The 72089-nt window shown below is 39.5% G+C and overlaps 2 long non-coding RNA genes across 2 annotated transcripts in view; both read right to left on the bottom strand.

The window, feature by feature from the left end:
• Positions 1-14055: 14055 nt before the first annotated feature.
• Positions 14056-67388, bottom strand: LOC127545513 (uncharacterized). The gene is made up of 3 exons (XR_007949676.1): positions 67148-67388; positions 18941-19156; positions 14056-14699 (listed from the first exon to the last, which is right to left on the bottom strand). It is a non-coding gene; the product is annotated as an uncharacterized LOC127545513 (long non-coding RNA).
• A 3489-nt stretch (positions 67389-70877) lies between these two features.
• LOC127545512 (uncharacterized) overlaps positions 70878-72089 on the bottom strand; it is a 6004-nt gene continuing 4792 nt past the window's right edge. The window contains exon 3 of the long non-coding RNA XR_007949675.1: positions 70878-71318. This is a non-coding gene — a long non-coding RNA (uncharacterized LOC127545512). The remainder of the gene's footprint in view (positions 71319-72089) is intronic.

Here is a 72089-nt window from a genome sequence, read left to right as displayed (position 1 = left end):
TTGTCTAGCCCTTGTAATTTCTTCATCTTTGTGTCAGGAAGAAAAAAAAAAAAAGAAAGAAAGAATTCAATCTTTGGAGATTCTTAGAGGCCCAAATATATTCTTTGGGGAACAAGGAAAATGTCAGAATTCACTATGTCTAAGAATCCAAAACACAAAGCAAGCTAAGAGAGATGGAATCCTGTGAATAGACCAAGATAACTAACTCAGCCTGTATCCGAATTCTTTCCTGAAAATAAATGGGCCATGTCCACATATGAAAAGATCTGGTCTCCCCCAGAAGCATCAGCTCCCGGCCCCTCGATACCCCGAAGTGAACTTTTGAACTCTGTTTTAGTTCCAGAAGATCTGTTATTTCTGACACTCCTTAAAGTGAAGTTGCACATATGAAAACCAGAGAGGGCGTCTGGACTGAGCCACTAACCTGATGCTTCTAGCAGAGATTCCATCCCCTGGCCAGGCAGCAAGAGATGGGTCCATCCAGGAGGCTGCTGGCATCTGTTCAGGGTCAGCCCTGCTCCACTGACAGCCCCGGCTGGAAGGAAGCCTTGGGCGGACAGTCCAGCTCACCGGACGGCCCGCTTCTTCCCAGGGTTTCTTTCATGTACTTTTCTGAAACCTGGTTCTCTGTCAATTATCTCCTGACCCATGAGCTCCCAGAAAGTTGGCCAGAATTCACTCATTTATCAGTTTGTAGCTTTTCTCCTTTCCCATCTTTTGTCTTTGATTTCTCTTCAGGCAGTTCCACCCCCTCCCACATCCCCCTATCCGAAAGGATGTGTGTCCAAGAGATTGGCCGAGGATTTCACATGTTAACAAGACACAAACCAGGCTCTCACCTTTCTCCACATTTTAACACCCCAAAGGCTGGTGAGTTTTTGAGAGACAGAGGCTCTCTAATTGCTCCCAAATCTCTTTTGCCTCTTTAGAGAAGGTTGTTGGCTGTTTTTGTTGTTCATCCCTCATTTTCAGGGAGATCAATGACATCACAGTGTGCTGGATGATGTCCTGACCTGTGTGTGAATTGGATTTAAGGCGGGAGATTTTTCTCAATTTTCTAAGGCAGTGTTTTCTAACTTTTTGATAAGTATGACTTAGACCTGACAGGGGCAGGTTGGGGGAGCAGGCTAGTGAAACCTGTGGAAACTTTTCCAGAAAAAAAAAAAGTGTTTTTCAATATATACATGAAAATACAGAGAAACCAAATTATAGCGAAAAAATTATCAATTTTTTTCTTTTTTCTTCCTTTTTATTCAGACCTCAGATTAAGAACCTCTGACACAAGCTAATTAAAGAACAGTTATTTTCTGTGTTTTTGCTGTATCTATAAAATGTTTGCCATTTGCTTATTTCTTGTATTTACTTTTATTTGCATGTATAGTTTTCAACAATTGGGGACAGGGATTATTTTGTTTTTTCTATCAACCCTTAATCGCAACCTGGCATTTAGCTTAAAAATAATAGGTATCTAAAAAAAAAAAAAAAAAAAAAAAAAAAAGTCTGATGACTGATTTTGTCTAAGATTTAATGGTTTGTTATCCTGAATGCCTGCAGGGGACCTGAGACTCCTTTAAGAGGGAATAAAATGTCATTACAAGACATGAGAACATTGATGGTGATGATGGTAGTGATTGCTGTTACTGTTGTTTGTCCTTGATCTCAAAAAGGACCATGACATTTGGAAGATGATGTTGTAACTTGCAAATGAATTGGATTTAAGTGCGGAAGGGCTGTGCAAAGGATTCCTGAAGAGTCATCTGAGTCCAACGGCAAAATATATATCACAACAACTGGAGATGGCCTCAAATGCAGTGGGAGACATTGGCTTTTTTAAGTTAAAGGCTAAGGGCAAGTAGGTGGCTCAGTGGGTATAGCACCAGCCCTAAAGTCAGAAGGACCTGAGTTCAAATATACCTCAAACAGTTAACACTTCTGGGCTGTGTGACCCTGGGCAAGTCACTTAAGCCCAGTTGCCTCAGCAAAACTAAAATTTTAAAAGTTAAGGGCTTTCCTAGGTCTCAGTTTACCTGAGGCAATACCTATACATTCAGCATTATCCTATATATTCCACAATGGTGATAATTGTAATGAAATATATTGATATATCGATATATATATAGAGAGAGAGAGAGAGAGAGAAAGAGAGCGCAACTTACTGTCTTCCAAGCTCTGTGTTAAGAACTTTACAATTATAATCTCATTTGATACTCATAATAACTCTGAGAGGCAGGTGCTACTATTATCCCCATTTACAGAAGAACAAACAGAGGTTAAAAAAAAAAAAAGTTGAGTTGCTCAACATTATATAGCTAGCTTCATGTTTAAAATGGTAAAGTTGGGTTGAGTTGTGTCTCCAGTTGCTTCCAACCCTACATTTTATGAATCTCAGAGTTCCATTTTTCAACCCAAGTATATGGTTAATTCTGCTCTGTTGAGTTTGGAAATTAACCAGGGAGCTCCTTCTCCCTTCTCTGCCTTATTGGGAAGAATAATTGTGGCAAAAGAAATGTAATCCCTCCCAGAACTGACCTTCTGTCACTCTGGATATCTATGTAGTCTAGAATAGAAAGTCCTGCTTGAATACAGGAAGTGAATGGCTGATAGAAATCCCCATGAGACCTCATGAGAAGTTTGCTGTTCACCTTACCAATAACTGGGCAACTTGATGGAGAGATGGCACAATGGAGAGAGCAATGGGCCTTGACTTAGGAAGACCTGAGTTTGAATTCAGCCCCAGCACTAACTTTATGACTTTGGGCAAGTCATTCAACCCTGCATAGGTAAAATGAGTTGGAGAAGGAAATGGCAAAGTTTTCTATGATTTCTGCCAAGAAAACCCCAAATGGTTTATACCCCAAAGAGATACTAAAGAAGGGAAAGGGACCTGTATGTGCCAAAATGTTTGTGGCAGCCCTGTTTGTAGTGGCTAGAAGCTGGAAAATGAATGGATGCCCATCCATTGGAGAATGGTTGAGTAAATTGTGGTATATGAACGTTATGGAATATTATTGTTCTGTAAGGAATGACCAGCAGGATGAATACAGAGAGGATTGGCGAGACTTACATGAACTGATGCTAAGTGAAATGAGCAGAACCAGGAGATCATTATATACCTCAACAACGATACTGTTTGAGGATGTATTCTGATGGAAGTGGATCTCTTCGATAAAGAGAGCTAATTCAGTTTCAATGGATCAAGGATGGACAGAAGCAGCTACGCCCAAAGAAAGAACACTGGGAAATGAATATAAACTGCTTGCATTTTTGCTTTTCTTCCCGGACTATTTATACCTTCTGAATCCAATTCTCCCTGTGCAACAAGAGAACTGTTCGGTTCTGCACACATATATTGTATCTAGGATATACTGTAACCTATTCAACATGTAAAGGACTGCTTGCCATCTGGGGGAGGGGGTGAAGGGAGGGAGGGGAAAAACCAGAACAGAAGTGAGTGTAAGGGATAATGCTGTAAAAAATTACCCTGGCATGGGTTCTGTCAATAAAAAGTCATTTAAAAAATAAATACATAAATACATAAATAAAAAGAAAACCCCAAATGGGGTCATGAAAAATCAGACATGACTGAAGAACAAAGAGGATGACCATCGATTGAGAAATGTATATAAATTGTAGTATCTATGAAGTCAGACACAATTGAATTATAACTTCCAATATTTTTTTTCATATTCATTTAATTGAATTCACAGTGAGCTGAGTTCTCAAATACCTGGAAGCTTACTCCCTCTCAACAAGAAGTCAATTTCTCCCCTACAGGTAGTTCTGGACCTGGTTATCATTTGCCCTGTTGACATCAACTGCTACCTGGTCATACCTATTGTCCCTTCTCTGATCCCTAATTAGTAAGATTCTGGCGTCATAGATTGGGTTTCAACTCTGCCGTTGTCATTTACTTCTTGGGAAACTGACAGCCTCCCTGGATCTCTGTTTCTACATTTCTAAGATGAAGTAAGGACCCTTCCAGCACTGGATCTAGGATTCCATGGGGAACTTTGGGCAAATCACTTCTGCCTCTGTGACTCATTTCCTTCTTTGTAAAATTAGATCAAAGAGGAAAAACACTTATGTGTAAAAGGATATTTATAGGGGCAGCTAGTTAATGTAGTAGATAGAGCATCAGCCCTGAATTCAGGAGGACCTGAGTTCAAATCTGACCTCAGACACTTAACGCTTCTTAGCTGTGTGACCCTGAGCAAGTCACTTAACCCCAATTGCCTCAGCAAAAAAAGAAAAAAAAGAAAGAAAAAAGAAAAAAAGTATATTTATAAAAGCTGTTTGGTAGTGACAAAAAAAAAAAAACCCTGAAAACTAAAAGGATGTCTATCAATTGAAGAATGGCTGAATGTAATGGGCTGAGGCTTGAGTTGATGCACTGAGGTCCCAAGCACATGAGGCTAAATAGTAATTGGACCATAATCTATTAATATATAAGCTTGGAGAAAGAATGGCCCCTGCCCACTCTTTGTGCAAGTCCTGATGTGTTGTATAGGAAATGACGATTTTGGTGGGTGGAGGCAGGGGAGTGGAAAAGGAAGGGAAAGGAGAGACTTTTGGTATTGCTATTTGTGACGGTTGGCTCAGCTCAGATCTCTCTCTGTTAGCTGGCTTCCTGTCGCAGCTGTCCATATTGCTATCGCAATCTTTCTTGCCCATATTGCTATCGCAATCTTTATTCACCTCTTCACTTCAATAAATATTGAAGATTTTTCCCTTAACCTGAATTCCTGACTCCGGCTGATTTTAAATACGTGGTCATTACAGCTGAATAAGTTGTAGCTTAGGCATGTGTTGGAATATGATTGTGTTATAAGAAGTGAGTATGGATGATGGTATGGAAAGACTTTTATGAACTTATATAAAGTGACTATAAGAATAATGTATATCATAACATCAACAAAAGAAAGAATGAAAGAGAGAAAGGGAGGAAGGAAGGAAGGAAGGAAGGAAGGAAGGAAGGAAGGAAGGAAGGAAGGAAGGAAGGAAGGAAGGAAGGAAGGAAGGAAGGAAGGAAAAAAAGGGAAAAGTAACCCTTGCTTTCAGAGGGTTTACATTCTAATAGGAAAGATGAATACACAATAGGCATTTTCAAAACAAATTCAAAGTCGATGAAAGGTACACTTAGAAGAAAGAGCATTAGCAGCTACAAGAACTGGGAGCTCTTTCCTGTAAAAGGTAGTACATAATGCTAAATCTTGAAAAAAGCCAGGAATTCTAAGAAGCAGAGGTGAAAGAACTTGCTTCTATCAGATCTGTGCTCTATTGGTCACACAGTGATGTTGAAAAGATGGTTTAAAGCCAGATCTTTTCTGTTTCAAAGATCAAGGCTTTCTCCATGACATCAAAATTGTCCTTAAATGACAGACACAGAATATATTACCAGTCCCATATTCAATTTTTTTCTAGATCCATAGCATTTGCCAGGACTTTTCTTCTATCATCATAACCTTCAAATTCTGCAATCATAGATTCTTGGATTTAGAACTGGAGAAAGCTCAGAAATCATTTAACCCACTTCTATCTTTTTATAGATGAGAAATAATCCATTAGATAAAGATTCTATCAATAAGAAAACAATCAACAAGCATTTATTAAACATTTAATCTGTTCCAGATACCTTCTAAATGCTAGAACTAGCAATAGTATAACAAAATAGTTCCTGCCCTCAAGGGGCTTCCATTTTATCAGGATAGGGAAGAAGCACCTTCTGAATCTGTAGAAACTTTGCAAAGGGATGCTCTGAACCTGATCCAAATAGAATATCCTGCCCAAGTGGGAAAACATTTAAAATTTATATCCCAAAGATTGGATCCAGTTTAATGTAACTTCTCCTGGCATAGCTCTAGCCCAGGGCTCTGTCTGTCTAAGGGTAGGCAGCCCTGATGACAGAGTGGTAATTTTTTACTGCTACTAATTCACCTGCTCTCAACCATTTAGATCCTTGTGTTTTTTTTTTTCTTTCTTTTTTCCTTCTTTCTTTCCCTCTTTCTTTTCTATCCTTCTTATTCTAACACTGATTTCACTAGAAGCTCCCAAGAGACTCCAAATACTATTAATGTATCTTTAGAATTCAAATGGAATGTTGCTGAGATGTCAATTTTAACTGTCAAATTAGAAAATGTTAAGCATCATGATTTGATTGAAGATGAATTTTCTGTTTCTTTGATATAGATGGAGAGAAGTTGAAAAAGACAGAAAGATGATGGAGGGGCCTTCTTTTTTGATAGAACTTTTTTTTAACCTTTACTTTGAGAAGACAAAAATAATTTCTGTGAACAAATCTCTGTGAAGAGATTTTCTTATTCTACATTAGCTAAATGATATGGGACTATAATCTCAGAAGTAAAAAGAAGTCATCTTCTATAGTGAAGATTTGAGGTAACTTCTCACAATTAAAACATTACATTTATCTATCTCTGTTTTTTTTTTTTACTGAGTTAACTTATTAATAAATGTTATATTCATTCATTTAATATTTACCTAATCCTAGGAGATAAAGGCATATTATAAATATATATTTATGGATATGAGTTATTACTATTAGGAAAGGAAGTATATCCAATTTGTTAAGTAAATAGTATTTGATGAACTATTACAAGCTCTGAGGTTGATTGATTGAGAAATCTATTGAGATTACATTAATTATTGAATATACAAATATACCCATAGGCTGCTCTAGAGCTTAGTATGAAATAATTAAATATGGGAACCATTAGAGAAGCAGGGGTGATCTATAAATGAGATTAAAAAAAACATAAAACTTTCTTTTTATCTTTTCTTATTTTTTCTTTCTCTCTTTTTTCCTCCTTTCATTCCTTTTTATCTCAAATTCAATTCCATATGTTTTTGGTATTTGATTTATACCTTTTATGTTTATTTGTTTTTAGACATTAGGGATAGCTAAGCAGCACAACGGTTCAAGCAGTGGCCCTGAAGTCCAGAGCACCTGAGTTCAAAGCCAGCCCCAGATATTTATTGACTGTGTGACCCTGGGCAAATCACTTAACCCTTATTGCCTTCCAAAAAAAAAAAAAAAAAGACATTTTTATGTTTCCTTTTTCTATGACAAAGAAAAGTAGCAACACAAAAATTAAAAAAAAAAAACTGACAGTAGATACAATATTCCATACCCATAGTCCCCTACCTCTCCTTAGGGAGGAGGCATATATGTCCCAACTAAATCAAAATGGTTTGTTGCAATTATTCTGAGTGCACCTGACTTTTCAAATTGTTCTCATTTTTTTTTAACTATAGCAATTCTGTATCTCTACTTTCCTTCTATCAATTCCTACAAATCTAATTATGTTTCTGAATTCCTCATCTGAATCATTTGTTAGAGCACAATAATATGACATTGCTATTAGATACCAAAATTTATTCATTCATTCCTCAATCATAAGACCATATATCTAGAGTTGGGAGGAGGAACCTGAGAGGCTGAAGGGTGAAAAACTGAAGAATAGGTAGGTTGACTTGCCCAGAATCATACCAGCAGAAAATTTCTTCTATTTGGATGGGGAAAGAATCTGTTTTTTCCTATAATTACTTTATTTTCCTCTTGCCCCCTCAACACAAAAACTGTTGCTATGAATATTTTGTTTTCTAGAGAGCACAAATGGCTGACCAGGCACTACCAGGTTGAGGCTACCAGGGTGACACAGCCTTGACCAACCCTTGCCATTTAACTACCATGGTGGTTTTATCCCACATTCTTTGCCCTGAGGTTGCCTGTCTCTTTAATAGTAGAACCAGGCTCCCAGGATTTCAATCCTACCCCCACCTCAGATTCCTGAGGAACAATTCTATTTTTGGCTCTTGTCTGAGGGGTTCCTCCCCAGCAGGGTGGAAGAAGTAAAAAGATACCCAGAGTACAAACATGAATCACGTATGAAGAGGCAGTTTTATTCTCACCCAGGAAAGGCAATGTCAAGGAAGAATCATAAAATGATTATAATCAGTTAAGAGGTTAGTAGTTAATCTTCATTGGAATATACGCAGCAGGGTTGCTCATTTTATATCTTTTTTTTCCCCCTGAGTCCATCCCCATGAATATCAAGTGTTCTTTTTCACCCAACGATATCTCTCTCTGTAGGCAACCTTTTCTCTCCCAAATGGTCTGGCTGTGCTGCTGTTTCTGGCACTTGTGCTCTGGTATCTGAGACCCTGCTACTCCGGTCACTTCTGAGATCTCACATGGCCCTATCCCAAAGGAGGGAAGACAAACAGGAGATGACCTAATTCCAAACACAGACTTGTCTAGAAGGCCATTCGCTCCAGACCTATGACCTGGTGCAGGGGAGGGCACTGGAGGTAGGGGGAAAGGCTAGCCCTTGAAGGCCAGCAGGAAGAAAGGCCTCTGGATCAGAGGTTGTTCCCTTAGTATAACCAGAGATTTCCAGCTCAAGCAGAGAATATTTATTTTGTGGCTGTGGTGACTATGATGTCTTTTTTTTTTTTTTAAGAACACACAGAAGACATAAGTAAATATCCTCTTTGAATTTACTTTGAAGTGTGGGGGTAGGGAGGAGTGCAAGGAAGCCTCTAAGCAATCAAGGGGATATATAGATATAGATATAAGTTGTGTGTGGATGTATACATAATATACACGCATATAACCTTTTTCTCTGTCATCAAATTCTTTGAGATCAAAGGAGCATTTATCCAGAACTGAAAGGGACTTTAGCAGCCATCTCTTCTAACTTCCCCCACCCCCTTTCCACTTTAGGAAACTGAGGTCCAAGGAGTGAGTAGCTCATTCAAAGTAATTAATCAATTAATTAAGGTGGGATTTGGAACAAGGTTCTCTGACTCCAGATTCTGTTCTTTTTCTCTTCCACCCCTGCACTGTATCACACTATAAACATCCAATAGTGGAACTGCTGGATCAAAATTTATAAATATCAATATTGTATCAATATAAATATTAAAACTACATATAGTGACATGTCTTAATATTTCTCAAACAGTGGGTTCTTCCTAACCTGGTTCCCAGCCCTGGTTTCCCTGTTCTTTATTATCCAGGATCTCAGCAGGAAACAAGAAGGACTCTTCCAAGATCTCAGTCCAATGTACTGACAGATTAAGGGGTTGGAAGCTCAGAACAGTTCAACTGTGCAAAAAAGTACAGATAAACAAATGCGTGCTTTGGCTGTTGGAGGATGGCCACAAATTTGTACCTCTCTTTTACATGAGAAAGCCCCAGGGAGTGCCATGTTCAATGAGCACCCAATATATTCTTGTAATTCAATCATCCTACTAAATAAGCAGATACCCCCACACCCTTTTCCTTCAACCCTCTGCCTTCCTCTAGGGCACTTCCAAACTGGGAAAGCCTGTATTTATGAGAAGACCTGTCATTGAAGAAGGATCTTTTATTGACTTCCACAGGAGTCTCTGAGGGTTGGGTTGGCTCCACAATTCTATATATTAATATTGCTATAACATCTTGGATCAGAGTATCTTGTCATATTCAATCTCCCTAAGTGTGGGCCACAGTGGGATGGCGTGATTGATAATGAGTGCTCAATTATTGAACACTTGAACACTTACAGAGCACTCTTCTCAAAGAAACTAGGGAACTAGGTGATATAAGTTCCCAATTTACAGATGAAGAAACTGAGATCCAGAGAAAGCAATGGCTATGAGCTGCCCAAGCTGGTAAATGTCAGAAGCAGGACTCAGGAGTCCAAAACAAGAGTTCTTTCCACTTCATCTTGCTCCCTCTCCATATATCCTGGTTTTAGCTTGTGCACCCAGAGCAGAGAATCCCCTTTCCAATATGAGTGGGCATCAATATTTGCTCAATTTCCTGCTATGAAAGAAAGTCCTCTCCCTCCCAAAGTAACCCATTATGATCACGTGCAGCTTTCATTGTTAGCAAGTTTTTTTTTTTTTTTTCCTTTCATGAAATCCAAATCCACATCGGTGGCTTTCGCCCACTGGTTCAGTCTAGCAATAAAAACCTAGCCCCGTGACAGTCCTTTGAATACTTGTGAACAGGTGTTGAGTCCTCCCTGTATCTTCTCTCCTCCAAAATAGATGCCCTCAATTCCTTCAACTAATCTTTATGTGACATGATCTTAAGACTTTTCCATACTCATGACCCTTCTCTAGAGAGTCTCTAAATTATTGATGTCCTTTCTACAATGTGACGTTCAGAATCTGGACAGGGGTGAGGATTGGAAGTTAACTATCAACTAAGTAATTAACTGGGTAGATCCTTAGGAAATCACTATGTAAAATGCTGACTTGGGAGGCAACAAAAGGAAAACAAGATATGTGAAACCTTAGCAGCTATTTCTATTGACGAGGTGGATGTAGGGAGTTGATCTGGAACAGAATTCTCTATGTGAAATCAGAGGAGCTAAGGAGAAGGAACCAGATAATACCAATCAGCAACTATTTATGGAGGGCCTGCCTAGCCATGCTGATAGAGGATACAGAAACCAACTAGTACTACTCATGACAATTTGGATAAGCTACAGTTTCATCTACTTGGACTTTACTTAGTTTCCTTATTTGTAAAATGAAGCAGTTGGATGAAAAGAACTTTAACGACCTTTCCAGCTTTAGATCTAAGATCTGTCTAGCAAGAAAGCTGAAATGTCCACACAGTCCCCGGCAGGATAATGAGTTCACATTAATAGTTAGCTAATTATAAAGTGTATCAAGATTTACAAAGTGCCTTATAAATGTAATTTTATTTGATGCTCACAACAACCCTAAGAGGTAGATACTGTTATTATCCTCATTTCACAAATGAGGAAACTGAGGTAGGCAAAGATTACACAAGTAGTAGGCATCTGAAGCCAGATTTTAACTGAATTATTCCTGTTCTCAAAAGCTTGTTGCAATAAGCTTCTGGTTAGCCTCCCTTCTTCAAATCCCTCTTCACTCTGATCTAACCTCTAGAGACTCAGCTGTCAAATTGATCTCCCAAAATGAAGCATTTTAAGTATGAGCATGAAACCCCCCCCCACTCCATCAACTCCAGTGACTCCCTATTGCTTCCAGGATTAGATATAAAAATCCTGTTTGTCTTTTAAAATTCCTCATAACCCCACTCTTTCCTACCTTCCCAGTCTTTTTACATCTTACTCCTTTTCACATAGACTGTGTCTCAAAGTAGGCACTCCATTACACAGTGGCAGACTTGGCTGGCTGTCCTCCATGCTTGGAGGCTTCCTTCAAGCCTCAGCTAAAATCTCATCTTCTGCAAAAAAAAAACCTTTTCCAATCCTTCTGAATACCAGTCTCTTCTCCTTATTAATTGTCTTCAATTTATCCTCTCTGAATCTCAATTGTACATAGTTATTGAATATCATCTCTCATCAGATTGTGAGCTTTTTGAGATCAGGGACTTGAGTTTTTTTGCTTTTCTTTGTATCCCCGGCACTTAGCACAGTGCCTGACACAGTAGAAACTTAATAAATGATAACTGTTTCTCTAAGTTCAAATACCACCCCTTGAATCTATTTCGGTGACCTCTGCACTATTTTAGATCTAAATTTATCTAATATCTAAATTTAATTTAGAACTTAATTTTCTCAACTTTCATTTTTTCAACTGTAGACTAAGAGCATTTAGTGGACTAGAATGCATGGAAGATCTTTGTTAATTCTAAATTTATGATCTAGGATCCTACAATTCATGTCTAGGGGCCTAAGTCTTCCATCCATATAACAAGAGAGTTGGAGTAGGTAAACTCAGAAGTCCCAAACAATTTTAAATTCCCATGAATCTCTGTTATTGATGTATATATTAAGTCTTTTGTCATTGTTGTTGTTTCCTTTACCAAATACAATTTTTTGCACCTCAAGCAAGGGGAGATTTTAAACCTTCTGATCCCAAAGAAATTATTCCAATCTCTCCTAAGGATCTCCCCAAAATGTTTAAGTTTTATTCCAAAAACTGTGGGGTGTTTTTGTCCTTAATCGATTCATTGCTTTCAAGAAAAGAAAGAGGAGAGGGATAAGGCACACAGTAACATGTAAAGAGCTCAGAGACGGAGCCCAAAGGTCTGCATTCAAATCTTGTTTCTGTTACTATCTATGTAACAAAAAGTCAGTCACTTCATTTTTCTGGACTCAGCTTCCTTGTCTGTAAAATGAGAATGTTAAAACAGACATCTTCTAACATCGCACTCATTTCTAAATCAGTGATCCTAAATGAAAAAAATAAAAGCAGGGTATGCAAAAAGAAACAAAATTTCCCTCTATGAATGTGTGTGTGTGTGTGTGTGTGTGTGTGTGTGTGTGTGTGTGTGTGTGTAGGGAAAGTGGGGGGAGGGATACACAGGTGCAGCTAAATAAAATTTTAATCTTTATCCTCTGATTTCCTATGGGCATGACATTATCTTACAAAGAAAATTTGATACAGTCCCTGCCTTCAAAAGGCATATAGTTTGGGATCCTTTTCAATCAACAAACATTTTATTCAAGGCCCTTCTATGTCCAAGAATATAATGAGGCAAAAATGAGAGTCCCCTTTCTCAAAGATTTTGCATTCTAGTGAAACTCTTATATCAAATTTTCTTTCTTTTTTTCTTTTTTTTTTTTTTTGTCTTTTTTTTTCCAAGGCAATTGGGGTTAAGTGATTTCCCAGGGTTACACAGCGAGGAAGTGCTAGGTGTCTAAGACCAAATTTGAACTCAGGTCCTCTTGATTTCAGGGCTGGTGCTCTACCCATTGCACCACCTAGCTGCCCCTCATATCAAATTTTCAAACGGTTTAATATATACTCCCCAAGTGTTCTCCAAGTCCCAAGGGAAAGTCAGAATAGAAAGGACCAGACTATTTATGCCTTGGACTATTCCTTGGGTATTCATGATAGGTGGGCATGAAATGGTTACAATATGCAACACTGGAAGAAACGTTCCCATCCATGAGATCTAGTTGGTGGTGGAGGGGGAGCCGCTATAATATTTGAGTAAAAGAAGTAGGTGGGGATAGAAGTGGCTAACAAAGCTTGCAGGTCTCCCCTGAGGAGTGGGGAAGAGTTCTGGATCCTACTGCTACTTTCCTGGTAGAGCCAAGAATCATGCATGACCTGGGGGTCACATCCCATTCAGATGATGATCAAAAGGAACGTCTCTGACCCTAAAAGAACAGACAAGTCCACCCTGCCCCAACCTCCCCATCCAACCCAAACAGAAAAATTCAAAGCTACCAGATTAGGAGCTGGTGTGGCTTCCATTAACCCAAAGGTTGGTGCCGTTGACTCCGAGAGGGCCGTAGATCAAACATAATGAATCAGGAGTGAAGTCCCATACATCAGTCCAACCCAATGACCTTTACAGCAAGATAATATTACTTAAAATGAGCATATTTGTGGAACCATTAAGATAAACAGTATTGGCTAAGGGCCCTTCATTTCAAGCTGCTGACAACGCACTCCGATGAGGGTTCTGATCCGAGCCCACCCCCCCATCTCCACCTTCCTTGAAATCCCTCCCCCCACGTGCATTTCTTTCATTCTGTCCTAGATGAATGGGAATGATAATACCCCACTGGTGGGGAGCGAAAAGGTCTGCAATTGCTTAAGAGAGCATTTTCTATAATGAGACCCTTGTACGCCCAAGGATTTACTGCAACATAACCTCGTGGGCGCCTGGTATTGGGGGGCTCAAATGCACTTCGTTTCCTGCTAGCCACTGGGGAAACAAATAAATATTGATACACGTAGGCCTCCAGTGGTCTTTGAAATGTATTAGGGAGCCGGGGACAGACCGAAAGGCCGCCCAGTGCCGTCTGTCTTGCTCCTGGCCTGACTGTTTGTGTGTGTGTGTGTGTGTGTAAATAGATCTAGGTGCATTGAGATCTCAAAGACGGGACCCCTCACTCCAAGGGGTAAGATCAGTTTTCATGCAGTGATTGAGTTCAGCTGGAGGCCAGCCTACATAGAAAGAACTGAAGATAAATAAAGCCCGAACCAATTCCAGTCCTGGTTAGGTGAGCGTTCACCAGACAGACGCACGGGACTTGGATGCACATATCTGAGCACACACACACACACACACACACACACACACACACACACACACACACACACACTTACTTTGTTTTTAGCCATCATAAAACTTACGACACTTATATGAGGGTGAAAGGTCGAGAGAAGGAGGGGGAAACATTATTTTCTGTTATTAATTACACCTGATCCATTCTTAAGGGGCTTGCGGTACCTTAGGCAAAATACAATCATATATTTGTGTATGTATGTGTTTTTTTTTTTTTTTTTTTAAATAAGGAAGCCTCCAGGATCACGAAGAGGGATTTGAAAGGAGACAAAGGAAGTCAGGCTCTGAGAGGGAGAGAATGAAAAGCAACTCTTCACACACACACACACACACACACACACGCGCGCGCCCCCCAGAAGCCAGGGCTGCCTTCTCAGCTATTTCCAAACTGATTCTGTACATTCTTGGGATAGTTAGCTCCCCGAATAAGAAAGGAATCGGAGGCACCAGCGCCCACCTCCCTAGCATCCGGTTACCTCCAATTTGTTGAAAGAAAAGGGGGAAAAGAGGCTGTGGATTAGGAGGGGGCACGCCTGGGATTCTGGGCCAGGATGGCCGGCCCTGTCAGACGCAGAGGGAGTAGTTACCCAGGAGAGACTTAGGCGTTCAAGTCCAGGACTAATTCAGCACATTCCTTCCCGCCTTCAGCTGCTTCGGGAGCCCGAGAGAGCTGGAAAGTCAGAGGTGGCAGAGTAAGCTCGGGGGATCAAATGCTCTTTAAGCAGATCATCCAGCCATGGGTGTCATTACCCGGAGGAATGTTGAGAGCACCGAGCCCACGGAGGCAGCCCGGCCCCCCGCTGCTTGGGACTGGGGCCGAATGTCTCCAAAGCCCCAAGTTCCTGCTGAGCTAAGGACTAAGGCTGGGGGAGGGAGGAGAATGGGTGGAGAGGAAGCCAGAGAAAAGGGGAACTCGAGGGGATAGAACCCACAGCAGCTCAGCTGTTCTCCAGCAGTCCATCTCCCACCTCCAAGCTTTTGCTTATGAAGTCCTCCAGGTTTCCGGACTGTACTCTTTCCTCATCTCTGCCTAGTGAAATCCCTAGATTTCATCAAAACCTAGCTTGGGAGCCACATCCTCTGGATGTTGACTCTCCCTCTTGATTTTTTTTTTTTTCTGAGGCAATTGGGGTTAAGTGACTTCCCTAGGGTCCTCCAGATATAGACTCCCCCTCTTGAAATTTCTTTCTTTCTTTCTTTTTTTTTTTTTTTTTTTTTTTTTTTTTTTGCTGAGACAATTGGGGTTAAATGACTTTCCCAGGACATGTTAAGTATCTGATTCCAGACTTGAACTCAGGTTCTCCTGACTTCAGGACTGGTGCTCTATCTACTGTGCCATCTAGCTGCCCCAGAATTTCTTTATATATAACCTTGTGTTTGCTTTAATTGGAACTGTGTAGAGAACAACCCTCCCATAGCAAAGAGTAAACTCTTTGAAGGCAGGAATCGTTTCATTCGTCTAAAAAAAAAAAAAAAAAAAAAAAAAGTTGTTGAATTTCTTTAACCTAATAGAGGGCCATCCAGTCATACTAATTTTACAGAGAGAAAAAAATCACGTAGGTAACGAACACCAAATCCTAAGCCAGAACTAAAGTCTCCTAAATCTCAACTCCCTGTGCTTTCCACTCCTAACAAATTCTCTTAGAACATAAACTCCCTGGAGGCAGACAGCTTTCATAGGATCTTATGTGAATAACTGGAAGGGACCTTAATGGTGGAGTAATCCAATTGCTTCATTTTATAAAAAAAGGAAATGGAGTTCCTGATAAACAGAAATGAAAAACAGCAGAATCAAGATTTGAATTCAGTTCCTTCCTCTGAGTCCACATACATCACCCACTCCACTGAACAGTACAAATTATTTTGGGCTCAGCAATATGATGGGTCTTAATAGCATAACTATATTAACATGAGATGATATAATATATGACATTATTTGTAATGATTATTATATAATGTGTATTGATTGATTGATAAATATGGACTGATGCTATTCTCTTAAAGGTGGTAGTGCAGATAGGAAGCCACACTTGATGCAAAAGAACCTTGGGCTTGAGTTTCACATCTACTACTCTTGCTGCCTCAAGAAAATAATTTGATCTCTCTGAGGTTTAGTTTTCTCAGTTTTAAAATGGGGATCATAATACTAGATAACATAATGAAGGGCTTTGTAAGCTCAGGGAAATCCACCACACATTTATTTAGCCCCTAACATGTGTGAGATACAATGTTAGGTTCTGCTGTCAAGTGGGAGAGATACGGATATAGATACAGGATACAGGATACAGATATAGAAATAATTCATTTTTGTTTTTTACTTGGTTTTTCTAGTATTTAACATGATGCCTTGAACATAGTACTGTAATTGATATTATATAATGCAATCATTATAAAAGAATGCCACACAATGTAATATATTATTTTTACATCTTGTAATGCAATTAAAACTCACGTGATCTAACTAATATAATGAAATATGATATGTTATATAAAAAGTAATATGCTATATAATAGTATATAATAATATATATGAGAAGCTAGGTGGCACAGGGGATAGAGTACCTCAGCAGAAATTAGGAAGGCCCATCTTATTGAGTTCAAATCTAATCTCAGACATTTACAGCTCTGTGACCCTGTGCAGGTCACTTAATCCTGTTTGCCTCAGTTTCCTCGTTTGTACAATGAGCTGGAGAAAGAAATGGTAAACTACTCTAATAGCTTTGCCAAGAAAGCCTTCCAAAATGGGGTCATAGTCAGATATGACTGAAAAAAAAATGACCCAATATGATAGCATATGATAATAATATATTAAATTCTAATTGATTGACTAATAAATACAGACTCCTGATATGCTTTGAAAGACAAGATGATGAGAATGGTTAAGGAGTCACATTTTTAATCAAGAGACCTGAGTTTGAAAACTGCCTCAAGCTCTCAGTTGACAGCAACTCATATTACTTCTCATTCTGTTTCCTCATCTGTAAAATGGAGATAATACTAGAGTAGATTTCTGAGGAGCTTGTGAGAAAGTGAAATTATTCTTTTGAGCCAAAAAGAACTAGGCTCAGATTCCCCTTAGATTGCTTCAGTATCTCTGTAATTTTGAGAGAGTTGCTCAGACTTTCAGTGATCTGAGTGATTCTGTGAGATGGTAAGTTAAAAAGAGGGTACTAACCTTCATTGGTAGAATTCCCTCACCTGGAAGTTTCCTATGCTAAAAGTCACCACCTGATAGCCTCTCCTTATGATGATTGTTTTTACTTGTACCTTCACTCCACCCTAATATTTTTAAATGATAAATGAATAAGTAATGGAAAGTAATTAATAAATTAATGATTTGGGGTAAATAAAAAGGAAAAGAGAGAATAGGGAAAGAGAGGAGAGGGAATAGGGAAGAGAGAGGAAAAAGAGGAGGAAGAGGAGGAAGAAGAGGAGGAGAAGGAGGAGAAGGAGGAGGAGGAGGAGGAGGAGGAGGAGGTGACTCGTAGTCCATATTTCTCTATCTGCCGATCGGAATGCTTTACTGTTTTTTTTCCGACTGCCAGGCATCCATGCCTGAGTGTGCTTCATTGGGAGTTCTGCCAATTAATCCTGGGCCTGGCTGCCTTTGATCCTCTTTCCCAGTCCATCATCTCCTCTCTGATTTAATCCTGCACAGCGGTCATGATGCCTAATTTGTGATAGCCCAGAAATGTCTTTGAGGCGCCCCGGCCTCTGCCCCCGGCTGGTGACTTGGAGGCTCGTGACAATGGAGGGGATCTGGGTGGGGAGGAGGAAAGGAATGCCAGGATCCTAAGAACTGGAAATTGTTTTTAAGGCCTTACATTTTCTCCTAAGTTTGGACTAACTTTTTCCCCAACCTGTCTGTCCCTAGGTGTTCATGTCCATGTGTGTGGAGGGGAGGGATGTGGGGGTGTACATTGCTGTGTGTCTCTTTGTCTAGCTGGCTGACTGGCTGGCTCCAAGTATTACTTTCTTGAAATTCTGAGACTGATCTTTTCTGTCAAATTCTTTAACAGCAGCCCCAGGGTATCTCAAAATCTTTGCATCCAAATCAGAGCTACCTCTATTACAATTTACAAGCACTTGCAAAGTGCCTACTATGTGCTAGGCATTGTGAATTACTTACCTTGCACCACCATTGGACTATTTCTCCAACCCACCTGACACTTAAAGACTTGGTCCCCAGAGAGTAACTGCTACTTTGAATTCTAGGAATTACTTTGTATCCTCCTAGCTTACCTTATACCCCCACTGGACCATTTCTCCAACCCACCTGATACTTAAGGATTTGGTCCCCAGAGGGTGACTGTTACTTTGGGTTCTAGGAATTACTTTGTATCCTCCTAGCTTACCTTATAACCTCTCTAGACTACTTCTCCAACCCACCTAACACTAAAGGATTTGGTGACTAGAGTAATTGCTACTTTGTGTTCTAGGAATTACTTTGTCTCCTCCTAATTTACCTTACATCCCCACTGGACTATTTCTCCAACCCATCTGACACTTAAAGATTGGTCCCTAGAGAGTAACTGCTACTTTGTGTTCTAGGAATTACTTTGTACCCTCCTAGCTCAGGTTACACCCCCACCTCCAACCCACCTGATGCTTAAGGATTTGTTCACCAGAGATTAACTGCTACCTTGGATTCTAGGGGTGACCCTGTGAGGCTGCACTTATAATACTATAGTTCATGAAGCTCCATATGTGCATTTTCATTAAAATAAATGAATAGATTCCATTTGGTCTCAGCAAAGTTATTTTGTTTTGTATTGTTTTTACACTAAGTGAAAATAGTTGCTACAAAAACAAACAAAAAAAATTATCCCAATAAACCTGAGAAAATGTCAAGGAAAATGATAGAGAGGCATTCATACAGGATATTTAATATGGAAAATAAAAGCAACTCACAATTCCAGGTATGGCAAGAAATGGAACTCCCTTTTCTCTTCAGTGTTCCCTCACAAGTCCCCTTGGGTCAGCAACACTGATGGGTAGTTTGCTCCAATTGGTTCCCAGGGTCTGACCAACTCTCTTATTTGCTGCTAGAAGTCTCATTCTTTGAAGCTGTGTTCTCCAATAATTATCATCTCTGGGTCTGTCTGGAGAGTATTTTTTTTTTCTTCTCTAAAAGAAGATGGATGAAATATCTCCTACAGTTAAATGAATCTAGGACAGAAGTTGATAATGAGTAGAGGACTCATGAAGTTGGAAAATGAGAAGCTTTAAAAAACTAGATAAAGTCAGGATATAAAAAGCTTAGTGAGGAGCAATTACACAAAGAGAATTTTGAACTCTGGGATTGTCTGTTTGGGTCAATGAAGTCAATCTGTGGTGGTATGGAAGCTGTCTGTTGAAATTCACATACATACACACACACACACACACACACACACTCTCTCTCTCTCTCTCTCTCTCTCTCTCTCTCTCTCTCTCTCTCTCTCCAAGAGCTTTTTTTCTCCACATGGGGGTAGAGAGAAAGTGTTTACCTTTCTTTGTTTTAAAAATTTACTTTGCCTAAACAATGACTTCCAAACCAATTTCAAACTCTACAAATCTGAGTAATTTAACTAATTACCATATCTACTTTCAATTACTAGGCAGAGCTGTACTTCTTAAAAATATTTTTGGGGAGAAGCAACTGAGGAACCAACATCCCTGGTGAAGAGGATAAATCTAACTCTGAGGTTTTGCCAAAAGACCTATATCTGATTAGGGACTTGAACTTAGCAAAAAGACAAAGGAACTTCCAAGTCCTTGGAAACTATTTACCAAAGGGAAAGACGAGTATTTATATTGGGAAAACTTTTCTGAGTAACAAATAGTAGAAGGGTGAAAGTCAAAATAGGAATGATTGAATGATCCTTATCATCACACTATCCCCTTAACACTGTTATCTAGAAAAAATAGAAAAATATTTTTTTTCTTTTTTTAAAACTTTACTTTTAACACACATTGCTTGTATCATGTTGGATGAGACAAATCAGAGCAAAAGGGGAAAACCATGGGAGATTAAAAAGTAAAAAAAAAAAAAAAAAAAAAAAGTAAACATAGCATGTGTTGATTTACATTCAGTCTCCTTCATTCTATTTCTGGATTCAGAAGACATTTTCTGTCCAAAGTCTTTTGGGATTGTCAATGCTGTAAAGTTACCCATACATATAACCTGTAAATAAAAGGCTATTAAAAAAAAAAAAAGTCTATTGGGATTGTTTGAATCACTGAACCACTGAGAAGAACCAAGCCTTTCATAGTGATCATCACACATTTTTATAGTTACTGTGTACATTGTATCCCTATTTCTGTTTGCTTCACTCAGTATCAGTTCCCATAAATCTTTCCAGGCTTTTCTAAAAATCAGTTTGTTTATCATTTTTTAATAGAATAATAATATTCCATTATCTTTATATTCCACAACTTATTCAGCCATTCCCCAATTGATGGGCATCTATTTATTTTCCAGTTCTTTCCTACTACAAGAAGAGCTGCTACAAACATTTTTGCATATATGGGTCCTTTTCCCTCCTCTATGATTTACTTGGGATACAAACCCAGTAATGGCACCTCTGGGCCAAAGGTTATGCACAGTTTGATAGCCCTTTGGGCATAGCTCCAAATTGCTCTCCAGAATGGTTACATTTCACAAGTCCACCAACAATGCATTAGTGTCCCAGTTTCTCACATCCCCCCCAATATTTTATCATTATTATTTCCTGTCATCTTAGCCAATCTGCATCTACTCTTTTACCAATTTTTTGCCACCACAAAAAGAGCTGCTACAAACATCTTTGCACATGTGGGTCCCTTTCCCCGCTTTATGATTTCCTTGGATACAGATCCAGTAATGGTACTGCTGGGTCAAAGGATATGAACAGTTTGGTAGCCTTTGGGGCATAGTACGGAAAAACATTCTAAGAAATCATCTTCTTTATTACCCATGAATCCAAAGAGAGGGAAACAGTTCTCTGTTCCTTTTTTCTCTTCTCAACCCCTCCCACACTTCCATGCCTTTGTCCCAAGCAGTAAGACCTGAGTGATATATCCATAGCAAGAATTGTGAATGCATATTTTTCCATTAAACCCAGCAATCGGTGGTAAAAAAAAATGAATCGGACTTCTTATTTCTTTAAGGGGTACAAAGGGGGAAGGAATTTGCAGGTTTATTCTAAGACACAAGACAGAGATATTTCTCCAACTGGAGGCAGAAGATGGCTCTTGATATTTCGCTTCTAGAAGGTAAGTTTGGCATCTGGGGTCGTTTTCTGGCTTAGATTTTTTTCTTCTTTTTAAAGAAAGTGTCTCTCTTTTAAGTAGCCCAGAGGGCCCCTTCTCCAATTCAAGACACCCTCTGTTAGGGCACACACTCCTTCCCATATGTCAGGGGTTGGAGCCAAAACACGTTTGGGGAAAAGCTGCCGGAGAAAGGGGAAGGAGCGGAGGGGGGATTGTCTAATCATTGCCGAACCTTTGAAAAGTATCTTGAGCAAATCGAGTTTGCCTAAAACTCATCCAGCATTTAACGTCTAATCGGAGTTGATGGCCTCTAATGTATCACATGCATGGGGGTAAATGGATACTTTCCCTTTAAAGGCCTGTTGATGTTAGGTGGAGGGGAACAACAGTTGTGATGATTCAGAAACTCAGAATGAACCCAATTAATCAATGCTGAGATGATTTGAATCATGTGGCGTATGCTTGGTCACCTCTCTGATATCCTATCCTCATCCCCCAACCACCCCACCCCCCCAGACGGAGACATGATTGATGTCAACTGTGACCACCACATTTCCAAGCCTGGGCCAAAGAAGCTAGTTGGACAGAGACACAGATTGCATCAAAACTCTGATCCCCAGATCACTTTCAGAGGGGACCAAGGCTGAGGGGCCAGCTGGGAGGGCGTGGTCCTACCTTTAGGTGATGGTGGGCCGCTGGCCCAGCAGCCTGCCCAGGGAGAGGGGCGGAGGGGGGAGGTGAGGAATGCTCCCCAGGAGGGGCCTGTGCATAGCTGGGCCAGGCCCCAAAGCACACTAGCTGGGTCCTGAGCACGTTCCCAGCCATGGCGCTTTTTTTTTTTTCTTTTAGTGTAAAAATAATCTCCCAGGCCATCCCAGAGTTGTTAGAGTTGCAGCCAGTCATGTCTGTCCTGGAACTTGGCAGGAGACAGCGGAAGAAAACTGAAGACTCATAGATACATGGAGAGAGAGAGAGAGAGAGAGAGAGAGAGAGGAGAGAGAGAGAGAAGAGAGAGAGAGAGAGAGAGAGAGAGAGGAGGAAGAAAGAGGAAGGGAGGCAGGGAGGGGGGAGGGAGGGAGGAAGGAAGGAAGGAAGGAAGGAAAGAAGGAAGGAAGGAAGGAAGGAAGAAAGAAGGAAGGAAGGAAGGAAGGAAGAAGGAAGGAAGGAAGGAAGGGAGGGAGGGAAAGAAGGGAAGGAAGGAAGGAAGGAAGGAAGGAAGAGAAAGAGAGAAAGAATCAGAAGGAAGGAAGAGAAAGAGAGAAAGAATCAGAAAGAAAGAAGGAAGAAAGAAAAAGAAAAAGCACTTTCTCCCCCCCCCCACTTTCCCTCTCTTGCCCAGTCTCCAACTCTCTACCCTGGGTTCCTCCTCTTGCTCTGTCTGTCTAATTGCTGCTGTTTGGGAATAGAGATTGGATGGGAGAGGGGGTAAGACACAGACATAAGGTCCATTTTAAATTTTCAGGGAGCTTGGATCCAATCTCAGTTTTTCATAGAAAAAAAAAAAAAGCTTAATACTAGAAATAGGGTCACCCAGGAATTCAGAGACCATCTCCCTCTGTTCTCCTACACACATTCCCTATCACTTTTTTTTTTAACTTCCCAACAAAAATGGAGGAGGGAAGGGAATTAATATTTATATAGCAACTACTATATGTTAATCACTGTGCTAAGTACTTTTTACAAACTATCTCATTTGGTCCTCACAATAACCTTTGGAGGTAGTGTTGTACCCATTTTATAGATAAGGAAAGAGAAATAATCCTGAAGAGAGAATGTGAAATATGGAGAGGCAGGATGGACTAATATAGTAGAAAGAATGATGAACTCAAAGACAGGAAAAAAGTGAGTTCAAAATGTGATCCTAATACTATCTGAGTGACCACCATAAGCAAATCATTTACTTCTTTGAGCTTTAGTTTCCTGATCCATAACATGAAAAAAATAAGGCTTGTTCTGCTTAGCTGTATATTGTATAAATGTGATTAGTTCTTAATTAAATGTATCACTTGCTTTAGCTATTTTATTTTCTAATGCTTTCATTTTATTCCACTTGCTATTTCCCTTTCCTCCCTCCTTCCCCTTCCCTTCCCTTCTTTTCTTTTTTGTTTGACAATGTTCTGACAAACATATTTGGGAAACTAAGGAAAATTAATTTGAACCAGATGATAGAGTGATATAATGGAATAGCAGGAAATCCAATAGAGAAAGATTAAGGATTTGTTGAGATAGGAGACTATGGGGAGCCATAGTTGAGTTCTGAGCAAAGCAGTCCTATTATTGGGATGTTTACAGAAGAGAGGAAGGAGACAGGGAGGGTGCCAACTAGGAGGATATCCTCTTGGGCAAATTGGGTTAAGTGACCTACACAGGGTCACTGAGCTAGTAAGTATCTGAGACTAGATTTAAACTCGATTTCATGTGAGATCCTCAAAGAGAATGCTGACCATAGAAATGAGACAAGGAAGATGCTAAATTGGAGGACATTTCGGGGGAGAGGGGTGTAAAAATAATCTCCCAGTTTCATTCTTTATTTCTATACCCTTGTCATGAAACACAGTTCCAGGCACATGGTAGGGATAGGGGATAAGGTCTGGAAGTATGATTTCAATCACAAAGTGAACTCCTGGAAGAAGAAACTTCCTCCACTAATGAGGTCAGCACCTTCTCTGCAACTTAGAATCTTAGAGTTGTCTACACTCTAGATTTGTCAGATATTAAGTGACTTCATGCAGATACTATTTGTCAGAGGAGAAACTGGGGTCAGGGTCTTTCTGCATCTGAGTCCAGTTTTCTGTTCCAATAATAGGCATTTAATAAATGCATTTTAATTGATTGAATAAAAAGGTAAAACTCGACAGAGACTTGGTAGTATATGGAACCTCTAAGAGAGCTGTGCTTGGAATCAGGAAGATCTTCAGATCTTATCTCAGATACATATAACCTTAAGCTAATGACTTCAACTCTCTCAATCTCAGTTTGCTTCTCTGTAAAAATGGGATAACCATAACCTTTACCTCACAGCTTTTGAAGCTCAAAGGAGATGATGATGTGTAAGATGCTACACATTTCAAGAAATTGTTTTTTTCCTTCCTTCTTTTTCCCCTTTCTCCAACTGACACTCTTCCCCCTTCCTCTCTTCCCTCTAATTTCCTTTTTCTCTCATTTTTTTTTCCATCACATACTCATAATTCTTCACCTCCCCGTTTCTCTTCCTGCCCCCTTCTCCCCAATCCCTCAGTAACAGAAGAGCCTATGCACTCTCTGTGCCTGTACTATTGTCCCAGCTGATGTCAGAAGTGCTTAGGAAAGGGGAAGTGACTTCCACCTGTTAATTTTTAAGTTTTTTTTTTCAGTTGTATCCAACTCTTCTTGATCCCCTTTGGGGATTTCTAGCAAAGATAGTAGAGAGGATTGCCATTTCCTTCTCCAACTCATTTAACAGATGAGAAACTGAGGTAAACAATGTTAAGCAATTTGCCAAGGTTCATCCAGTTAATAAGTGTCAGGCTGAATTTGAACTCAAGAAGATGAGTCTTTTTGACTCCAGGCCCATCATTGCTGACCAAAGAATAGTTTTTCCACATTGACCAGAATTGTTCCTGGAAAGAGCTAAGTCCCTGACTGAATTATGGTCTGCCCCAAGCCCAGAATCCCCCGCTGCTTACCAGCTCATGACTTGACTGGGAAAACCATCTGGTCTCCACCATCTCCCCTCTGCCTTCACCCTGCATCTGGTTCTAATGCAGTAGTTTTATTTCTACTCCTCAGTATAATATAAACTATACTGTTGTATAGTTGATTCCAGTTTGGCCTGTCAACCTTGCAAGACTTTGGGGAAAGGAAGGTACCTGAAGCCCTGAACACAAACACCTTAACTACAACCTCACTTTGCAGGGATTCTCCACATCTGCCTCTCATCTTCCACCTCCTCCAAATCTAACAAACTCTGCTCATTTTGGACCCCTGGGGAGACAATGGTCTCCAGGAGAAGGCTTAGTACCTTTTCCATTCTTTCAAGCTTCTGTCTCTGCCTTTGGCTCTTCCTGGCTTCCCCTTCCCACAAGTCTCTCTGTCTTTGACTGTCTCTCTCTTTGAAGCAATCACATGTCTCAGTGCATCCAGGACAGGAACCAGAGTGATTGGAGCTTATTTCACTTCAGACACTTAGTAGGATGATCTTGGGCAAGTCACCTTATCTGTTTGCCTCAGTTTCCTCTTTCTATAAAATCGAGATAAAGATCCCCAAAGATCTTTTGTGAGGATCAAAAAAGATGATATTTGGTTTTGTTGTATAAGACTGAGACAAAGGCATTTAACAAATGCTTATTCCTTTCCCTTTTAACACTATCTCTGTTTTTCGTTGGGTGTATGTGTCCCTTTTTTTCTATATATCACTTTATCTGTCTCTCATCCTCTCTCTCTTCTCTCTGTCTCCCTTCCCCCGTCTCTCTTCCTCTCTCTCTTTCTCTTTGTCTCTGTCTTTCTCTGTCTCTGTTTCTGTCTGTGTGTGTTTTCTTTCTCCTCCTCTACATTTTCCTTCTTTTTGTCATTTTTCTTCTTTCTCAGATAATTTTGTGTGAACCGGACTTTTGGACAATCTGGTAAAGCATAGGGTCCCCTTCTCAGAATAATGTTTTTAAATGAAAAAATAAAATACGTAGGATTACAAAGGAAATCAATAATATAAAATATAGCCATCAAAGTATTTTCAAAGAAACAAGTTCACTGTCTTTGTGATTACCTCTGGCTTTGTGAGTGTGTCTGCATGTCTGACTCTGTCTCTGTCTCTCCTTTCAAAGGTGATGGTGATGTTAGTGCTGATGGGGGGCCTGGTGGGGGTGTTGATAGTGAAGCTGATGTTCACTAAGCTAAACCATCTGCTTTGGGGAGAAGCCTCTGGGTCACCTGTCATTTCTCTCTAGTCTCCAAGAGAGCTGAGAAAACCAGCCCCCTCCTCCAAGAGACTTAGGGAGTTCCCCATTTCCCTCCCACACTAATGTTTCCTGTCCAGCAAGAACTAGAGCCTGGATTTTGATGGGCTAACTTCCACTGTGGAAGAGGGATGATGTCAAACGGGCTGGCACTGTCGTTGGACAGATGCTCCAGTAGTCCCATAGAGCCCTGGGCCATCTCTGGGGGTGTAAAAGGTGGTCACAAGCAGAAGCAGGAGAATGCTTTTTCTAGAGGAAGAGGATTAAGGAATCTGGAGCTGGGGGGGGGGGGAAGAGGGGCACGTGTCTTTGGTACTCAAAATATCATTTCAATCCCAATCACAGCCTGCAAGATGGTCCCTCCCCTGTGCTCAGATTGACAGTCAATCTGCCTGCAGGGTCATATCCGTACTGGGAGGGTCAGTTCGACTGGTGCCCCAAGGGGAGAGCCTGGGTATGTCACCAGTGGGTGTATATGTGTTTGTCCATGCCTCCAAGTTGTGCATTAACACTATGTGCATCCCAATATGTACACACCTTTCTGTAAATGTGTTTCTGTGCGCTAGGATTTGTGGGTGGTATTCAAATCAATTCAACAACTCAACATTTATTATTATTATGTGCAAAGGCCTACTATGGGAGAGAGAGATAAAGACAAGATTGAATTTGGCCCTGTCCTCAAGGAGTGTGCAGTCCCCTAACACTCCCAGTCTTAATCATTTTTTTGTTTGTTTTTTGTTTTTTTTTTTTCCTTATGGATCAAAGTTCTTAGGTATTGACATCAGTGGAGGAAACTCCATTGATAAAGATTTCTCGATATCTGCTCTGTGACTTGGAGGCTTAAAAGGGCCATCTGGTATACACAGAGCTTAAATGACTCATCCAGAGCCACAGTCTGGGACATTTCTGACAAAAGAGATCCTGGGTCTCAGCTTTCCCACAAAGAACCCAGCAACGGGAATGGCTTTCTGGGATGCTGTGCTGAGGGTCTGGATCCTCACTAAGGCTCCAGTGGGTACAATTCCCCTTGAAATAATGGAATTGCTTCTTTCAAAGCCCTCCACAGGGGAAGCCCCCTATGCTAAGGCCTTTCCTGCTCCTCCTATCCTCCCAGCTGTTGGTAGTGAGCTCTTCCTCTTCCAAATCCAGCGGCATATCTTGCAGACATACTTATCAGTGCATGAATCAGGTAGTCAGTCAATTAGCATTTTAGTCCCCGCTAAGTGCCAGGCTCTGTGCTAACTGCTGGAGGCAGGGAAACTTAGAAGATCTGAATATCAAGGTAGCTAGGAACTCAAAAAAACCTGCCTTGGTTACATACTGGCTGGGTGTCCCTGGGAAAGTTATTTATTCTCTAACTCTAAAAGTAGATTTAGTGCTGATCTACAATAGTGGAGGGAATTTACTCACTGGGAACTCCCCCATGTCAATAATGTCACAAATAAGCTCATATTTTTTATTTTTTTTCATTTAATGTATTTAAATTCCCTCCACTATTGTAGATCAGCACTAACTCTAAAAGTAGATTTAGTGCTGATCTACAATAGTGGAGGGAATTTACTCACTGGGAACTCCCCCATGTCAATAATGTCACAAATAAGCTCATATTTTTTATTTTTTTTTAATTTAATGTATTTAATCTTTATGAAACATACCCTTCTTGAGGGCAGGTACTCTTGTTTGTACTGTTGTAATCCAAGGGTCCAGCACCATGCTTTGAACCAGGCAGGACTCAATTCCCCTCTGCTGAATTGAATCAAAATGAAGGTGGAGAAATAAAGAAGGTAGACTTTTTTTTTCCTTAAGAACTGTGGGCAGAGAACATGAATTCCAAGCCTGAATGCCACTTCACCTACAAAGACTCAGTTTCCTTTTTTTTGTAAAATGTCAGTAATGACTGGATGACTCCTACAGTCCTTGTGGTACTATCTACTGGAGGGGGGTGGGGAGAGAAGATGCATCTGTCCCCATCAAATGTAGGGAAGGAAAAACCAAGACCCATCACTTACATGTTAGAAAAGGAAATCAATTCATCAAAGGGAATCCATGTGGAAATACAATTAGGAGAGGGTCTGAGGACCTCAGTTTCCTTCTCTGTGAAAAGAAGGCAGTAAGCCAAAAGACCTGTAAAGACCCAATTCTGACTGCCTACTCTCCTAGGATGTACACAGACACACACAAATACATATCCATGGACACACACCTTCTCAGGCATGGGAACAGAGATATTTGCTCCTAAGACTCACGGGTTTAATGACAAAAGCTCCTTTGCTGAAAAATAAAATGAAAAGCCTTCCAAATTCCCAGAAGCCAGAATGAATGTACATCAATTTGGTTTCCTGTCCAGAATCTCTTACAAATCCCATTTGCTGTTTTTTTTTTTTCCCCTGTCCTTGCTCAACTTTTTTTTTTTTTTAAATCTCCCCCTTCCTTCCCCATCCCTCCTCCCTCTTCCCCCCTCCTTCCCTGGCTTCCATCCCTTCCTAGCCTGCACATTGTCACTCAGCGGCAAAGCCCGGTCCAATGTGGGCTCCTTTTGTTCGTTCAGCCCCTCTCCTAATTGTATTCCCAAATGAATTCACTTTGATGGATTTACTTCCTTTTATAATTTCCAAGTTATGGATCCTGGTTTTGCCTTCCCAACACTTCATAGGGACAGACGCGCCTCCTCCCCCCCTTCCAGGCCTCTTCCCCCATCTCCCCCTTTCCCTTCCCCTTTCTCTAGGCCTCTCCCCCAGCCCCAGTTCCCTCCTACACACCCCAGCCTACCCCACTGCCTCCTTCTCCTTTCTCTCTCCCTATCTCCCCAAATATCTCTGTCTGCCTCTGCCTCTCTCCCTGAGAATCTTTCTATCTCCCGGCCTACCCCTGCTGTTTCCCCTTCTTTCCTGTCGTTTCCTCCTGATCTCCCTTCTTTCTTTACTCCCTCCTCATCTCTTGCTTCCTCTGGCCTCTCTATATTCTCTTCCTCTGGATCTTCTCCCAATCTTTTTCTTCCCTCTTTCTGCTTCTCCCCCTCTCACACATGGTAGTCCACATTATTTCCCAGCTTTCATCTCCCCTCTATCCAGACAACTCCTCTTTCTCCCAGCCTTAAATTCCCCATAATCTCTATATCTATTTTTCTCTTCTTTTTCCGTCTCCCACCTCCTCCCTCTTTCTTCTTTCTCTTTTTCTCCACCCCCACCTCTTACTTTCCTTCCTTTCTCAGACTCCTACCCCCTTCCCAAATCTGCCTGCTCCAGGGCCTTTAGCCACCCACCAAATAGAGAGATATGGGTTTCCATGTGCATTTTCCTAGAGGGAAGGGCCCAAAGTGTCAGAGGAAAAAAACAAACTCATTTACGATTGTTTTCTGAAAATCTGAATGTAAAAGCTTCCCAGTGTGACTGTTTGCAGTAGAAACAAGGGTGCAAAGTCACTCCTTTTATAGCTCTGAAGAATGACTCGTGAGTGAGCTGGGGACAGCTCCACCCAATGACTGTCCTGCAATCTGCCACCTCTGGATTGGGGGGCTGAGCACAGAGCCCTCATTAGAGATGGGTTTTCAGGATTCAAAAGGAATATTTTAAATGCTTCTATCCTGCTGGGGAGCTTCTCTCTCATTTCTTCTCTAAAAAAGCCAGTCCTTATCCCTGGCTTGCAGAAGATAGATAGAAATTCCAAAGATTCAGTCTCTTTGTTAGACATGAGTTAGGTCCCTCAGCCTGAATGCTCCAGAGAATACTGGACTATTCTAGCTGTTCCTCATGGAAAAGAAAAAAAAAATAGCAGAGGATTTGAAATCATATCTGCCATCCATTCACTGGTTGTGTGAACCTGGATATAAGTCCCTTCCCTTCTGGCTGGGCTAGCTCATTAGGGAGTTTTATCTTGCCCTCCCAAAGAAATCCTCTAGTAAAAAGCATGATGAACTTCTAGACCCCCCAACCAGTGACCCCTGAGTCTGGACCCACTCATGTGTGTTCCCAAACCTTCTGAAAACTTTTCTTCAGAATGTTAAGAATGGCAAAGATCAAAGTGGGAAGGAATAGATTGGGAGAGAAAGGTGAAGGGGGGAGGGGAGGTAACAAAATTTTTATAAAGAGAGATTAGGCTAATCCTATCACATTACAGGTGAGGAAATTGAGGCACAGGAAAGGTGAAAGATTTGCACAAAGTCACACAGAAGTAAAAGTCAGAATTTGAACCCAGGCCTGGAAACTTTTAAAACTAGGGTTCTTGGGGGCAGGTAGGTGTCATAGTGGTTAGAGCACCAGCCCTGAAGTCAGGAGAACCTGAGTTCAAATCTGTCCTCAGACACGGAACACCTAGTTGTGTGACTCTGGGCAAGTCACTTAACCCCAATTGCCTCAGCAAAAAATAATAATGATGATAATAAAATAAAATAAAAAATAAAACTAGGGTTCTTATTCCCAAAAGATCATAAAGGAGGGAAAAGGAGGGAAAAGGACTCACATGTGCAAAAATGTTTGTGGCAGCCCTTTTTGCAATGGCAAGAAACTACAAACTGAGTGTCTGCCCATCAATTAGGGAATGGCTGAATATGGAATACCATTGTTCTATAAGAAGAGATGAGCAGGATGATTTCAGAGAGGCCTGGAGAGACTTCCATGAACTGATGCTGAGTGAAATGAGCAGAACCAGGTGATCATTATACATGGCAACAGCAAGATTATATGACAATCAATTCTGATGGAAGTGGTTCTTCTCAACAATGAGATGATTCAGGTCAGTTCCAATGATTCTTGTGAGGAAGAGAGTCATCTAAATTCAGAGAGAGGATTGTGGGAACTGAGTGTGTATCACAACATGGTATTTTCATTTTTTTGTTGTAGTTTGCTTACATTTTGTTTTCTTTCTCATTTTTTTTTTCCTTTTTGATCTGATTTTTCTTGTTCGCCAAGGATAATTGTGGAAATACGTATAGAAGAATTGCAAGTATTTAACATATATTGGATTACTTGGTGTCTAGGGAAGGGGGTGGGGAGAAGGGAAAAGGGGGAAAAATAGAATACAAGATTTTGGAAGGATGAATGTTGAAAATTATGCATGTATATATTTTGAAAATAAAAAAGCTTTAATTTAAAAAAAAAAACAGGGTTTTTTCCCACTTTCTTCACTCTATTTATTAACCCCTCACCCCAACCCTCAGGGCTAAAGGGTGAATTATGGTCACTCCAGCCAAGCTAGGACAAAACCCTTAGGTTTCCTGCCTTATGGGCTTTTGGAAGAATCATGCCCGAATTAGCCCAGATAACCTTCCTCCCTAGCTGCAGCCAGGCCAGGCCCAAGAACCGGGATTCGCCTGCTCTGATTTCCGGGGAGCTTCATCAGGGTTCCAACCCCTTCGGCCACGCGCCGCTGAGAACTCTCCACTTACACGGGACAGGAGTTGAGGTAATGATCTAAATTATTTATTTCTTCTCCTGCGATTTAAAATAAAAATGATCAAGTCTTCAGTTCTTGGATGTTCCGGGTGGGATTTTCACGTGACCCTGGATTAACTGTCTAAATGGATTTGAATTCTCCAGGTGTCCTTCCTCCCTCCCTGGAAAGGGGGAGGGAGAGCAAGCAGCAGAAAAGGCCGCTGGGGGAAATTCCACGGAGAGGGGAAGGCGGAGGGAGACTCCGGCGCTGAGTCTGAGGAAAGCGGAGGGAGCGAGGTGTGTAGTCCCCGGGAAAGGGCGTGTCTGGGCCGCGCCGGGGCGGCTGCGCTCCGGGCTGCTCCCGTCGCTCCCTCCCGGGAAGAAAATTCTTCAAACGTCTTTCAATGGGAGGCTTCGAGCCCGCGAAGGAATTTCGTTAATGCTTTTCTCCCACTGGGGAACTGCATTTCCACTTCTCCCCTAACAAGCCAGTCCTTGCCCCTGGTTTGGGGGAGGCGGGTAAAGGCGGCGGAGTTGAGGGCTCCCGGTTACATTTGGGCTAAACGCCAAGGATGGGGAAAGAGGCGGGGGCGTTCTGTGAGGAAAGGGGGGGGGGGGGGAAGCAATGACCCGTCTCCTTCGTACAGACCTCGAGCTATAGAACGTCACCCGGACTTTGTTCGGACCCTTACCAAGGGCCCGCCCCGGGAGCTCAGAAATAATGTTACGGATGAGGAAACTGAGGGTCCAGAAGACATGGATTTGCCTGACTTTTTCAAGTGTGACGTGTCTGGGCTTCGAATCCAAACCTCTGCTTTCAAATTCCCTTCTTTTTCCTCGATGAAAAGTCTCTCTGGCCTCATTGCCGCCCCCCTCCCCCCCCCCCCTCATTTTCAAAATGAGATTTCAAGAGATTCCCAGATGTGACATTTTGGTTACTAAAGCCCCTTTCAGTTCTATTTACATACTAAAGTCTGGTTTTCTATGTTCCCAAATCTGCCCCGGAATCCCCATGCACAAATTCTCTATTCTGAGACACTCTCCTACTTATGACATCCTCTGTTCTAAGGCGCCTCCCAGCTCTGACATCTCCTGTTCTAAGCCCCCTCTTCTGACATTTTATGTTCTAAGCTCCCTCCCAGCTCTGACATGCCCTGCTCTAAGGTCACTCCCAGCTCTAGCATCCCCTCAGCTCTGATATTTTATGTTCTAAACTCCCTCCCATCCTTGGCATCCCATTTTAAGGCCCCTCCAATTTTTGACATCCCCTGTTCTAATGTCACTCCCAGTTCTGACATTTTATGCACTAAGCTCCCTCCCAGCTCTGACATTCCCCTGTTCTAAGGCCACTCCCAGCTCTGACATCCCCTGTTCTAAAGCTTCTCCACCTTTTGACATTCCCCGTTTTAAGGCCCCTCCAACTTCTGACATCCCCTGTTCTTCCAATTCTGACACTTCTCCTAAGGAACCCGAAGCACTGTTACTCTGTTCTAAGGGCCATCTCATCTCCAGCACAGTAGACGTCTATCTTTCCAGCTATAACTTCCTATAGCTCTTTCCAGCGGGCGCCTGGCAATGCTTTGGCAAAGAGCACAGAAAGCTCCCCACAGCTGTCCGACAAATTTCAAAGGAGGAACTTTGGCCAAAGTTAAATTTGGTTTTGTTTTCCTGTGAGTTGTGCATAGCCCAGAGCGCTCCGAATCAATAGTGCTGGGGGTGGGGTGGGGTGGGGTGGAATAGGGGTAGGAAGCCTGGCTCCAGTCTCGCCAGGCCAGGATCCAGTTTTAAAAGCCGCTCATAGATTCGGAGAATTCGGTTACACTCGATCCCCGAATCTCACGTGAAAAACGAATGGGGACAGCAAAATTCTGCCAGAACCTAAGGCAAACAAGTGCCCCAGAACCATTAAAGGAAACGTGGTGTTAGTGAGATACCCATTAAATATCCTGGAGTTCTAATTTGAGCGAGATATCAAGTATTAAGTGCCAAGCACTGTGCTGGGCGCCGAGAAACCCGAGACAAACAATCCCTGCCTTCAAAGAGCTTATAATTTAACTGGGGAGACGAAAGAACTACATAAATATATAAGTAACCGCTTTGGGGCTCAGTTTCTTTTGCTGTAAAATGGCCAAATCAGTCTTAAACTGAGGTTCTTTGCCTTTTCTGTGTGTCACGGATCCCTTTCTATGATTGTCTGAGGAAGCCTTTATAAAACCGCTGAGAGGAAACATGTTTTTTAATTTTTTTTTCTCTCTCTCTGTTGTTGTGGCGTCTGACTCTTTGTGATCCCAATTGGAGTTTTCTTGGCAGAGACACTGGAGTGGTTTGCCATCCCTTCTCCAGCTCATTTTATAGATGAGAAAACTGAGGCAATCAGGCTGAAGTCCAGGGCCACATAATATTTACCATTTTACTAATCTATTTAGATGAGATCAGATTTGAACTCACAAAGATTTCCAACCTGAAGCCCATCGCATTAATGTTACAAAGAAAATCAATTATTTTGAAACAGGATTTTTTTTTTTTTTTTAAGTTCAAGAACCTAGGTCTGGATAGATGTGAAGGCTTGAGAAGTCCTTTCACTTCAAACTTTAAAGAGTGTTAGAAACGTGTCGAGAACTGGCGATTTCTGAGATTTGAGAACCCGTAGTTAACCTACAGTCTCCTGAGACACTTGAATGACTGTTCTCCTGAGAGAGAGAGAGAGAAGAGAGAGAGAAGAGAGAGAGAGAGAGAGAGAGAGAGAGAGAGAGAGAGAAAGAAAGAAAGGAAAGAAAGAAAGAAAGAAAGAAAGAAAGAAAGAAAGAAAGAAAGAAAGAAAGAAAGAAAGAAAGAAAGAAAAGAGAGGGAGGAAGGGAGGAAAGAAGGAGGGAAGGAAGAAGAAAGGAAGGAAGGAAGGAAGGAAGGAAGGAAGGTTTATTATGGGTACCCTAAAGACAAAAATAAGTCAGTCCCTGTCCCCCAGAAGCTTCCACACAAGCCTCGCTTCATTTCGGAGGTCCTATGGGTCCACTCGTCCCTTTCATTTTACAGAAGACAATGAAAGGTGACATCCCAATGTAGAAAGTGCCAGGTGAGAGATTCGAACACAGCTCCCTCTAGCTCGAAGACCCTGCTTTCTCTACGCCACCCTGGCGTTCTCCACGTCGCTTCCTGCAGCCCAGAAATAGACATTAATTCGATTTCTTTCCTGTAATCAAAGGGAGTTCTTCGCGAAATGACTGATTAACGTTCCGGGCTGGTTTTCACTGCATCCCCAAACTAGCTCCCGGATGCGGGAGCGGCCCCGCTCCCCCTACACTCCGCCAAGCCTCGCTGATCGCCACTTGACATCTTCGTCCCCCTTTTCCAGAACCACGGAGAGGAAAAGGCAGAGGGAGCCGGAGCTGCCCGCCCCTCTCCTTTCCTTCCCGGGGGTACCCGCGTCCAAGCCAATCCCCCCCAGCAGCCTCGACTCCGGGGCGGCGATGTTAAATACGGCCCTTTTAATCAGTGCCTAATCCCCCTGACGCTTTTAAACTAGGCTGGGCCATTAACCTCGGGCCCGCTCTAACTCCCCCAAGCTACATCTGCTGCTCGGCTCGGGTCACCGCAGGAGGATTACGCTTTTGCGCAGGGGAAAGCGAGATCAAAGAGCCGGCAGAAATAAATATAAACAGCCCCGCGCACTTATGTACACACACGCACGCTCGCCGGGCATCCATCAACCCTGAGTGCCACCCCTCCCTTCCCCCACGCTCCCTCCTCGCCTCTCACAGCCTGAACCTCTCCTCAGGGTCAGTGCGCCCAGGGATCCAGGAGCAACTGAGTCACAGTGTGTCTGTTCAAATTTCTCCTCTTCGATTTTACTACTACTCCGGTGAATCTCTATGGGCCTCAGTTTCCTCAGCTGTAAAGTAAGGGGATTGGACTAAGCGGCCCACAAGCACCTCTTTCTATCTACGCTTCTAAAGACCTAGGTTTGCAAAGTAGATAGTGTCCCCGTTTTTCCCCCCAGAAAATTGAAGTTTAAAGATTAAATTGCTCGCTCCGGGTCACAATCAATCCCCAAGCATTTAGTGAACGTCTCTTCTGCGCCTGGTATTCGGGAAGGCTCTGGGAATAGAAAAACAAAACCTTGCCGTAAGGGTAGTCATTCCTCCCATTTCACAGATAAGGAAATTGAGACACAGAGACATAAAATGGCTTGCTCTCAGTCTCCAGGCCCCCTAAACTGGACTCGGGAGACCCGCCTCTGACAATGAAATCCTGTTCTCTTTTCAAGCGACAAAGTGTCTCTAGGAGTCGATTGCTGCTATTCTGTGTAAAGGGGAATAGGAAGTCCCGAGATTCTTATCCTGCTTCAGCCACTAACTAGGGACAGCTTCTCTTAATGTTTTCAGAACTGGTCTCAGAGTCAGACGAAAACCGAGTACGAGTTTTGTCCCAGACGCTTGGTGGCCGTGTGACCCTAGGGAGGTCACGAGATCTCTCGGTAAGAAGACTGAAATTGCAGAGAAGGCGCCAGTTTGCCCTAATAGAGGGAGTTCCCCATCCCGGGGTTCCCCACACGAATTCATACAGTCTCTGCAAGTCCATTTCTTCATTTATAAAATGGGGCGGGGAAGGAGGGAGGAAGCGGTTGAAAATCCGGACCCTTGCTAAATGTGTTAGTCGGTTGGTTTGGGAACTGGAGTTTGGGAAGGTCAAATAAAACGAGAGATAGGAGATGGCTTCATAAATGGCTGAACGGTCAGAGCTCCGGGGGGTGAGGGGGATCGCGGGGTGGAATCCTTAAATGTATTGAAAGAGGTAGACTCCCCGGGAATTAAGAATGAGCTCCGGCAGGCATTTGCATAGCCCCTTGATAAGGTGCCCAAAGGGCTCGACGTTTGGGTCTCTAGTCCGGAGGTGGGGCTGGAAATTGTCTTAGTCCCATTTTCAAGATTCGTAATCTTGCAGGTTTCGGCCATCATTCCGAGACTGACTCCCAGGTTCCTAACCTGTGGCCCAGAGCTAAACCATAGCAAAGCGCCGACTGAGTCGGGACGCTCGCTGCTGCTAAGCGTCCCGGAGAGTTGGAACGCGGGTCCCAGCCGAATCCGCGCCCCGGCGCCCCGCGTTCTGGCCACTCCCCGGAGCTAGGCCCCGCCGAGCTTCTGGAGAGCAGAGCCTGCCCTTGGGCAGCCGATCAGGGAGCACGTGACTGTCCGCCGCCCCCTACCCTCCGGATTGGGGGGAGGTCTGCATCTCCCGGCGGATCGTAATGGAGGGGAAAGGACCCGGTCCCCGCCGGGCCCAGTTCGAGGAGACAGCACCCGGCCTGCACCGCCCGCGCTACTGAGGCGGGAGGCAGCGCGCTGTTCTCGGGCTGCGCCATAAAAAGGTTTACAAGACCCTGTTAAAGCGGCCGTAAAAACAATTAACTTTAATGGCACCTTGACTGCATGCGCGTGCACGCGTGTGCCCGGGTTTTCGGGAGAGGGGAAACCTGGGCGTCGGCGCCCTGCCCTCCTGCCAGCCCGCGGGAGGCCACGGCTTGCTTCCCCCTCCCTGTTTCCCTTTACACGCCCATCCTCCCCAAGGGTACGTGTGGCGATGCGTCAGGGTGGGGTGTATCTGTCAGGGAGTGAACCTGTCCGTGAGTGTAAGTTCGTGCTTTTTCTCCTGTCTCCTCTGGCAAATACATACTGCTCAAGGCTTCGTGTCAGGGTGTGTGTGTGTGTGTGTGCTCATCTCTCTCTTTTCCCTTGCAAATACATTTTTCCCAAGGCTGTGTGTCAAGGTTGTGTGTGTGTGTGTGTGTGTGTGTGTGTGTGTGTGTGTGTGTGTTTGGGTATGCTTTTCCAACTGTTTGTTGTAGCTACCAAGGATGGGTGTTTCTGAATCGCGCTGGGTGTATCTAGTTGGGTGTCTTGACTCTCAGCTAATGGTAATAGCTTCACTTTTCCCTAGATACCCCCCACAGACAATGGCAAAATTTATACATATATATGCTACATATACTAATACAAGACACATCCAGGCAGATACACACATCTACCTTGACATACACACACATACACACACACACACTTTCAATACATTCATTCACACACAGACATAAACACTGAGGCAGTGCCAGCTTTCCAGGCATTCTCTCCTCAGGTAAAGATAGGGGTTGCTAAGTAACCCTAGTATTATTTCATCAGCAAATGCATGTAAATGGGCTGGTGTGCATCAAGCTCTCTTCCTCTCCCCCCACCTCCCTACATACACACACACTTATCACCCCAAGATAGTCAGCTCAGGAACAGCAAGGAAGGAGAAGAGAGCTTTCACAGAGACTCAAGTTCCAGTGAATCACCTGTTGCCACTTCTGAATCCTCCACCTAGACCTAGAATCTATTCCAGAAGGAATGAGAACCTGAGAAAGCTCCCATCTTCCTCTTTGATTGGGGGTACTAGTTTTCTGTCTCCCCATTTGAAGATTTCATTTCCATATGCAAAATAATCTTCTAGGGTCAATTAAATCCCTCTCCTTTCGTTCATCCAAAAATAGATTTGAATGACTTACTCCACCAGAAAAATGCTATCATCTGGCATCCAGCATCCAGGCAGGCCCATAAACAGTGAACTGCCCATGATTCTATGAGAATTATGTGTATAAATACACACCTGTCAGATTGGCTAAAGACAGGAAAAGATAACGATGAATGTTGGAAGGGATGTAGGAAAACTGGAACACTGATACATTGTTGGTGGAATTGTAAATGGATCCAACTGTTCTGGAGAGCAGTTTGGAACTAAGCTCAAACAGTTATCAAACATTGATCCAGTGTGTTACTACTGGGCTTATATCACAAAGAGATCTTAAAGGAAGGAAAATGCAAAAATGTTTGTGGCAGCCCTTTTTGTAGTGGCTAAAAACTGGAAACTGAATGGATGCCCATCAACTGGAGAATGGCTGAATAAGTTATGGTATATGAATGTTATGAAATATTATTGTTCTATAAGAAACGTCCAGCAGGATGAACACAGAGAGGCTTAGAGAGACTTACATGAACTGATGCTGAGTGAAATGAGCAGAACCCGGAGATTATTATACACGGCAAAAACAAGATTATACAATGATCATTCTGATGGACGTGGCTCTCTTCAACAATGAGATAATTCAAAGCAGTTCCAATTGTAATGAAAAGAGCTATCTACATCCAGAGAGAGGATTGTAGGAACTGGGTGTGGACCACAACATAGCATTCTCACTCTCTCTGTTGTTTGCATTTTGTTTTCTTTAACAGTTTTTTTTTTTTTCTCCTTTCCTTCTTGATATGATTTTCTTGTGCAGGAAGATAACTATATAAATATATATACACATATTGAATTAAACATATACTTTAATATATTTAACATGTATTGGACTACCTGCCATTTAGGGGAGAGAGTGGGGGGAAGCAGGGGAAAATTTGGAACAGAAGGTTTTGCAAGAGTCAATGTTGAAAAATTATTCATGCATATATTTTGTAAATAGAAAGCTTTAATAAACAGAGAGAGAGAATTATGGGTAATTTTTTTTTAATTTGGGGAGGATAGGAGGAACAGACCCCAAAGAAGGGATTTCAGAACTTCATTAATTAAACAGACATTGCCTAGTCGTGCCCAATGGAGCCAACACTTGTTCACACAGAACATTCCATTTCCCATCTTTAAACTAGCTGTACTTTATTCCTGATTTCTTTTCTAGATGGGTTCAACACAAAACAACTTTGTACACAGTAACAAGATTATGTGATAATCAACAATGGTAGACTTAGCTCTTCTCAGCAATACTGTGATTCAAGACAATACCAATAGACTTGGGATAGGAAATGCCATCTGCATCCAGAGAGAGATTATGAAGACTGAATGCAGAGCAAAGCATATTACTTTCATCTTGTTATTGAGGCTGTTGTTGTTGTTGTTTGCTTTTTCTTTTTTGTAGTTTTTCCCTTTTGTTCTGACTTTTCTTTCACAACATGACTAATGGAAATATGTTTAAAATAGTTGTAATTGTACAATCTATATCAAATTGCTTGCTGTCTTGGGGAGGGAAGGGAGAAAAGGAGAAAAATCTTACAAAAACTAATGTTGAAAACTATCTTTACATGTAATTGGAAAAATAAAATACTATTGAGAAATTTAAATATTAAGGAAACATATATAAAAAGAAAGACTCAGTTCAAAAGCTTCCTTTAGACTTCTCCTAGTCTCCCCAGCCCTTACCTCTAGCTGTTGTGCCTTCCTTTCCAAAGATACCATAAGGCATCTAGTTTTATACAATTTTTGTAACTCCCTATATTAGGATGTTGCTATTTATGATATTATATATCATATACATATACATATGTTACATTATGAACATGTGATCTCTATATGACAAGCTAAGGTAAGAGCTTTCAATTTTGTATCTCTGTAATCTAACAGATTCTGGAATGTAATAGATACTTAATCACTGTTTGGTAGCTTGCTTACTTGATTGAACTAGGGGCTGAATGTACGAAGATCCCAGTGCCTGTCCTCAGGGAGATTATATTTTACTAAGGGATTTCAGGACTTTCCCCTTTTATTCTCCCCACACACACCTGCTTTGTCTCAGGGGATGTGGGAATCTCAGTCTGTCCTCCCAGGAGCTGGTGTTATCATTGATTCTCTGATCCAGACTATTCCCACTAAAAGTGTACTCTCCACCTCCTTTTTCTTTCAATAATCAAATCCTCTGTCAATGGGAGAAATGCAGATGCCCATCGACTTACAATTTCTTTGGCAGGATGCTTATGAGAGAATTTCAGAACCAGAGGAGACCTTAGAACAGAGAATGTCAACAACTGGAAAGGAGCTTATATTCTTTAAGAAATGTGAAAGGTTAGAAAGGTCTTAGAATATGTTCATCATAAGGGACCTTAGAACATAGAATGTCAGAGCTGAAGACGCCAACTGGGAAAGTGGAAAAGCATTCTAAATTTAAGTTGGGGAATCAGAGTTCAAGCCACTTTAGAAAGTCATCTAAAGAGCTTCTAGCATCAAATGTACAATGGTAAGAAAGGGAGAGTGGGAAGATAAGGAGATCTTAGAAACCTCTCTTCATTTGTAAATGAGGAAAATCTGATCTAGACAAAGTTGACTATATAGCCAAGGAACAGAAGTGCTAGGATTAGCACTCAATTCTTCTGATTCTCAGACCAGAATTCCACTTGCTTTGTATAAATTCACACTAACAATGATCATTTATTAAGCACTTATTGACGCATCAGACCCTCTACTAAGAGTTAGACATAAGAAGAAAGGCAGCAAAAGATCCCTGCCCTTAAGGAACTTACAATCTTTATGCAGGGAAATACACAAACAACTGTACAACCAGATATATCCTACACCAGAATAAAAGGCTAATAACACCCCTATCCCCGTGTCCAAATAATTTAATTAATTTCTGGAAACCAAGATTGCCAAAGGAGGACAAATCATGACTGGCTTGAAGACAAGCTATATCCAAAGGGAGAAATTTTAATAAAATTCCCCTTCTCCCCTCTCTATCTCCTCTGGCCCCATAGAGATAACAAATCCCATCACACTCAAAGCAAAATAATTGAGGAGAGTCAAGCAGCTCTGGTTGATTCATTAAAAGGAGTGAATCCTTAGGACAGATTGGATACCTGAGATAAAAAGAGACAAAGAGACAGAACAATCAGGGTTTCTTCTGATTGGGGAGAAGACAGAAAAAAAGGAACCGTCAACTCTGGGAGTACAGGTGACTGATTTAGAATGAACCTGATGTTGATGATTTAACTCAAATGAAAATTTGGGATAGTTAGAAAAACTGACATTTTATGCTCCCCAATCTAACATTTTAAAAGATCCTTCTATGTTCCAAGGTTCTTTTCAGTTCTGACACTTTCCATTCTAAGGTCCCTTCTTCCTACTTCTGTAAAATAGGGAAAATAATATTTTGGATACCTATCTTATAAGATTATTTAGGAGAAGTTTTGTTTGTTTGTTTTGTTTTTGCTTTGGCAATTGGGGTTAAGTAAGTTACCCAGGATCACACAGGTAGGAAGTGTTGAGTGTCTGAGATCAAATTTGAACTCGGGTCCTCCTGACTTCAGTGATGGTGCTCTATCCACTGTGCTACTTAGCTGACTTTAGGGAAAGTTTTGTGAATGCTAAAATACTAGAAAAAATAGTGAACCATCTTCCATTTCCCTGCTAATGAAGCCAAGACAGGACTTCGTCCTCTTTCCAGTCAACTAATCGTGACCAGTTCCAGGGCCTATATTTCTAAACTCCTAAAACCACTCTAGGCAGTCAGATACTGTAGTGGATAGTATCAGACTTGATCAGAAAGACCTGAGTTCAAATTCAGCCTCAAGATACTTCCTGGCTATGTGACTCTGAACAAGTCCCTTGACCTCTGCCTCGGTTTCCTCATCTGTAAAATGAGGATAATGGTAATATTATTACTACTACTACTAATAATAATACCTGTCACCCAGAAGGCATGTTGTGAGGATGAGACTGAGTTAATACTTATAAAGCATTTTGCAAACCTTAAAAAAGACACTTTTTTATATTTAATATTTTTCCCAGTTACATGTAAAGCAAATTTTCTACATTTGTCTTTTAAACTTTGGGTTCCAGATTCTTTCTTTTCCTCCCCATTCTACTTTCCTTTAAGAAGACATATGTGAAGTTATGAAAAATATTTCCATAAAAACTATGTTGTGAAGGAAAATATAGCTCTCCCTCCCCCCCCAAAAAAAAACAAAAACCCTTAAATATATATATATATATATTTTAATTTAAAGAGTATGTTTCCATTATGTTTCCAACATAATCAGTTCTTTCTCTGGAAACAGATAGCATTTTTCATCATAAGTCCTTCATAGTAGTGATGGATCATTGTTCTGCCGAGAATAGCAAAGTTATTCACAACTGATGCTCCTACAACATTGCTATCAATTTATGTATACTTTCCTTGAATTCATGGAGGATTTTCCAAGTTTTTTCTAAGAGCATCCTGCTCACAATTTTCCATAGAACTATAATTTTCCATCATAATCACATATCACAATGTATTCCTCCATTCCCCAAATGATGGACATCCCTTTAATTTCCAATTCTTTGCCCTGAGGAAAAAGCTGCTATAAACATTTCTGTACATATATGTCCTTTTCCCTTAAAAAAAAAAATCTCTTTTGGGAATCATGCCCAGTGGTAGTATTGTTGGGTCAAAAACATGCAGGATTTTATACTCCTTTGGGCATAGTTCATATCTTTTAATTATTCATCAATTAAAAACACTTTTAAAAAGTGGATTATAAACTCTGGTTTATTTTGAGTTCTCATTATTGAATCCTCAACAAGCATGAAAAAGGATGGGAAAGCAAGGTTGAAGAGGAGATAAACTGTCAGTTTGTCTTTAACTGGGCATGATGGAATAGCTGATCCATTACACCTGATAGAGTTTGTTAAAGACTGCTTCACATTTTCCTCCACGAATTTATTATATAAATGCTTATTGTTATTGTTATTATTATCAATGTCTTTGCTTTACAAGAATGAATGTCTTTAGTCAAGAGAGACAGATCAAACAACGCAGTGTGGATGGTTCAACAACAGAAATAACCAAAAAGAAAATTTCATGCTACTGGAAAAATAACTCAATACCCAAGTTCTCCTGATCTTGGGTCAAGAGTTCCATCTATAAAAGAATAGCAGAGTTTTTTACTGACTTAGGCAATGGGAAATGTGGTATTCCTGAGTGGGAAGTCCTAAACTTGAACAAACCTGTTCATTTCCCAGATGAGGAAACTGAGGTACAGAAAGATTAAATAATTTTGACCATGGTCAAAGTGAGTGTCTGAAGTGTTAGGCTTGAAGTCCAGATACCTTGCCCTAGTCTGCTCATATGGTTGCCATAGCTAACATAATTAATGTGAAAGAACCAATCCCCAACATGAATTCAACTTTCCTTCTATCTCAACTCCTCCATAAGAGCTCCTCCTCCCTTCTCTAGTTTTTGTGAATAGAGAATACTATTTCCGCCCCCAGGCTCCAAATACTTCAACCATTTGGCTAATTCAACTATCTCCATCTAGTCATCAGGTCTGGGAATTATCTGTCCTTTGTGATGTCCTTTCCAGATATCTATTCTTTTCTGTTTCCTGATGTTGACATCTTTCTACAGACCTTTCCAAGGTATGGTGAAAAGAACATTGTACCAAATAAGAATGAAAGGCCACACGGTCACTTCCTGGCTGTGTGATTCTGCTTAAATTTCAATTACAGTTACAAAACCAGAGTATCTCCTTTGCCTACCTCAGGAGGAGGAAGGCTCCAAAGGGAGGCAAGTAGATTCCAGCTAGGCCCAAGGAAGAAAGTAAAGCTTTCTTTTTAAAAAGAGCTGGAAAGGAGATGGGAAAAGAAACTGGAAAACCGGGGAGACAAATATTCTGAGACAAGTGGAGCCATCAGGTCAAAGGACTAAGTGAGCCTTAAGGCCATCCTAGAAAGGGATAGAACAGATCATCCCACACATACCGTAACTTAATGAATAGACATGAAATTAGTAAAACCTGAATTCAAATGAGATACTTAATAGCTTTGTGATGCTACCCAAGTCTATTGACTTGTGTCTCAGTTTCCTCATTTGTAAACTGAAAATGATAATAGCACTCACCTCACAAAGATGTAAGAATCAAATGAGAGAATTTGTGTAAAGCACTTTGTAAACCTTAAAATGCTGCATATGCTACTTCTGATGAACCGAGCATCAGCATTTATAATCTCATTTCTACCACTCATTGGTTATATTACTCCGGGTAGTTCATTTTTTTTTCCAATTTATCAAACAGGGTTAACAATCGCTCCCCTACACTGCCTATTTGAGTAGTGATATGAAGACATAAATAATGTAGACTTTGACTTGAATCTTACAGAAAACCAAGAAACCTAAGAGGTTCTTCCTCTTCCACTAGAGACAGGCAGATCCAACAGCATCATGGAGAGCATGAGAGAAGCACAAGTAAGACAACAGGGCTGGATGATAGGGATTCTGGGAGGGGGAACTAAAAGTGTCAGAAGACTAGAAAGGTGGCAAGAGGCCAAATTGTGAAGAGCTTTAAATGACAAACAGGATTTTATACTTAATCTTAGAAGTAATAAGGTGCCACTAGAGTTCATTGGAGAAGGATTAGTAGGGGAGAAGGGTGGGGTTGACATGGTCATACCTATACTTTAGAAAAACAAAAAAGTTGCTTAGTGGCTGAATGGATTGGTGTGAGGACAGCCTTGAGACAGGCGGATTATTTCGGAAGAGTATTACAAATAGTGCTGGCTGGAGGCGTTTAGAGGAGTGGCTAAATGAGTGGAGGGCCTGGGGATCTTTGCAAGAGAATCTTGTGGAGAAAAAAATGACCCAATCTGACCACAGATTGGCCATGTGAGATAAAAAAAAAGAGCTAGGAATCAAGAATGAAGCTAAGGTTTTAAATCTAGGTGATTGGGAGAATAGTGATTGACTAATAATAAGGAGGTTCAGAATGAGGCAGAAGGGGAAGAAGTTAGGTTTTTTGACCCACAGTTGAAAATTTCTGCAAGTCACTCAATTTAAGATTAAGGCACTTGAAAACATGTGACTATCATAACTCAGACCAGATTTGCAGATTTGGGAATCATATGCGTTGGGATGATAACTGAATCCATTCAAGCTGATGAGATTGAGTGAGATAATATAGAGCTCTGACCTTTTTTCCTTTAAGATTCCTCCCAGCATTGCCATTTCATGTCCTAAAATCTCACGCAGATCTGACTAAAGTTCCTCCCAGCTCTGACACTCTGAATTCTAAAGTCCTTCCCAGATCAGATATTCCTGGTATTTCTGAAATTCTGACTTTATGTTGCCAAGGTCCTTCCCAGTTTCATCATCTCTGTTCTAATAGTTGGAAGTTTCCACATTTTGTATTCTCAGGATTCTTCCAGGCAGTGAATTGTTTTAAGTATTCCCCATATTCTAGATTCCAAGATCACCCATTCTCATAATCTATGATTATTTCAAGTTCTTTCTACCACTCACATTCTTCTTCTCTATATGTTGACTTTTTAGGCACACGGCATGCCTCTGAAATTAGACTAGAAGCTTTTTGAGGTCTTTGGAATTCTATTTTATCTTTGTCTTATTTGCACCAGAAAATATTAGTCTCAGTACACTTTTGTGGATGTTGACAAAGAAATATGAATTATCTCACCATCTCCATAGCTCTACTTTCCCATTGACCCATGTTGGAGAATTCACTGGGTAGAATTTTTAACTATGCCCTCATCTTTTTCTAGCTAATCATAAGCTCATTAATATTAACTCATTAAATTAGTAAATTAGTTTTAAAAAAAAAAGTGACATATGTAGACCAAGAAAGCTAACTTGGGTTTCATTGAAACATAATTTTCAAGCAAAAGGAGGTAGTAGTTTCACTGAGTTTTAGTAGACTGTATCTAAAAACCTTGCTCAGTTCTGAGTGTCAATTTACTGGGGGCACATGAATAAACTAGAAAACTTCTAATGAAGAGCCACCAAAGGAGGAGTCTTGAGTATACATCACATGAAGATCTGTTTGAAGGAATTAAGAGTATTTAGCCCCAAGGAAAATAGATTTTTAGGGTGTTAGTGTGGGGGGGGGGGAGGGAGGAGGACATGAAAAATGTCTTCAAGTATTAGAAGGCCTGTTCCTATCATGTACCATGCAGGGATCCTCAAACTACGACCCACGGGCCAGATGCGGCAGCTGAGGACGTTCATCCCCCTCACCCAGGGCTATGAAGTTTCTTTATTTAAAGGCCCACAAAACAAAGTTTTTGTTTTTACCAGAGTCTGATCCTCCAACAGTCTGAGGGACAGTGAAGTGGCCCCCTATTTAAAAGTTTGAGGACCCCTGAGTACTGCTTGGCTCAAGGGATAAAACTATGTGAGCAAGGAAAGTCAATTATAAAGAAGAAAGATAGAGACTCTGCATCAGGAAAAATTTCTCAACAGGGAGAACTGTTCCAGAATTTCATTTGAGTTTTATTAAGAGACAGCTAGCTGGAGCAATGGATAGTTCACTGGGTGGAGAATCAGAAAGCTATTATTTTCTGTCCTCTCCTACTCTTCATGATATCATTTTGTGGTTTTCTTGGGAAAGATATTGGAGTGTTTTGCCATTTTTTTTTCCTCCAGTTCATTTTACAGTTGAGGAAACTGAAGCAAACATGGTAAATTGACTTCCCCAAGATCGATCAGCTAGTTAAGTGTCTGAGTAAGTGCCTCAGATACTTAGACTAAATTTGAACTCAAGAAGAAGAATCTTTGTAAAAAGTTCAGATCTAACATGTTATCCGCTATGGCGCCACCTAGCTGCACCCAGTAAGACCTATCTAAAGGCTTATGCAGAGCACCCCAAATCTTCAGTCACTCATGTCTCCATTCATTTTTTTCATTCCTCTTCTCATGAGTTCCTTTTCTTTTCCCAAAATGGAATGAGCTGCCTCTAGAGAAAGTGACTTCCCTCATTATTTGAAGGTACCTGGGGAATCTTTCTCAGGTAAGATTTTGATTGGTTGACTGATGAGTTCTTTTCCAAGTCTGAACTTCTGTGTCTTTAAAAAAGAGAGAGGAGGAGAAAGAGAGGAGGAGGAATTGGATAGAAGACACATGCTTGAAATTCTTCTTCCAGTGTGACGGGAGCTGACTTCAGGCTATCGGACTGTTGACAGCTTCAGGGACTGCCACAAGCTGGGGCTGGGCCAGCACACTGGGATTCCAGGAAATTCTAAATGCACCTCAGCGAGCTCACTGGCATGGCCCCTTTCTTTGAGACAAGAGACTCAAGGTCACTGGTCTTGTCCTAAAGTGGAGACTTGAAAAGGGCACAGACATAGCGAGCCCCAGGTCACACTGTTTGCCTGAAACAAAGCCAACTTGGGAAGGCATGAGCCCTCCCTCTCCCCACCCAGGTCCCAATTTTCTGTCCACAGACCAATTTTAAGATAAGGAGAAATTAGAAGTAAGTGGTCAGATATTCAATTCGTTCTCAGGTTTCTCTGCTTAGCTCCTAATAGAAAGTAAGCCCTCCTGTCTCTCCTGTCTCAGTTGACTTCCACCTGCCTTGTTTCCTTGAACCATGACACTAATTCAAGAGGAAAGTTGAAACCTGAAGTAGATAAGCAAAATCCTATAGACATGAAAGCTTATAATGTCATAATGATAAATCTGAAATTATTATGAAAAGGTAAGATTTTAATTCCTGTTGCTTTTGGTTATCTTGGTGGAGTGGACAAAGGTCTAGATTTGGACTGGGATTTGGACTGGGCACACATCTTGACTTAAAACTCTTATTAGCTGTGGGATCCTGGCCAAGTAACTGTAGTTACTGAAGTAGTAACTGAAGAATATCAATTTTCTCATCTGCAAAATGAGAATAACACTATTTGTGTTGCCTATCCCATTGGATTGTTAAAAGGAAAGTGATTTCAAAATATATTATTATTAGCAACCAGTCATAAGTATTTATTAAGTAATTCCTGTGCATCAGGCACCGTGCTGCACTGAAATATAAAGACAAAAATGAAACATGCTCTAACTTCAAAAAGTTTACATTCTTCTGAGGAAATCAATATGAATACACATATACATACATACACATTTATGTGTGTATGTGTATATATGTACATATATGTAAATACATATAGATATATGTGTGTATATATATAGAGAGAGAGAAATATGTGTATATGTATATATAAACACAAGCAATTTGGGGAAAAGGAACTACTAGCATCAGAAGTGAGGGATCAGAAGAAGGTAAGCTTGAGCTGAACTTTGAAGGTAATTAAGAATCCCAAGAGGCAGAGAATAAGAAAGTAAATTTCTCTAATACTGATACTCCCAACCTATCTGTATCTTCTCAACCTAGTGTAATGCTTATTGATGTTTTTCCCTAATTCTTCCATAAAGGATCCAATCATTAAGCTCAAGTTCTTCCTTTGGTTATTCCCAGCATCTCAAGAGATCTCAGATGTCTCTGAAACCTTTTACTTCTTCGTGTTTTAAGCACAATAGTATCAATGACATTCACACACCATGTGTTCAGCCATTTTACAGTTGATGGTCACTCTCTCCCTTTCCTTAGTTTCCACTGCAAAAAGATTTTTAAAAGATGTAGGACCTACCATATTGGTTCAGCCATTCAGGAAAGCAATTTGGAATTTTAAATTATTTAGTTGTGCATGTCCTTTGTCCCAGAAATATCACTCCTAGGTTTATATACCAAAGATATAAGAGAAATAGAAAAATCTATAATATGATATAGTATTATGTGATATAACATCCTTGATTCCTTTAACTAATACTCCCAGGGCATGCACTTGAAAACCCTTTATGAATTTTGTTGCTTTTCTGCAGATACTCTTTGCTTTATCAATATCCTTCCTAAAATGTTGGGACTAGAAGGGGATATAATATTCCTGTCCTGATCTGGGCTCCTTAGAATAGGTCAATCTCCTCCCTTACCATTGAACACTATGCTTCCCACAATTCAGCCTAAGAATATGTTGACTTTCTTGGCTGGTGTTTATCACACTCTCGACTTACATTTAAATATTTGTTGTTGTTGAATAGTTGTAGTCATAATTAACTTCATGACATTATCTGGGGTTTCTGGAGTTGTTTGCCATCTCCTCCAACTCATTTGACAGATGAGGAAACTGAGGCAAATAGGATTAAGTGACTTGCCCAGGGTCACACAGCCAGTAATGTGTCTCAGGTCATATTTGAACATCAGAACACATTGAACACTCCTGACTCCAGAGCTGGCACTCTATCCACTGTGTCACTCAGTTACACTCTAAATCTATGAAGTGGATTTAAATTAAGAGGCAACTAGATGATAAAGTAGGCTGAACATTGAGCATAGGAAGACAAATCTTCCTGAGATCAAAGTTATTTACTAATTGTGTGACCTTGGGCAAGTCACTTAACCCTATTTGCCTCAATGTCCGCATCCGTCAAATGAGCTGGAGAAGGAGATGGCAAATCATCTCAATATCTTTACCAAGAAAAATCTAAACGGGATCATGAAGAATTAGACATGCCCAAAAAATGACCGAACAAAGACTACAATAATCTAAACATAAATTGAGACTATGATAAAAATAATCCAAGAAAGTCAATTTGTAGGGGGAATTATGGGACGCAGAATATCCACATCTGGAATATTATGCTCCCTTGCAGCCCCAACATTTCAGGAGGGCCATTGATGAGGCTCAGAGTATCCAGAGAAAAGCAACAAAAGTAGTGAAAGGTTTTCAAGTGCATGCCCTGGGAGTATCAGTTAAAGGAATTAAGGATGTTTATCCTGCAGAAAGCCGTGTGGGATGTGATAACTGCCTTCAGGTATTTGAAAGGCTGTCACCTGGAAGAGGGATTAAGCTCATTCTGTTTGGCCCCGGAGGGCAGAACGAAGAAAAAAAATGGGTGGATGTTACAAAAAGGTACAATTTCAGTTTGAAGTAGGGGAAAATCTTCCTAATAATGTGAATTGTCCAACAGCGGAATGGCCCGCCTCAGGAGATGGGGGCTTCCCTCCCCCACTCCTACCCCTCACCCTACAGGAATCTAAGCAAAAGATGAAGGCTTCTTATGCAGGCACAAGATGCAGTGGATAGTCACTAAGGTCCTTTTCAACCCTAAAATTCTTCTGACCTTGCAAATAAGAAAACTGAGGGACAAAGCTGATTAATCAGCCACAGAAATGAGGGCTAGAACACAGGGTTTCTTAATTCTCCCTCCACTGAACCGGCACTCATCAGAATATAGGATGATGATCAGAATATAATATGGCACCTACTACATGCACTTTAAGCACTTTATCAATATGATCTTATTTAGTCTCCAGAACAAACCTGGGGGGTGGCTGCAATTAAAATCCCCATTTAATAGAGATTAAATGATTTGTTCAAGGTCACTCAGCATCTAAGGCTAGATCTGAACTCAGATTGTCCTGATTCCAGGCTCAGAACTCTAAGCACTAAGTCACCTAGCTGCCTCTTTCTTTTTTTTTTTTCCTTCTTTCTTTCTTTCTTCCTTCTTTGTTTCCTTCCTTTTTCTTTTCTTCTTTCTTTCTTTTCTTTTCTATTCTCTTTCCTTCCTTTTTTCTTCCTTTACTTCCTCCCTCCCTTCCTTCGTTCTTTCTTTTTTCTTCCTTCCTTTCTTCCCTTCCTTCCTTTCTTTCTTTCTTTTTCTTTCTTCCTTTCTTTTTACATGCCTTTCTTCCTATTTTTCTTTCTTTCTCCACTGCCACTGTGAGTGTTGTGAGTAGAGTATCTGACTTGGAGTCCCAAAACCTGGATTCAAATCCCAATTCTGACACTCAGGAGCTGTGTAACCTCAGCTGGGCAAACGATTAAACTTGCATTTCCTTATTTGTTACATGAGGATAATAGTACCTTTAAATGTAATGTTAATAACCATAATAAGCTAACATTAGTATCTTTACATCTCTCCTCAATAAGGCATCAAAGAAGAGCTTTAGTAACAGACTTTGAATTTGGGCTCCACAAAGATCACTTTGATATGCCTTAGTTTCTCTATTTGCCCAGTGAGGAAACCTTTTTTTTTTTTTTTTCCTCCAGATGTACTATGAGAGCTAATGAGTTAACATGTATGAAATGCCTTTAAACCCTTACACGGGATATAATTATACAGTTATTATCATCAAGGGCTTTCTGGGTAAGGTTTCCTCTAGCAGTCATCCAAGAAGTCAAGTAAATTATATTCTATGGTCCTCCTTTCCCCATTAACTCTTTATAGGCATTTCCCCTAAATTGGGGACATTCAATTTGCCATTCCAGAATCAAAGATAGCCAGGAACAACATGGTGCAGGGGGAAGCGTGTAGGATTTGGGTTTGGAGGGTTATTCTTTCTTTCTTTCTTTTTGCAATTGGGGTTAAGTGACTTGCCCAGGGTCACACAGCTAGTAAGTATCTGAGGCTAGACTTGAGCTCAGTATTAGTTCCTGACTCAGTACTAGTACAGTACCCCCTCCATCCCACCCCACCCCCCAGCTGTCCCAAGCATGCAGGATTTGGAGTAAGAATATTTGGATTTCAATTTCAGTTCTCTCGATTAGTAGTTTTATGATGTTGGGCAAATCACTTAAGCCTCCATTTCTCCTTCTGTGAAATGATATGATTGGACTAGATTGCCTTGAAGTATACTTCCAGCCCAAGATCTAAGTTGCTGATTCTCCTACTCATCTTAACCTTACTATCCTACAATGCCAAAGTCTCCAAGACTTGAAATCGATCTCCTTCCTTATCCATTTATACTTCTCCATATGAACTAGAGCTCTTCTTCTGGAAATCCTGGTTGGCTCCTCCTGCCTCTCCCACAGCCTCTAGGTGATGCTTTTTTTTTTTTCCAGCTACATGGGCTAGGCTCTATGATTTCTCCTTGGAATTCCTCGCTAAATACCTTTTAAGCCTGCCTGATTTATGGACTTTTAATGGTTCCCTTGTCATTCCATTAGCTTTTCTTTTTGATACCTCTATCTTTGCCATCAGCTCTCCTCCACTCCCATAATCCATAACCTCAGGATAGGTATTTCTCCATTATCCCCTACAATGGAGACATGGGCAAGAGAGTATTTATTCTTCCTTGCAGTTCCCACATCTATTTGTCCTCATCTTTCTTCCATGTCTGGGAGAAGCAACATGTTACAGTGGATCTGGAGCCCAACAAACAGGTTCAAATGTCACTCAAAATTCAGTTTTCTCCTTTGTAAGAAAAAAGAAGGTGTTGGATTAACTGGCTTCTGAGGCCTCTTGCTGCTCTTCTTCCCTTCATATTCACTCCCCTTCTCTCCCTTCCACAGTTTGCCTCCTAAAGGTCTCAGTTTTAACTCCACCACCAGCATGACTGAGCTGCAATCTTAAGAATGGCTACCTTCGGCACCTGGGGAGCCTTCTCTCCCTGCAAAAATCATCTTCCCCTGAGACCTTCTCCCCCTGGAACATCTTTCTAGCTTGAAAGCTCTTTTTTTGTGAGTTCTTTCTAGGGTCTCCATTTTGGGTAGGATCTCATGCTGATGAACCCTCATGCCCCTCCTGGCTCTGCCTTTTCTTTTAGAACTTAAAACACTATGCCCTGACATTACCCCATCTCCAACCCTCCCCTTCCCATTTCCAACTTCCTTTTTGTGTTCAATCATTGCTTAGAATAAGTTCCTTAAGGGCCGGGATATTTTTCTGCTTGTATCTGAATTTAGCACAGTGCCTGGCACATAAAGAACTAATAAATGCTTGTTACATCATCTTTCCATCTAATTTCTTCAGGATAAATTGCACTTCAAGTCATTCTGTGACAGCTTGAATAATAATGCTTGCCTGTAACTCTCACTTCCCAAAGCCTCCTGGAACTAAGAAATTTCTTTCATCATAGAATCCTCAATTTACAAATTAAAAAAAAAAAAAAAAAAAAAAGGATACCCTCAAAAGACTCCCTTTAAATTGAGCTAGAGGTGGAAAGAAAATGAAAGGTCTTTTATAAGGGGATGATAATATCTATTCCCAGCTGTAATAAAAATGAAGACCATAATAATGCTGTCTGTAGGATGCTTTACATAACATCATCCCATTGGAGCTTGACAATAACCCGATGAGGCTCAGGGGATATTATGTCAAGCATTTGTAAACTTTAAAGTGATAAATGCTCACTGTTTTTAGTGTGAAATTCTTGGAAGCAATAATTATTTGAAATAACTTTAAGTGAATGAATTAGAAGCTGTTTCTTATGTATCTGCTTGAGTCTCAACTTTTCCAGGGCCTAAGTTTACTTATGATTGAATGAATAAGTGAATAAACGAATAAAAATGCATTTATTAATCATTTACTATTTGCCAAGTCCTGTGCTAAGCTCTGGGAACGCACACACAAGTTAAGACAAAAAGTCCTTGCCCTCAAGGAACTAACATTCTAATTAGATTGTATACAAACTGGAGCATAAATGGAAGGTAATATGAGAAGGAAAGGCCTAAAAATAATGGCATTTTAGTGGAACTCCTTTTTTTTTTTTAAACTTAGTAGGGGTTAAGTGACCTGCCTAGAGTCATACAGCAGTCAGTGTCTGAGATCACATTTGAACTCAGGTCCTCCGATGTTCTATCCACTGTGCCACCTAGTTGCTTCTTCAAATTGAGTCCTGAAGGACCTGAGAGAAGTTAAGAAGATGAAAGTGACAAAGGAATCGATATTGACTCTTTAAAAATAAGTACTTTTGGAGCACTATTGAAATGTGAGGGAATGTGGTCATAATAACTTCATCCACAAGTTCAAACAGAGTTTGAGCACAGATTAGCAGATCAGAAATGTCTCCGGGCTAGTTAGTGCTTGAGGATCACTGGCTGTCTTTGAAGACTATGGCCCAATCTTCTGGGACTGGCACCATGCTCAGTATCAAAGGCTATTTGGCTGTCCTTTCCAACCTCGCTGACATGGGCAGAGGCAGGTAGCAGAGAGGGTGAGTCAACCTCCCTTTGTTGATTTAGTAACAAAAGAACATCCTACGGATAAGATAACATTTCAGGACATAAAGTTGGTCCACCTTGTGCCCAATAATCATCAGACACGTTATAGAATTCTTTGATTTTGTTCCAGGATGTCAGTTACATGTTGATTGAATATCTGGATATGTGACCGTTTTTTTTTTTTTTTTCAGTATTCATCTAGGCATTTGGCAAAAGATAGATGTGACAAATAGCAATCCCCTCTGGAGAACATGGTCAACAGATCCTGGCTGACTATTCTCATGACCTTAGAGAAAAATTAGTGCTACTATTGGAGGTTATCAACATGTTGCACTTTCATTTCCTGATGTTCGGTAATGACCAGTCTGAATGAGACCCAAAGAGCTCTGGCCATGGGAGCTCAATGCATCCATGGAACTAGCAATTAACTTTGCCCCTAGGACAGAGTCATGAAGCACCACCTGGGACACCTTTGAGGTCCATCAACATAGAAGGTGCCTTCTACTGAATCTTCTCTGATATGGATTTAAACACAAGACAAAATATACACATTCAGTTGAATAAGGAAAAAAAAATAGTTTCTAATAATACTTACATAGAATCTGTGAAGGCACCTTTGGGTATTTGTGTCTTTTTGACTTTTTGTTTCTTTGGTTTTTCTTTTATACTCCCCAGGATCTGAACCTTAGTATATACTAAATAAATAGTTGTGAATAGAACCAACACTACACAGCAACAAGATTATGTGATGATGGAACGTGATGGACTTGGCTCTTTTCAACAATGAAGTGATCAATCAATTGCAATAGGCTTTGGATGGAAAATACCATCTGCATCCAGAGAGAGAATTGTGGAGACAAAACATGGATTTAAGCATAGTATTTTCATCTTTGTTGTAGTTGTTGTTTGTTTGTTGACTTGTTTTTCTTTCTTTTTAAAGTTTCTTTTTTTTTTCCTTTTGATCTATTTTTTTCTTGCATAGCATGATGAATATGGAAATATGTTTAGAAGAATCACACGTGTTTAACCTATATCAGATTGCGTGCTGTCTGGGAGAGGGGAGAAAGGAGAGAAGGAGAAAATTTTGGAATATAAGGTTTTACAAAGGTGAATATTGAAAACTATTTTTATATGTATTTGGAAAAATGAAAAGCTATTATATCAAATAAATAAATGAATGCTTGTTGAATTTAGCTGAATTCAATCATAGTTTCAAGTCTGGAATCTTGGAACTGGAAGATAATGGTACAAAGAGTTGAGAACTGGCTCATGAGTCACAGGACCTGTATTAAAATTCTACCTGTGACATTCACGACCTGGGTAGCTTTGAGCAACTCAGTTTACCACCTCAGTTTTCTCATCTGTAAAATGAGAAGATTGGACAAGGTGACCTTAGAGGCCCCTTCCAGGTCCAGATTTAAGATTTTATGATCTTGGAAGTCATATGAACCAATGCCATCATTTAGTAGATCACAGGTTTAAGCTCTGTTTCTAATAATCCACATTTTGTGCTTTCCAGAATGAAGATAGAGCTTTTCACACAAGAAATATAAGAGGCAGGAAGCATAGGAAGCAGGAAGCATAACAGGATAGTTGTGGGTCCAGATCCTATCTCTGATACTTGCTACACGTGTGACACTGGAAAATCACTTAACCTCTCTAGGGTCTCAGTTTCCTAAAATGCAAAATGAACATGTTGGTCTAGATTATTTAAAATGTCATTTTTAGCTATTTTGCCTATGGTTCTCATTTTACAAATGGAAAGAATGAGGTCAAGAAAAGCCAAAGAAACATATGCTTATAGCTTGAAGGACCCTTGGAGGCTATATATGTACAAAATGGCTGAACCAGAATTTGATTGAAGTTCCTTTGAGGCTAAAATCAATGCCCCTTTCAGTATGTAGCATGGTTTCTCAAAGACTTACAGGGGTAAGCCAGGGATCAGACTGTGGTCTTCAGACCACAAGGAATTGAAACTCACATTTTTCTCCATCACTTTGATGACTAAGGCTATAGTATCATGTATTTAGAGAATTTCATGCTAGAAGGGACTTCAGGAATCTTATCATCATGATTGTCTAAAAGGACAGAGGGAGGACAGTAAACTATGGAATCTTGAGTTCTGAGATGAAAGGGCCCAAACATAGTGGCCATCTAGTTCAACCAAAGAGTGAAGAATTCCCTCCACAAGTTCTTATCCAATCTTTTTGAATAAAGACCTCCAGAAGAAACTTTATCTTTAAAAGGGCAGCCCTTTTTTTGACTTGAATTGCTCTGGTTGCTGAAAAGTCAAATCAAATCTAACTTTGTTCCCCTGTAATTTCCATCTATTTATTACTCCCAGTTCTACTCTCCTTTAGTAAAGTAGAACAAGTTTAATCCATACTGAGTTCAACTTTAAAACCAATATGAAAAGCCTTCAAGAACTTCAGAAAATTACCATATCTTCTCACTCCAATTCTTCCCTTCTTCAAGGTAAACATTCACACATGACATGGACACACAGTCCTTTAGCATCCTTGTTGCCCTATTATGGATATTGTCCCCAAATCTTCCTCTCTCACTATCTAAGACACCACCAACATACAAATTATCCAGGATTACAATCTGTGTTATCTTTGACATAATTATCTCTAATCGCCCAAGATCAAAATAATTGTCAAGATCTATTATCTCTACCATCTCAACATCTCCTATCCCTTTCTCTCTTCTTTTACTACCATCACTTTGGTACAATCCCTCTTCAAGCCTAGACTATTGCAGTACCCATTCATTTGATCCCTTTGTCTCAACTTTTTCCCTGTCCATCTTTTATTTAACCATCAGACTGATCTTCTGAAAGTACATGTCAAATGTGGTCCCCATTCAGTAAAATCTACTGGCTGCCTATTTTCTTCAGGATCAAATATAAAGTCTTCTATTTGGTTTTTAAAACCCTTTATAACTTGGCCTCTTCCTATTTTTTTTTCATTATTATAACTTGTTATTGACAGTACATATGCATAGGTAATTTTTTACAGCATTATCCCTTGCACTCACTTCTGTTCCATTTTTTCCCTTACCTCCCTCCACCCCCTCCTCTAGATGGCAAACCGTCTCATACATGTTAAATATGTTATAGTATATTCTAGATACAATATATGTGTGCAGAACCATACAATTCTCTTGTTGCACAAGAAGAATTGGATTCAAAAGGTAAAAATAACCTAGGAAGAAAAACAAAAATGCAAGTAGTCCACATTCATTTCCCAATGTTCCTTCTCTGGACGTAGCTGCTTCTGTCCATCGTTGATCAATTGGAACTGAATTAGATCTTCTCTTTGTCAAAGAAATCCACTTCCACCATAATACATCTTCATACAGTATTGTTGTTGAAGTGTATAATGATCTCCTGATTCTGCTCATTTCACTCAGCATCAATTCATGTAAGTCTCTCCAAGCCTCTTTGTATTTATTCTGCTGGTCATTTTATACAGAACAATAAGACTCCATAATCTTCATATACCACAATTTACTCAACCACTCTCCAATTGATGGGCATCCATTCATTTTCCAGTTTTTTTTTTGCCACTACAAAGAGGGCTGCCACAACATTTTGGCACATACAGGTCCCTATCCCTTCTTTAGTATTTCTTTGGGATATAAGCCCAGTAGTAATACTGCTGGATAAAAAAAAAAAAGTATGCACAGTTTGATAATTTTGGGGGCATAATTCCAGATTGCTCTCCAAAATAGTTGGATTCATTCACAACTCTGCCAACAATGCATCAGTGTCCCAGTTTTCCCACATCCCCTCCAACATTCATCATTATTTTTTCTTGTCATCTTAGCCAATCTAACAGTTGTGTAGTGGTATCACAAAGTTGTCTTAATTTGCATTTCTCTGATCAATAGTGATTTGGAACACTCTTTCATATGAGTGGAAATAGTTTCAATTTCATCATCTGAAAATTGTCTGTTCATATCCTTTGACCATTTATCAATTGGAGAATGACTTGATTTCTTATTAATTAGAGTCAATTCTCTATATATTTTGGAAATGGGCCTCTTCGTATTTTCTAATTTTCTTATAGCTTATTCCCCACTACATCTCCAACCATGTACTCTTCAATCTAGTGACAATATCCTCCTTGCTGTTCCTTAAATAAAGAACTCCATAAAGAACTCTGGACACTATTACTGTTGTCTCTCCCACTCCTTCAACTCTCTTCCTTTTTTATCTTGGTCTCCTGACCTTTGTGTCTGCCTTCAAAATTCAGCAAAACTCCCACCTTCTAGAGAAACACTTTTCTAATGCTCCTTAATCTCAATGTCTTTTCTGTGGTGTTATTTCCACTTTATTCTCAACATATTTTGTTGGTATATTGTTTGCATATTGTCTTTCCTTAAAATGTGAATTTCTTGAGTTCAAGGACTGTTTTTGTTTGTTTGTCTCTCTTTGTATCTTCTGTGCTTAGCACAAATGCCTAGCATGTGTACTAATAAATACTGACTTGACTTACAATACATTTTATCTAAAATGTGACATTTAGAAGAGAACATAGCATTACATAACAATAATGAAGTACAATGGGATAATCATCTCCTTAGACCTTGACACTAGATTTTTCTTTTTTGCTGAGGCAATTAGGGTTAAGTGACTTGCCCAGGGTCACACAGCCAAGCAGTGTTAAGTGTTAAGTATCTGAGGTCATATTTGAACTCTGTTCCTCCTGACTTTAGTGTTGGTGTTCTATCCACTATGCCAACTTGCTGCCCCAAAACTAGATCTTTCTTAATGTAACTCCAAGTTCTCAGCTGAAAGATCACATCATCCATTCTCATTAAGTCCTAATTCCACTAAAAACTCCCATTTTTTTTTAGATGAACTACTGTTTACTTATATTTTCCTCAGTTTACAGAACTGAAGCTGGTTTTTTTCACTCAAAAAAAAATGTTATTTACATTAATTTCTATTACATTCCCTTATCAGATAAGAAGCAACTTGGTTGATCCCACCAAGGTGACAGCAGTTTCTTTTCCATCTTCTGTATACAATCAAATTATTGACTTGTTAAATCAAAGATCAATTTCTGTCCCAAACTATATGAATAAGAAAGGAGAAAAATTGGTATGAAATTGTTGAAGCAACTCTAGTTTGATCTATTTAAACAAATTGGTGATATAACAAATGCGAAAACAAAAATCCACAGACAATAAGTATTGCCTAAATTAAGTTCAACAACTCAATCACCATAATGAGAAGAACCAAGAAAACAATATCCACAATGAATACAACAATGAAAAATTTAAAATATTATTAAAAGGAAACTGAACTCTTGAGAAATGAGAAAGAACAAAGGATATCCAAGAGATAAGAAAATGACTCATAAGGGACAAATTGGATGGAATATTTTAAATCTTGCCCATCAACTTTCTCTACCAGATGTCTTTGTTTAATTGTTCGATCTGAAGGGGAGTTGGGTAGGAATTACGGTGACAAAAGTCATTAATAAAATGTATTTTTAATTTTTTTTAAGTTTTTTTGAGGAGGATGGTGAAACAATCTTATAATTAACATTGTTTAGAAGATCAAATGAGATAGTTGTAGAGTACATAGTGGCTGGAACTTAGTAAGCAGCATATAAATTCTTGTTTCCTTCTCTTTCCCTTCCTTTTATTTACTTAAGCATTTATTAAACACCGATGTGCCAGTCACTTTAAAAGTATTAATTCATTTAATCCTCCCAATAATTTGGGAAAGTAGATCTTATTGTTAATTCTGTTTTACAATGTAGGAAAATGAGACAGAAAATGATTAAGTGATTTTCCAAAAGTCATATAACTATTGAGTATGAGAAAATGAATTTGAATCTGGACTCCCTGACTCCACTTTGCTAACCAGCTGCCTCATAAAATAGCAAGGGGAAAAAGAGTGAAAAACAATTTTACAGGAACTTGTCAAGAAAGGTATGGCAAATTATCCAATTGGCATTTAAAATAGAACAAAAATAACACACAGATGAAAAATAGAAAAGATCTGTTGAATTTTCTGATACAATTACTCCAATAATGCCAGAGGGGATAGCACATTTGGATCTTTTAAAGAGTGTTCCAATGTGCTACTTTAGCAGATAGAAGGTTCTATAAGGAAGAACCTAGATAAAGAAAAAAAAAAAAAAACAAAACAAAAAATAAAACAAGATAAACCATTTTATTGGTTTATTAATTCAAGTTTAAATTTTAAAAATTATTATATCTTTATTTTTAAAAATATTTGATTTTTTTAAAAATAAAGATGCAATGATAACCTGAGAAAGACCAATTATAATAAACACTGGATGAAAAGCAATATTGAGGATGTCCAGAAATCAGTTTTTCAAGAATGTAGGGGGAAAGAGAGAGGATAGCAAAGTCTTAAGAGGAAAAAGTCTAGCTTCATTGTTATTTAAAAAAAAAAAAGATGATTGAGAGAATATTATTAATGACCATTTTTTTCAAGGGTATGATGAATACAAGGGCTTGCTATTTGTCAACTATTAAAGAAAAAGGATTTGATTCAGTTGGATGAAATGCTTCTTAAAGTCTCCTCCAACAAGGTGTTAGCTAAGCTTCTGTCAAAATCAAATAGGATTCCTTGAAAGATAGAAAAACAGAGCCAATTTTATGAGACAGCTCATGGTTTTTTATGTCAAGTAGGGAATGGAAGAATGAGATATATGGGCACATGATCAAATATTTAGAAGCTGAAGAGACTTTAGAAGTAACTTGGTCCAACTACTTCTCACAAATGAACAAACTGAGGCCCAGAGAAGAGAAAGAGCTCTCCCAAGTCTTGTTGCTCAATACTGTCAGAGTTTTTGTGATCCCATTTGGGATTTCTTGCCAAAGATACTGAAGTGGTTTGTCATTTTCTTCTCTAGCCCATTTTACATATGAGAAAAAGTTCCAAATCCATTATAAAGTTTGATGTTCCACACTGCCTTTCAATAAAGGAATTTGTGAATGAAAGATAGTAACAAGTTCAAATAAAAAAGGATTGCCCAAAGTTTTCAATATACTATTGTTTGTAGATGGAGATCCTTAATGGTGCTAGAGGGAAATCTCACCAACTATGAGAACCACTAGTTGAATTTTCAGTTTGAGCAATGATACCTCAGAAACCAGTAATCATTTTAAATCAGAGCTTCTTTTATTGCTTGGTTGACTGTCTAGGCTTAAGAAAGTATTGATAATGAAGATTAAACTGTGTCTCTATATCTATCCACATTTACTTATTGATTGATTTTGATATTTTCCTTCCTATTTCCTTTCCTTCCCTCCTTTTCCACTTTCTTTCCTTCTTTCTTCCTTTCTTTTTTTTTTTTCGCTTCTCCTTTCTTTCTCTTATTGTTTCTCCTCTCTTTTCCTGTTTCTTTCTTGTTTCTCTCATTTTTTCTGTATTTTTTTCATTTCATTTCTTTTGTTTTTCCTTTCATACAGAATTTAGCTGGACCAGAGTAGAAGATTTAGAAAATAGTCATCACTAGATAGAGGCCTAGTGATTGTAGCTTAGAATAATGGCAATAACAATCACAATAGCAACAATAATGGCAATAATAATATAGCAAATAGAAGGCATTTATTTTTCTTTTTAAAGTTTGTAAAATGCTTTACAAACGTTATCTTATCTGAGCTTCATTCACAACACACCTGATGGTAATCCATTTACGTTCTTTTCTCACTGGAATGTAAACTTTCTGAGGGCAAGGATTTTTTTCTTTTTTGAATAATAACAATGGCTACCATTCATATAGCACTTTTGAATTCACAAAATACTTTACATATATTTCCTTTTGTGAGCACAAAAATCCCTTGAGATAGGATCTATCTTTAGCCCCATTTTACAGATGAGAAAACTGAAACTGAGAGAAATCTATAGGAACTGGCTTGGGGTTGGATTTGAATTCGAGATTAATCTAGTCCAACAGTAATTCCAACAACACATCCAGTGTTTAGCATAACACATGACACAGTGTAAGAGCTTAATGGATATTTGTTAACTGATTGATTTTTGTAAGCTACAGAATATCACAGAGCCTCTTGGAGGAAACCTATGTCCCAGCTTCTCGTAGCACTCCAGACTTGGAATATCCTATTTGAATGTATCCTCTGCTCTTCTGATTAGATGTCTCTTTCTAGAACCTCCATTACAAAAGGGTGCTCAGGCTACCCATGTTTCATTGCTCCCCTATCTGTACTTGGGACTTCAAATCCTCATATTGTCTTCTCCTTCTTTACCCCATCCCTATTTCAATTTCCTTTGTTGCTTAGTCTTCCTCCTGTTAAAATGTAAGCTCCTTAAAATCAGGGATTATCTTCCTTTCTTTTTGTATTTTTATTCTCAGTATTTACTATAGTGTCTGGCACATACTAGTCTTTTCATAAATTTGTTGACTGACTTGCTATTAACTGACTGTCCACACATGAAAAACTAAATGGATGAAAAATTCCTTTTGTTCAGATTGCTATGTCAATTATTGTTACTGATTCCAACCATTCAGACTTAAAGCTAATCTATGAGTGTACATATCTAGAACAGATACTGCATATGGACCATTTACTGAGCCCAGAATGAAATAGTCAGCTGAATTGACTTTGAAAAATTGCACAGTTCTTTTAATGACCCAAAGCTTCTCTTTGAAACATCTTTCTTTTTGACAATATTCTTTCAGTAATGGTATATGAGTCATGGAAGGCTATAGTCTTCAAAGACTTGAAGTTGAAGGTCACCCAGAGGACAATAGAGAAGTATATGGTGGGCAGGAACAAGCTCAAACGTGTTACCAAGAACTACCCAAGAGAATCTAAGTACAGGATACCACAAATGAAAGGTATGGGCAGAATAGCAAATGACTCAGTTACCTGTGGCTAAAACCAAGGATAACCAATGTCCATGTGGTCTACTAGAATCTCAGCAGTGTCAAAGAACAAAATGGAAAGCCCCTGGAATGTTGGGAAGGCTTCCTCTGGAAAATGTATTAGAAGATACAGATTAGAGTCACAGAGAATGAGAAGGAATGGATGGATAATGATCTCCATACAAGTAATTTTCTTGCTTCCATTCTCTTCTCTTCACTTACACAGCACCACCCTAGTTCAAACTGTCAACACCTCTCTCCTGGACTATTGCCACAATGTCCTAATTGGTTTCCCTGCCTCCAGACTTTCCCCTCTCTAATCTATCCTCAACAAAGCTGCCAAAGTGATATTCCTGAAATACAGGTATGAACACGTCACTTGCCTGCTAGGTAAAGAGCACATAACAGCAAAGTGGTACAGTGGCTAGATCACTTATCCTGAAGTCAGGGAGACCTGCATTCAAATCCAGGCTCAGACACTAACTGGCTGGCTGATCCTGGGCAAGTTATTTTCCCTCTTGTCTGTCCCAGTTCCCTCAGCAAGGAATAAACTGTATAGAATAACAATACAAACTCTGGGGATTTTGAAAGGATTGAATGACATTATATTTGGATTAAGGATTTTGGAGGGGTCATTTAAAAAAATACTTTTAAAATACAAAATAAGAAAAGTTTTTTTTTTTTTTAAATGCCATTTACACAGCAAACCATAAGACTGATATAAATTGGTGAATTTTCCTTTCAAAAAACCCATATAGAATTTATTATCTTTATTGATTTTCTTTTGTTTTCTCCTGTGCAATCTATACTTTATTTTTCTCCTCTCTCACTCTTACCCTTTTAGATATATATATATATATATACATATATAAAAATACATATATACACATATATGTTCATATTTCATGTTTAAGTCCAAAATATAGTTATTTCCTCTTTTCATCTGTTTCTCAGAAGTCAGGCAATATCTTCCATCATAAATCTAAGTCTTTCCATATATATATATAATTTTAATCAATTGACTCATCGTAGCTTTCTGGATTCAAATAGTATTTTCCTCCATAGAATAGTTGAGGTTAATTTGGATATTTATAATAGTCAGAATGATTTGCTCAAAGGCATTATTAAAACAATATCGCTGTTACTGTATGCAATGTTTTCTTGATTCTGCTCATCTCACTTGGTTCTGCTCATCTCACTCTTCATTATTTTCTAGCGGTTTCTCTATGCTTTTTAAAAATCATTGAGTTCATCATTTCTTATAGCAGAGTAATATTCACTCATGAACATTTTTTTTAACCATTCCTCAATTGAGAGTCTTCTTCACAATTTCCAGTTCTTTACCACCACAAAAAGAGCTGCTATACGTATTTTAGAATATGTCAGTTCTTTTCCATTTTCCCTAATCGTGTTGGGAAACAGACCTAATAATAGTATTATTGGGTCAATGGACATAGACAATTTAAAATCTCTCTCTAAAATGGTTATAGCAACTCACAGATCACCATATCCCCTCCACCATTTGTCACTTTCCTCTTCTATCATTTTAGCCAGTTTGTTATATATAAAATGACATCTCAAGGTTATTATAATTTGTATTTCTTTAATCAATAATGAATTAGAGAATTTTTCCATATGGCAATTAATTGTTTTATTTTCTTCATTGAAAAATTACCTGTTCATATACTTTGACAATTTGCCAATTGAGGAATGACTCACATTCTTATAGATTTACAAAGTTTTTATATATATATTTGAGATATGATACCTTTATATGAGGAACTGTGTATAAAAAAAAAAATTCCCCTAGTTTTCTGTTTGCCTTCTGATCTTGGCTACATTTTTTATTTGTATAAAACTTTTTTAATTTAATAAAATTGAATTATTTATTTTACATCTCACAACACTTTGTCTTATTTGTTCAAAAATCATCTATCCATAAGTCTTATAGGTAAGGTGTTTAATGTTTTTCACATTTTCTTGTATTATCTTTCTTTACATTTAAGATATATCCACTTTGACTTCATCTTGGTAAACAGTGTGAGATATCAGTCTATGACTAATTTCATTGAGAATGCTTTTTAGTTCCCAACATTAAAAATAATACCCTTAAAACTTAAATCTTTACACTATATTCATTTCCTGCTATAGATTGCTATCTGTTCCACTTTATCTCTCTTTTTATTTCTTAGCCTGTACCAGATAATTTTAATAATTATTACCTTATAATAAAGCTTAAAATCTGGAACTGTTAAGCCTTCTCCCTTTACATTTTTTACACAATTTCTTTTGATATTCTTGATCTCTTATTCTTCCAAATAATTTTGTTATTATTTTTCTAGCCCTCTAAACTAGTTTTTTGTTTTGGTTTTTTGAGGGTTTATTTTTTTTTTTTTTGATAATTTAATTGGAATGGCATTGAATGCATATATTAATTTTTGGTAAAATTGTCAATGTTATTATATTGGCCTACCTATCCATGAACCATTAACATTTCTTCATTTATTTAAATCTGATTTTTATTGGCTTACAAAGGTTTTTTTTTTTTTTTTAATAGTTTGCTCATATAGATCCTGGATTTATATGATTTACTTTCTTGCTGTTTTGTGGAAATTATTATTTCAATTAATTTTATGAGATAATATTTATAAAGAACTTAGCAATGTGCCTGGAACAATGCTGATTTTCCTTCCTTCCTTCCTGCTTTCTTTCTTTCTATCATACATACATTATACAGTTAATTTCCTGCTTTCCTATACCCCTTATCTCGACTATACTCCTTTCTCATCTCTGCACTTAGAATACTTAATCTTCGAATTTTAGCTCATCACCTCCTTCAGAAAAGCTTTTCAAAATCCTGTCAGCCGCTAACACCTCTCCTCTTCCCCACCCTTTTTGATTATTTTACCCAATTCCCACTATTATAGGTTGTGTACTTCTTACTTTAGGAGACCTAGATTTTCTAAAAATCAGCAGCACTTAATGCCTACCAATGTAGTTTATACCTTTGATAATGCAATTGATTCAATTGAAGAACTGAGGCATTGCTCACACTTTTTTATACCTTTGATTAATTGATTCTTCACTTCAACAAGGCAACTCCCTTCATAAAGGCACCAAGGCTTGAGCATCTTGCAATGATTTGAGCTTGAAATATACTTCTTAACTCTCCATTGAAGCAAATGGAGAAGTTTTGGATGCTGTGGATAAGTTCATTTATCTTGGCAGTATACTTTCCTGGGATGTGCACATTGACAATGAAGTTGATACTTACTCGTATTGCTAGAGCTAGCTCAATGGATGAGAGGCTCTGAAGGAAAGTGTAGAAGAGAAAAGATATGTATTAGATAGTGCTGACCTCATTGCTGTATGCTGTGAAACCTGACAGTCTACCAGTACCAAGCCAAGAAACAGAGTCGCTTCTATTTAAATTGTCTTGGGAAGATTCTGAAAATCACCTGGTAGAAGATACTGAGGTTCTCTCTTGAACTAAACTGCTGAGCACCCAAACTCTATTGCAGATGGGAAAAATCTGTTGGACTGGCCACATTATTTAGGTGCCAAAGGTGCACTTGCCTAAAAGACTATTTTATAGATGGATAGATAGATACATACATACATGCATACATAGACAGGATAGGTAGGATAGATAGATGGATAGATAGAAGAATGGATGAATAATAGATAGATAATGAAAAAAAGGCAAAAACAATATCTGACTCAACAAGCATAAATTCTAATGAGGGAAACATGCAGACATCTAGGCACAAACTATATTTTTATATACATACAAAGAGATTCAAGCCCAAGTCTTCTGATTCCATACACACACACACATACATATATATATATATATATATATATATATAATATATAATGTGTGCATACATACACACACATACACATAATCTTTCCACTATTCTAACTGAAATTTACTTTCTCATTTTTAAAATCATTCAACAAACATTCATTAGATACTTGCTATGTGCTTAGCATTACACTAAGACAAAATCCCAATCCCTGCTCTGGAGAGTTTATGTTTCAGACCAGAGGGGAAGCAATTATTATGTCTGCTTCGCAGTATTTCCTCCAGGTCGCACAGGTAAGAGATTGGCAAAGATGGGCCTCCAACCCCCAGCAGGGAGCTCTTTCCCCACTTACCAAGGTTGGTTAGAGACTGCCTTCTTCATCTCCAAGATTAGCTCAGACTTGCAGAGAGGCACGTACCTTCTGGAGGCCAGCAAACCTTTCACCAGTCCCGCCCACAATTGCTGACTCCAACCCCACTGGGGCTTTGCTCCCCTCACCTGCCCTCCCTTTGCTCTCTGCCTCTCTTGGCTTCCACATGGGGACATTAAGATCCCTGGCCATGTTAACCCAGCTCTCTCCCCAACAGACAGACAGTTCTTGGAAAGGCTAATAAAAAGGCAATAACTAAACTAACAAATCCTCTCATTGTACCTCCTATCTCCTGGCTTCTCTCAGAGGAAATAAGCCCAGAATTTCTTCCTCCATAGTAAAATAAATAATTAATATCCTTACACAGGGAGAAAGACATACCTCCCCACAGAAGGATTCTTGACTTGGGCAGCTCTTTCCAAGCTCCCAGGCTTTATTCATTTTTGCAACCCCATTGAACCCTCCCCCCTTCTCCTAACTCTCTCCCCACCGGGGCCCCAACACTGGAAGCTGCTTCAGATCTCTTGGCTACTGAAGGAAGCAGACTCAGCAACAATAGATTGAGGAGCTAAGGCCACAGCTCCCTATGTACATGAATCATAACAACAGCAACCAAATCCGGAAAAAATACCCATTAGAAAAGAAAGATCAGAAGGAAGCCCGGAACCAAAAGAACATTTAGGGTATTATTTTGTTCTTTTTTAAAAACCAAATTATAAATAATCTGCAATTTATAGTTTCATCCACAACTAAGTTCTGAGTCTTTATGTGAAAGATTCAAAGGGGGGGTTAAAATGATTGACTTTGGACTTTTTTTTTAAATTACTATTTGAAAATTTTAATATATTTTTGGGGAAAAAAAAGTCTGCAATGTAACTGACCTCTTGTCTCATTTATTTTTAGTCATCAACTAATTCAACACGCTTTGTACTAGTTGATTACTATGGACTGGGACACAGAGGTTAAAAGAAGTTAAAAGTCCCTTGGGAGCTTATATTCTAATGGGAGAAGGAACATGTAAATACATTAGGTAAACATAGACAAAGTAAATGGAATGGCGAGTTCCCTGAAGGTAGGGACTGTGCTGCTTCGATATTTACATCTTGAGTACCTGCCTCCAGGTAGATTCCTGATGAAACATGACTTTCAAGAGGACAGGGTTATTTTTGTTGTTCCTCAACTTTTGGCCCAGAGTCTGACACATAGTAGGCTTGAGTCGTAGTAGGTGCTTAACAAATGCTTTAAGATTCTCCGATTGGTTGTTTGATACTTAAAAGTAGTGTAAGCTTGGTCAAATCACTTAGCCTATTTGGGTTTCAATTTCTTCATCTGTAAAATGATGGGATGCCATTCAATTCAACAAGCATTTTATTCAGCACCCATTAGATACCAAGTGCTATGCTCAGCACTGGTGATGTAAAGACAATTTTGTGAAACTGTCCATTTATCTTAGTGCACTTTGAGATTAGATGAAGTCAGGAAAACCTGAATTCAAATTTCACTTTAGATATTTGGTATGTGGCAATGATTGAGTGAATGCTCATCTCTTAGAATTACATTCTCTTAGAAGTTGGAAGGGGCACTTAGTACATGAACCACTGGCCCTGGAGTCAGGAGCACCTGAGTTCAAATCCAGCCTCAGATACTTATTAACTGCAAGATCCCGGGACCCTAATTTTCTTAAAGAAAAAGAAGTTAGAATACATGAGTTCTAAAGTCCATTCTGACTCTAAATTTGTGATTTCGTATCTCTCTATATATTATATCTACACATATTAAACATATGTTGTATCTATACATATTACATGTAACAATATAGTCTATCTACATATATTATATGTATAATATATTCTACCTCCATGTATGTATATCTATATATCCATAATATCTACATATATCGCATCTCTTTGTATTACATTTACGTATATTACATTCATATATATAATGTTATATCTACATATAATGTATCATATCTACATATATGATATCTACAAACGTTATATTGTCTCTACATATATCATACCCACATATATTATACTTACATGTATTATATCTATATATACTATTGTGTCTACATATGTTCTATCCACTTATATTCTATCTATATATAATGTATCATATCCATATATATGGTATCTACATATATCATATCCACATATATTGTATCTACATATATTATGTACATATATTGCATTGCATATGAATATATAGTGATATAACTAACATGATATATTGTAACAAAACACATCTATGTAATGTAACATTTACAACACACACATATATATGTAATATGATATTATACATGCAATATAAACTTTTCCACCAATACCTCAATTGAAACATAATTTGTACAGATGTCCTTTGAAAGACAGGATCTTTTAATGTTCTCTCCTCCGGCTGGCTTGATCTTAATTACCTAACCTACACAAAGCTCTGGCTTCCCCAGGATGGAAGACAGAGATCAAACAGGCTATCAACTCTATCCAATTAGAATATTTCATTTAGTTGTTAGTGGATTTATATCTACAATACTGCTGTTAGCATTTGAAATTCACACTAAACCAAGGGGCAATTCATTTTTCAGGGTGGACTTTTTTGAAGTCTTTTTGTATAGCAAGGACTAAGCATAGTGCCTGGCATACAGTAGGTACTTAATTAATGTTGCAGCAAGAAAGAACTAAGTAGAAGTATATATAAAATAATTATATATATATGTATGTATCCATATATGTTTTCATTTTCCCTTCTCACAGCTCTTTAATTTAATAGGTAAGCCTAAGGAAATTGACTAAATTATATAGAGGCAAGTGATTCAGCTAGGATCATACAACTAGTTGTGTCTTTCCAATTCTAGCTCTCCATCTAATAGGTTATCCTAAGTTTATAATACCACTAATAATAGAATAATAAAAATAACATTTACATGGTATTTTGAAGGTTTGAGAAGTGCTTTGGAAGTATTAACTGACTTAAGTAAGTCCCTAGTTACCATTTTAGATTGCAATTTTCCCTCCATCAGACCCCAAAATCAGGCTGTTATCTCCATTCACAGAAAGATGGCAGATTTTTCAGAATTTCAGAATAAAGGCCCCTAAGCTCCATTATTCTTTTTTTCCTTCACTTATTTCTTTTTTCCTTCACTTTTTATTGATAATTTCATTTTACATCACTTATATTTCCCAATATTTCTCTCTGTTACAACTAACTTTAGCAAAATAAGTCCAGAAATCATCCAATATTAAATGCAGTGTCCCATTCCCCTAGTTCTCCATCTTTGTACAGAAAAGAGGACAACGAGAAGCCTTTCCCAATCCCTCTTAATTCCAGTGACTTCCCTCTATTTCCTATATATCTATAGATAGCTTACTTTTGATGTATTTGTTTATATATTTTCTTCCTATTAAAATGTAAAGATCCATGAGGGCCCTGAGTCGTTTGCTTCTTTTTTTATACCAAGGACTAAGCACGGTGCATACAGTAGACATTTAATTAATGTTGCATCAAGAAAAAACTAAGTAGAAGTATGTATAAAACAATTATATATGTGTGTATAAATATATGTTTATATGTGTATATATGCATATATCTATCTATATATATTTGTATCTAATGATAACTATCTAGGGTGGAAAAGGATAAGAAAAAAATGACAAGGAGAAAAAATGAAATTTACAAAAAAGATTTTATTACATATTCAAAAGGAACAGCAAGTTGTACATAATAGAATTATAGTTTCGTGTGCAATAATCTTTTTATTGTCCTATATTATGGAAATGTTTATTTTATTTCATAAATTAAAATAAAACTTTTTTTTTTTTAATGTTTAAGGAATTAAAGAAAGAAAAGAAAAGAAGGGATAGAGGTCCTTCCCAGTCAGGGTACTCTCAGCACTTAATATGGTTCCTGGCATATAGTGGGAGCTTAATAAATGTGAATTGAATTGAATTGTCCATGGTAGGTGTTCTCTAAGATTGGATTTCAACCTCTGCTGCTCTTCCAGTCATTTTCACTCTATCAATCCATCCATCCTCATCCTCCCACAGTAGCCAAAAACTGCGATGACCTTACCTCCTTTCTGGTTTCTTTGGCAGGGAACTTGTTCAAGGTTAAAGTAGTAGTTAATTGGCAGAGCAGAGGCTGGAACCCAGGATACCTATAACAAAAATCAGGTTCTTAAAAACTCCACAGAATCATAGATCTTGAGGTAGAAGGGAGTTTAGAGCTCATCTGATGGTATTAACCCCCTCATTTTACAGATGAGGAAAACTGAGGCCTGATATCCTAGATAGTTTGATTTAATCAAAGCTACACCGCTAGGATTCCAACAAAAATTGAGACAACAAAGTCAGGCCTCCTCTCCACTCTAACAAAAATCCAGACCACCCTGCCCCCGAGTCAACCCACACTTAGCACTGATTGGGGACCCATCTGCCTTGCCTGTAGTAAATGACTTGTAACAGGCCCCACTCCACTTTCTGGGACAGAAAGAGCTGGGTGTTGAGAGTGTCAAACATCCCTTTCTGAGTGTTTCTGGCTCCAGAGCACCCCATCCTGAAGAGCCTGGCTGAGAGGGGCTTTCAGCAGGCCCTGAGAGGTGGCAACAGGCCTCTGTGAAGAGACGGAACCCACCCGCTCCCCTCCCACCCTTCTGCAGAGACACTGGGGCAGCCGGGGAGGGAAGATTGGGAGCCAGATTCCTAAGGCATCTGGATAATATCAGTCATTCAACTGTCTAGGGGACTGGGGTGGGGGGAGGTGGGGGAGAAGGAAGATCTCTCCCCTTAGAGAATGCTAAATACACTACTGTCTTTGGGCCTGAGGTCTGAATCCTGGAGACCGACTTCGAGAGAAGGACCCCGCCATACTCATCAGCCATGAACTCTGCTCCTGTGCACAAGCCCTCATTAGTTGGAGGGCAGACGCA

Source organism: Antechinus flavipes, chromosome 1, assembly GCF_016432865.1.
Source record: "Antechinus flavipes isolate AdamAnt ecotype Samford, QLD, Australia chromosome 1, AdamAnt_v2, whole genome shotgun sequence".
Lineage (NCBI taxonomy): Eukaryota > Metazoa > Chordata > Mammalia > Dasyuromorphia > Dasyuridae > Antechinus > Antechinus flavipes.
The sequence above is the reverse complement of the archived record's forward strand: the minus strand, read 5'-3'. Positions and strand labels throughout refer to the sequence as shown.